Here is a 70,069-nt window from a genome sequence, read left to right on the forward strand (position 1 = left end):
TGCTTCTATTTATGCGAGAATGACTTGTAAGCGATTACTCTAATTACTTAAGATGTGCTTAATCGATTAGGCACCTCTCTGTGTACTCGCATTAAACGGCTTAATCGATTACCGTAATTGATTAAGCATACCATAATCGATTGCCTTAATCAATTACGACCTTTTCTGTTTCAAACAGAGAGTTCCTTAAGCGATTAAGCAAAATAATTAATCGTTTAACACACGGTGTAATCGATTAACCTAACTGATTACCAAATCCTAACTTTCAAACCTAAGTTTAGGATTCCTTACCCAACATCTGGTCAACTGTGACTTGTTGGGACTCCTCATTGCCTAGCATCTGGTCAACTTGAACCTGCTGTGACTTCTTCACCAAGTATCCGATCAACCTTTAACTCACTTGGACTTTTCTCCTTATGCCAAGTGTTCGGTCACTTCTTTCACCCACTTGGACTTCTAATCACTAGGTGTCCGGTTAACCATTAATCCACTTAAACTTTCAACTGGCTTCACTTACCTGGACTTTTTCACTACCTAGTTTCACTCACTAGGGCTTTTCATTTGCCCGACTTTACTCTCTAGGTCTTCTCACCTGGCTTCACTCACCGGGACTTTTCAAATACCTAGTTTCACTCACTAGGATTTTCTAGTAAAGTATCTAGTTAACCTTGACCTACTTGACTCTTCTTCTTCTGCCAACCATCATGTTGGTCGTGTCCTTGCATAACATCTAGTTAGAACTTTTCAGTTAAGTATCCGGTCAACCTTGACCTACTTGACTTTTCCCATATCAAACTGGTCAACCTTAACATAGGGAAATTGCATCAACAAGAAGAAGGGTCTACCAAAATGGTATAAAAGGATAGCGCTAAGTGAAGAAAAGTGAACACAGTTCTTCTTCCTAAATCAATTTTGGACTTTGTCTCCGATGATAATCTTTTCAACAGTGGTCAACTTTCCCACCAACAGATCGACGAGTCAAATTTGAGGATCTTGGAGTAGGATTAAATTGACATCGTCTGTGTGAAATTTACCCCTAAACTAAATACTCATGGATGACATTGGACATATTACTCTAACTCAAGCAAAGTTAACCCAGATTGTAGCTGATGCCATGAGAGATGCGCTACTGCAGCAGCAAGTGAACCAAGTGCAACAACAGCAGGTAATAGGGCCTCAAGAGCGAGTAAACCTCCCTTCGCCCAGAATGGTGCCTCCTGCGTAGACAGAAAAACCCCACTTGTCTCAACCAACATCAAGGCAAACTGGTGGTGTGGGACTGCATCCGATTGGGCATCCTGGGGGTGCTCAGTCAGTGGAGTCATCTGTTGGAAATACTCCCCTATGCGATTCTGCTCGAGCACAAGCATCAACAAAGAGTCGATCAGTGAATCTGGTCATTGTTGGGACCTTAATGCCTGATTAGAGGGGTTAAATAGTCGATCATCCACTTCGATCACTTCTTACAACTTGTTAGTACGGAGCGAAAATACAAACAACACTAATATGAAGAAAGCTAATTTACAAGACAATGAACAAGAAGAAAACACACAAACATAACATGTTTATGTAACGTGGTTCGGAGATAACTTACTCCTACTCTATGGTTTGTCCGTAAGGTGGACGATCCTAATCCGTCGGTGGATGACTCCCCGAAAAACTCCAACTAGGTTAAACCTCCTTCTCGGTGGAGAAACCTCACCACAACCTTGATCAAAAAATCCTTAGATGGCAAAAAGAGGTTGGAGCACTTAGGAGGCTTCTAATAGACTTTAACCAAGTATATTTCATCAATTTAAACTAAGCTCTAAAGCCTTGGTTATATAGGTCATGGGTTGAAAAACCCCGCCTACTAGTCGACTGGTAAGTATATTAGTTATTGTCCTATGTGGAATTCGACCATTACATGTTAACAACTCGATACCAGTCGACTAATGAAAATATCAGTTTACTGTTACAGTAAAGGTTTGACTGCTACAATCCCAGTTGACTATTACAGTATTAGTTGATTGGTTTTCACAGCCGTCGACACAGAAATATTTTATGCTCTGACCTAGTCGAATGGTCCAATTGTCAATCGATTGGTAAAATCCTAAACCTAGGATTTTACCCTGAGTACAATCTCTTATGCACTCGTTCTTGTTCGCACAACCTCGACCTTGCCTTCTAGCCTCCTCCATCAGCCTCACGTCCCTCAGATGCCTCCCCATCCTTCACACCTTACTTTCAGGAGTTTCCTTCGGCCTTATCCTTGTTGTCATGTCTTCTATTGCCAAGAGGCTCCTCACCTCCAGGACTTCAATCTTGCCAAGTCACACTTGGACTTGCATTGCCAAGACTACATACTTGGACTTACACTGCCAAGACTCCACTTGGACTTTCACCTTTGCCAAGATCCCACTTGGACTTTGCCTTTGCTAAGATCACACTTAGACTTTGCCTTTGTTGTATCTGCATTCTGCATACTCACAATGCATATCAAATATAACAATAATCCTAACTTAAACCTTTATCCAAATATCAAAATCTAGGGTCACATAGATTACTCCAACAATCATTTCTCCTTTCAACCTCGATATTCTGGAAGATCTATTGTCACATCATTATCAACCACCAACTACAGGAGACTACAGTGGTTCAACAGATCCCGAGGACCATCTATGTAAATTTGAGAATATGTCACTTCCGTACTAGTATTCAGATGGGGTAAAGTGTAAAGTATTTCTTACTACGCTCTTGGGATTGACGCAAAAGTGGTTTTCCTGACTCCCATGAAAGTCCATTTATTCGTTTAAAAAATTCTAGACTATATTTCTATACCACTTCGCTAGTAGCAGGAAGTATCACAAAACCTTCATGAATTTATTTGTCTTGAAATAGAAGTCGAAGGAAACGTTGAAAGATTATATTCAAAGGTTTAATAGGATGGCATAAGACGTTCCTTCGACCACCTCAGAAATACTTATAAGCGTATTCTCACAGGGCTTTATAGAGGTAGTTTTTTTTCCAGATCTTTAGTGAGAAAACCCCCTACTAGTTTTAATGACCTACTTGGTTGATCGGTCAAATATGTGAATATGGAAGAAGTTTAATTTTTGTTGAGAAAAGACCTTGGAATTCTAAATTGTTGGTGCAGTTGGCACCAATAGTCAAACCTAAGTTTTCATGAATGACAAGTGCATGGATTAAAGTTAATTGCGTTGTGATCTAACTTTTCTACCAAGTGTGCAGGACTTGACTGGTCTGATACCATGTTGAAATCCAGCTAGGTCTAGAGAACCTGATAGCTAGAGTGGAAGTCCAGATAGGTCAAGGAGTGACCTGATATCTGACAGGAAGTCCGACTGGGTCCACAGGACCTAACAGCTGGCCGAAGTCTAGTTGAGTTTGTGGACCTGACAGCTGACGGAAAGACCAGGTGGACCGTAAGGAAGTCAGGCGATTCTGTATGATAAATAAAGTAAGTCACTGGAGGAGAGAGTTCCAGTGAGGATGAGTCCCAATTAGGGACTTTAGGTGTAGGTCTAGTTTAAGTCCATTTTGAATCCCTAAACTGAGACCTTAATTAGATCCTGATCTTGGACAGACGTAGTCTAATTAATATGATTTTTTTATTGTGCTAATTTCGTTTTGCAAGGTATACTTTATTTTTTGGATTAACACATTTTACAGGACGAAAGGAGCAAATATCAACCTCGGATGAATACTATTTAAGACGCCTCCAAAGTGCTCTGAGGTGCCTCGGATCATAACTTGAAGGCGCCCTTGATGAGCCGGAGGCACCCTCAAGAAGAAAAGTCTACGGATAAAGCTTCGTAGCGCGGAGGTGCCCTGGAGGCGTCTCGGAGTTCTTGAAGGCACCCACAAGATGATAAAAGCCATAGTAAACAAAGATTATAATGACCGAGGCTTTTGGGAGCAAACTTGCATTTGGAGATGTCCTAAACAACTTATAAAAGAAGAGTTCGGTTAAGTATTCGACGTAACTCATTTACAAAGCCAATGGGTGACCCTTCGAATTTCCGATTGCTCCGACCTCATCCTCCCGCGTTGCATGCTACATAATATTAAATGACGTTTATTTGGATCTTAAGTCGATCTCTATTTTCTCATAATATTCTGCAATGGAGCAATAGCAAATAAACGTCATTTAATTTAAAGATTTATCATTTTTGACTCGAGAAGGGAATTGAGAACGACCATGAAACAATAGCAAATAAACTGCATTTAATAAGTTGTTGATGATCCCGTCCAGAGGTTGAGTCAGACGGAGGCTGGTCGCGGTGGCCTGGTTGTTGACGGGAAGTCGCAGGTGATTCGGCTCCCACGGGTGGCTGACGCTGCTGCAGGACCCTGCGCACACTCAGACGATCTCCCCCTTCACGTTAGAGACCGAAACCCAGGGAAAAAGTCCCCGGATCAGGCCCTCCGACGCTTAAGTCAGGTCCTTTTTTCCCAGAAAAAAGCAGAGAGAAGAAGAAGAAAAAACAGTTGTGGGAAAAAAGTGACGAGGGAGTGTGTGCGCGTACCGGCATACGAGGGATTTCTCGCCTTTTATGCCTCCTCCTTTTGGAACCTGCCATCCTGTCAGAAAAAACGTTAGACGCTGGGCTTTGTAGCCTCCTTCCGGACACCTGTCGTACTGCCATTTGTTGTGCAAGCATCTTTCCGTCTTGGAACCTCCGCCTTCGTACATGGATTTTGTCTTGTAGTGGGGGACAGCTGGCAGGCTACTACTAATTATGAGGGCATCTTTTCATTTTAGGAATCTCCGCTTTCGCCCGCAGTGTTGATATGTAATGACTCTCTTCGGCGGACCGTTGAGATTCTCCGCACCCGTGCTACTTAGCTCTTCCGATCCATTGTGTCCTGCATCGGCCTGCACCCGTGGTTCGCATTTCCGGGCCTCCAACTCGCAGACCTGCAGCCCTAGCTGTCTAGACATAGCTACGCTGATCTTCAACCTGCATCCCGCAACCGCAGGTCTGTAGCTCGGGCTGCTTCTGATCAGCTCTGCCGCTTCCGACCCATTGGCCTATACTTCCAGTTCTTTGAGTCGCAGGCCTATAGATCGGACTTCCCCTAAACAGCCCTGCCGATGCCGACTTGTATCCTGCGCTTTGTACTTCATGGCCCTCAACCGCAGGTCTGTAACTTGGGCTGCTTCTGATCAGCTCTGCCGCTTCCGACCCATTGGCGTATACTCCCAGTTCTTTGAGTCGCAGGCCTATAGATCGGACTTCCCCTAAACAGCCCTGCCGATGCCGACTTGTATCCTGCGCTTTGTACTTTATGGCCCTCAACCGCAGGTCTGTAGCTTGGGCTGCTTCTGATCAGCTCTGCCGCTTCCGACTCATTGGCCTATACTTCCAGTTCTTTGAATCACAAGCTGGTAGCTCAGCCTCCCTCTGGGCATCCCTGCCGATGCCGACCCGTGACTTGTGTTCCGCTTGACGTCTTTCTTCGTCTTCCGGCTGCTTTGACCCCTTGATCGACCAGCCTGCCTGACCTCTGACTATCACACCTGCTTGCCTTTAATCGCCCCGTCAGCCTGACCATTGACTGCCACATCACCTTGACTATTGACCACCACGTCCTTTTGACTTTTGACCGCCATATAGCCTTGACTTTTCTAACCCTTTCCTCATAGGCCCCTCCATTACCAACCGTATCACAAGCCTCCCTCACAAGTCTAGTCGAAGGAGGACGACAGTCTGACTGACTAGACCTTCGCACCTCTCTACGACCTCAGCATATCTCTGAGACTTCAGCATATCTCTGTGCTTCTGCCTCAGCACATCTCTGTGACCTCAGCATATCTCTGCGCGCTCTGCTTCCTGCGTCACGCACCAACTTTTGTGTCGCGTCGCCTAGGCTTCCACATCAACCTTTGTGTCGTGTCGCCTAGGATACCATGCCTCCTTAATTGCATCGGCAGTCGGCTGGGGCGTCGTTCCCACGCCTCTGTTTTGACTTGGCCACCCGCCTTCTTTATAAATAGCCTCACGGCCACTTCTTTACTCTATCCTTCTTCATTCCTGCTTCCCTACTTTTCCTTTACCCTGCGTATTTGCTGCATATTTGAAATTTGCGTAAAGTAAAGCCAGATGTAGCTGACCTGATTATGGAAAACGCTCCGCTCAAGGTGAGGCACATCCCTCAGAAAGGTAGTCAGGTATAGGCACCGAGCTCGCTTATGATTTTCGCAGAGGAGTTGATTTCTGATCCCCGCTTGGGGGCCGACCTGAAGGGTCGTTAGGCGTGAGGGCAGGGCTCACTTTCGATTCTCGCATGGGAGCCGACCTAAAAGGTCGTTGGGCGTGAGAGCAGAGCTCACTTATAACTCGCACTGAGGCGAGAGTCTGGGGCTAACGACCTAAAGGTCGTTGGGCGTGAGCACAGGGCTCACCTATATTTCTCGCATGGGAGCCGACCTGAAAGGTCGTTGGGCGTGAGAGCAGAGCTCACTTATAACTCGCACTAAGGCGAGAGTCTGGGGCTAACGACCTAAAAGGTCGTTGGGCGTGAGCACAGGGCTCACTTATAATTCTCGCATGGGAGCCGACCTGAAAGGTCGTTGGGTGTGAGAGCAGAGCTCACTTATAACTCGTGACCGAGGCGACCTACAAAGGTCGTTGGGCGTGAGCACGTGGCTCACTTATAATTCTCGATGGGAGCCGACCGAAGGTCGTTGGGCGTGAGAGCAGAGCTCACTTATAACTCGCATTGAGGCGAGAGTCTGGATCACCGACCTGTAAGGTCGTTGGGCGTGAGCACAGGCTCACTTATAATTCTCGATGGGACCCGAAAGGTCGTTGGGCGTGAGAGCAGAGCTCACTTATAACTCGACCGAGGTGAGAGTCTGGGACCACCGACCTAAAGGTCGTTGGGCGTGAGCACAGGCTCACTTATAATTCTCGATGGGAGCCCGAAGGTCGTTGGGCGTGAGAGCGAGCTCACTTATAACTCGTGACCGAGGCGAGAGTTCTGGGACCACCGACCTAAAGGTCATGGCGTGAGCACAGTGGCTCACTTATATTTCTCAGATGGGAGCCGACCCAAAAGGTCGCTGGGCGAGAGCAGAGCTTACTTATAACTCGACCGAGGCGAGAGTTCTGGGACTACCGACCTAAGGTCGTTGGGCGTGAGCACAGGCTCACTTATAACTCGGCCGAACGGCTCGAGAATCTAGAGGCTTCGCGCGAGAGCAAGCTCGCTTATAACTCGGCCAAACGACTCGAGAGTCTAGGACACTTAGGCATAAGGGCATGCTCACTTATAACTCGGTCGAACAACTCGAGAGTCTGGAGGCTTCATGCGAGAGTAAGCTCGCTTATAACTCAGCCAAACGGCTCGAGAGTGTGGGATATTTAAGCTTGAGAACATGCTCACTTATAACTCGGTCGAACGACTCGAGAGTCTGGAGGCTTCTCGCAAGAGCAATCTCGCTTATAACTCGACCAAACTACTCGATAGTATGGGACACTTAGTCATGAGGGCATGCTCATTATAACTCAGTTGATCAGCTCAAGAGTCTGGGACACTTGGCGTGAGGGCTTTGCTCGCTTATAACTCAGACGAATGACACGAGTCTAGAAGCTTCGCGCGAGAGCAAGCTCACTTATAATTCGGTCAAATGGCGCGAGAGTCTAGGTCGCTTGGGCGTGAGGCCATGCTCACTTATAACTCAGTCGACCAGGCTAAGAGTCTGGGACACTTGGCGCAAGGGTTTGGCTCACTTATAATTCCTCAATGACGGGAGAGTCTGGAAGCATTGCGCGAGAGCAGAGCTCACTTATAACTCGCACTGAGGCGAGAGTCTGGGACTATCGACCTAAAAGGTCGTTGGGCGTGAGCACAGGGCTCACTTTTGATTCTCGCATGGGAGCCGACCTGAAAGGTCGTTGGGCGTGAGAGCAGAGCTCACTTATAACTCGCACTGAGGCGAGAGTCTGGGACTACCGACCTAAAAGGTCGTTGGGCGTGAGCACAAGGCTCATTTATAATTCTCGCATGGGAGCCGACCTGAAAGGTCGTTGGGCGTGAGAGCAGAGCTCATTTATAACTCGCACTGAGGCGAGAGTCTGGGGCTACCGACCTAAAAGGTCGTTGGGCGTGAGCACAGGGCTCACTTATAATTCTCGCATGGGAGCCGACCTGAAAGGTCGTTGGGCGTGAGAGTAGAGCTCACTTATAACTCGCACTGAGGCGAGAGTCTGGGATACTCCGGTCCGAGACCGGTGGCGATGGCGCTGGTCCGAGACCAGTAATGATACTCCGGTCCGAGACCGGTGGCGATGGCGCTGGTCCGAGACCAGTAATAACCCCCAAACGACAAAGGCCTAGATGCATCACTCTTCTTCGACTCCATCTGTGCCGCCTACGCCGGCCTCATTGCTTTAGTTAATCTGGTCGCTATTGCTAGCTTTGGGCGTACTCATTTGTGTCGCGTTTCTTCCTGCAATTGCATTACGCACAGTATAGAATTAAGAATGGAAGAGGGAGCGTAAAAACCCTTACCCCCTGGGCCACAGTGCCCTTGCATCTTATGGTGACCCCGCAGTCCTCGCGACGCGCCCGGTTAGCTGCTCAGATCGGGGCTACCCACGCAGAGCTACTCACTCGGCCAATCTGCATGAGGAACACCCCCGCAGACCTGCTTGCTACTTTTCTGGTCTGGCAATCGCTTCTGCCGCCCCGTCTTACTTATGACCCTTTTGAATTTCTTGGCTTCTGCAGCTTCATGAAACTTCCCGCCTAGCCTTGAGCCTTTCACGAAGAATGCTTCTTTTTTGAGGCCACGCCCCTTCATGATTACCTTGCCTTGTCGACCTTTAATGTGTTCCTTCTCGCTATGACACCTGTCCGGCGCCTTTACTGCGCATGCCCCCTGACGCCAGCATCTGACCCCCTTTTGCACCCTTCGACGCTTATCTCCCATCCGACGGCGTTGAGGCGCGTTACCCCAAAAAGATACTCGGCTCTATTCTCGATGTTTCCTAGGAATAAATGAGCTTTATAAACCCTAAAGGCCGTCCGCTTTCCTTACTCTGACGCTTCGCCATCCCCCTCCTCTCGTTCGCAGTCATTTCTGGCAGTGCAACTCCTCGTTCCCCTGCTTGCGCCCGACCTGTGACCCCTTTCGTCTTCATTCCCCTCACCTGCTTGCTCCTCACAGCCATGGATGGTAAGGACCTCCTCTGGTATTCACATTACATTTCTGATTTAGACCACCACGACCTGTCTGCGCTGCAATCCAACCTGGGGGTAGGCCCGACATATGAGTTTCGCCTTCCTTCGACAGATGAACATCCTTCCTCCCCCCCGAAGAGTTTATTACTGTCTTTAAGGATCAAGTTTTAGGTGGTCTTCGCTTTCCTTTGCATCTTTTCTTCTCTGAGCTGAGTCAGTATTGCAATATTAGTATCTCTCAGTTTGCCCCGAACGTATTCCGAGCGATCTGCGGAACCATCATCTTGTGCCGCATTTACCAAATTCCCTTGACCTCCCCGACTTGCTCGCTGACCGGAAACTTGATCTTCTGATAGAAAGTAGAGACGGCAGCCCGGAACTCATGCAGAGCTGGCCTTCCCAGGATGACATTGTAGGAGGAAGGCAAATCCACCACAATGAAGGTGCTCCTCCGGGTGCGCACCAATGGCTCAGTGCCCATGGAAATGGCCAGGTTGATCTGACCCATGAGTTTGACTTCATTACCTGTAAACCCATACAAGGAAGTGGTTATAGGTTGGAGCTCCGCGGCGTCGATCTGCATCTCCTCGAACGCAGCTCTGAATAAAATGTTGACCAAGCTCCCGGTATCCACAAAGACCCGAGCCACTCGGCTGTTAGCAATAACGGCCTTGATTATGAGGGCGTCGTCGTGGGGCAGTTCCAGACCCTCCAGGTCTTGAGGCCTAAAGCTAATAACAGGACCGGAGGCCTGCTCGTGGCTGCATCCCACGGCTCCCACATACAACCGCCGAACGTGTGACTTGCGGGTTAGGCCTGAGTCCCCGTCAGTGGGCCCTCCTGAGATGATACCGATCTCTCGCACAGCAACGTTGCCCCGGTTCTCCAGTTCTCCGGCATCCCTTCGGTCTTCCCCGAGGCCAGCTTGGTTAGATGGGCCGGCTAGGTTGGGCCGGGTCTACCGAGCATGCCCAGCTGCAGCCCGTTCTTCCTCCATTCTCTGTATTTGGGGCGCCAACGCCGGGGGAGGCAAGCCTTGCTCCGCAGCTCGTCTGGAGTCACGGGCGAATTGGAAGCAGTTACTGAGATCGTGCGTCCTGGACCGATGATATGTGCAATATGGTGCCCCCCTTGGTCCAGGCCTGGGCGCGTGTACGGCGGCGACTCGCGGAGCTGGCCTGCTGAACGCGCTGGAAGGGCTGAGCTGGCTGCGGTGCTCTCCTTTCAGGTCGGTTGCCCGGAGCCACCGTCTTCTCGGCTTTCCGCCTAGCGGCCTGCGCTTCTTCCACCTTGATGTAGCAAGAAGCTTTCTCCACCATATCGTCGAAGCTTCGGGCGGGGTTTTTGATGAGGTCCCTGAAGAATTCCCCTTCTCGCAATCCGTGGGAGAAGACGCTCATCAATATTTCTGAGGTGGCGGAGGGGACGTCGTTGGCCACCCGACTGAACCGGTTGATGTAGCTTCGCAAGGGCTCAGTCGAATCCTGCTTGAGAGCAAAAAGACAGTGGTCGGTTTTTTGATACTTACGACTACTGCGAAACGGCGTAGGAAGGCCGTTTTGAAATCCATGAAGCGATTGATGGACTCTGGGGGCAATCCATCAAACCACTTTTGTGCCGACCCGGACAGGGTGTGTAGGAACACTCGGCATTTGATAGCGTCGCTGTATTGATACAAGATAGCCGCGTTCTTGAACTTCCTCAGATGCTCTTCCGGGTCCTTGCTCCCGTCGTATTCTCCGATGTTCGGGGCTCGGTACCCCTTGGGTAGGCTTTCCCTCAGGATCTGAGCCGAGAAGGGTACCTTGTCATCCGGATCTTCAGGTAGATCTCTGGTAGGGATCATAGCTTTTCCCTTTCCTGAATCCCGAGGCGGATGTAGAGAGCTTTCCGCCATCGACGCCGGCGGCTCCTCTTTCTTTGGACTGTGCTCACGGGGTTCAACTCGATGATAGTTGCGGCGAGGCTCCCGGAAAGAGGCACGGGGGGGGTTCTTCCGGCTGCTTCCTCTTCGAGCCCCTGTCGGAGGCAGGAGCTGGTTCTTTGGACACTTCAGGTGCTAGGCGGGGACGTGAAACTGTTCCTTGCTTCTCAGAGGCGGCTTGCTTTCTAACCTCCTTGAAGAGCTCGTACTCCTCCGCGGTCATGGTTACGTTGATCCTCCTGCTAGAGCTTCGACCAGAGTCCTCCATCTTCACGCTCCGAAACAGGTTGTTGTGTTCCCACAGACGGCGCCAAATTTGATCTCGTCCGGAGGCTGAGTCGGACGGAGGCTGGTCGAGGTGTCCCGATGGTTGACGGAAGGTCGTAGAAGATGACTCGGCTCCCACGGGTGGCTGACGCTGCCGCAGGACCCTACGCACACTCAGACGATCTCCCCCTTCACGTTAGAGACCAAAACCCAGGGAAAAAGTCCCCGGATCAGGCCCACCGACGCTTAAGTCAGGTCCTTTTTCCCCAGAAAAAAGCAGAGAGAAGAATAAGAAAAAACAGTTGTGGGAAAAAAGTGACGAGGGAGTGTGTGCGCGTACCGGCATACGAGGGATTTCTCGCCTTTTATGCCTCCTCCTTTTGGAACCTGCCATCCTGTCAGAAAAAACGTTAGACGCTGGGCTTTGTCGCCTCCTTCCGGACACCTGTCGTACTGCCATTTGTTGTGCAAGCATCTTTCCGTCTTGGAACCTCCGCCTTCGTACATGGATTTTGTCTTGTAGTGGGGGGCAGGTGGCAGGCTACTACTGGTTATGAGGGCATCTTTTTGTTTTAGGAATCTCCGCTTTCATCCGCAGTGTTGATATGTAATGACTCTCTTCGGCAGACCGTTGAGATTCTCCGCACCCGTGCTACTTAGCTCTTCCGATCCATTGTGTCCTGCATCGGCCTGCACCCGTGGTTCGCATTCCGGGCCTCCAACTCGCAGACCTGCAGCCCTAGCTGTCTAGACACAGCTACGCTGATCTTCAACCTGCATTCTGCGCTCTGTATTTCCTGGCCCTCAACCGCAGGTCTGTAGCTCGGGCTGCTTCTAATCAGCTCTGCAGCTTCTGATCAGCTCTGCCGCTTCCGACCCATTGGCCTATACTCTCAGTTCTTTGAGTCGCAGGCCTATAGATCGGACTTCCCCTAAACAGCCCTGCCGATGCCGACTTGTATCCTGCGCTTTGTACTTTATGGCCCTCAACCGCAGGTCTGTAGCTTGGGCTGCTTCTGATCAGCTCTGCCGCTTCCGACCCATTGGCCTATACTTCCAGTTCTTTGAATCACAAGCCGGTAGCTCAGCCTCCCTCTGGGCATCCTTGCCGATGCCGACCCGTGACTTGTGTTCTGCTTGACGTCTTTCCTCGTCTTCCGGCTGCTTTGCCCCCTTGATCGACCAGCTTGCCTGACCTCTGACTATCACACCTGCTTGCCTTTAACCGCCCCGTCAGCCTGACCATTGATTGCCACATCACCTTGACTATTGACCACCACGTCCTCTTGACTTTTGACCGCCATATAGCCTTGACTTTTCTAACCCTTTCCTTATGGGCCCCTCCATTACCAACCGTATCAGTTGAAGTTTAAGGTTTTAAACTATGGAAGCTTATCTGCATTAGTGTATGTTGAAAAACTAGCAACTTATGATTTGTTATAAGCATAGTTGTGGTAAAAGATGAATACGTTTGTCCTCAACATCTCCGTCAATCCGTTCCAAGATAAACATGAAGGAAATAAATTACGGATGATTACTAATCTTTAAAATAATAACTAACATATAAGAAAAATATTTATCTCAATTTTATTAGGAATGACATTGACAGTATACTATATTTTAACCAAAAGAAAACGCTTTTGATATATTTAATGCCGGAGTGAAATCATGATACTACCTTTAAAACATGTGGATCCCCATCGTTTCCATGTATTGGTTGAGATTCCAGGGTCTCAGTTCTTCTGACATGGAAAAGCCCCGTAGGATGTCGACTCATACGCTAGAGATCCCGTGTGTCATATACACAGAAACGAGCCGCACGCAAGGATTCTCTACTAGCATGCATCTTTACTTTGGGTCTGTTCCCTAATATTCCCACCGATATTCCACCTCCTTGGTTGAGTCATCAGACTCATCACCAAAACCCAGGCAGCTTCTTCTCCGTCAACACCTCCAGCCTTTTCCTCTCCCTCCTTTTGTTTTCTACAAGTCATCAGGGGCCACTACGTGCATTTCGCAATGTTCATCGCAAAGTATAATTAACACTTGCAACTCTTTTTTCTTTGGCTAAACTCTCTTGGATATTTGTCACAGCGCAGCATCTCGTTAACAGCACCGCGCGTCGTGATTTATTTCGCGCCTTCGATCATTGGAATTTTAGTGTCTTGTAAATCCAAATTACACATCTTTACGTGCAGATCGATAAATTATACAACCTTCTCTTAAATCTCAAGCCTTTCATAAATAATATTTTTGTAACTTAAACTTAATTATCATCCAAAGAATTAAAAATCGAGATAATTACATTAACTTGCCAACTGTCTTAGTTCTTCAAATCTCCTTCATTAGATATTACTTCAACAGATCGGAGATCCAATCAACGTCCGGCGTAGCCTCCGCCTTCTCAGAACCTACTCCATCTTTGCTCAGCCTCTCCAACATCTTTGCTCTCAGCGCCCTACCGGACTCCACCCTCTCCGCCGCCGCTTCATCGTTCGACGTCCACCCAGTCGCGGCAGCAGCCAGAGTGGAAGGCGAGCTGTTAAAGCCAGCATTACCGAAGCAGGAAAGATCGTTCGCCCGTGGCGAGGCAAACCCACCGTGAAAATTACAAGATCTCGCTGTCGACTTCCTCCCACTGAGCTGCAACTGCCCCATCGACGCCACGATCGCGTTCACCGGCGCGCCTGATTGCCACCACATCCTATGCAACTCCTCTTTGTTCGGCGAAATTGGCGGCGACTCCCTCGGCGAGGACATCAGCGGATAAGTACTCAGAATAGACGTCGGTGACGACTTTGAAAAAGAGGGCGAGCTCCTCTGCTTCGGTGACGGAGGCACGCGGAGCTGCTCCGGCGTGTGGGCGAAGAAGCATACGCGGCGGCGGCAAGCGGGACCGTCCTTGCAGGGTTGGGTCCGATAACGATCCGGATGGAGCCAGCACTCGAACACCCCGTGGGCGAACTCGCAGGAGTCGCCTCGCTCACACCCGCCGGCACCCTTACGGAATGCCGGGCACCCGACGCCGGAGTAGCGGTGCACCCGGGGGTCGCGGCGGCGCGCCTTCTCCCCGGGGTGCGCGAAGGGGCACTCGGTCCAGTCGTGGTTGCGCCCGCGGCCACACCGCCGCACCTTGAATTCGTACATCCGGAAATCGTCCGACGCGTAGATCACGTCCCCCGAAGACAGCATCGCTACCGCGTGGCCCTCCTCCTCCTCCTCCTCCTCCTCCGCCTCCGCCTCCCTTCGCAACGCAGCGCCCGCGGTCTCATCGAAGTTCCCATCACAGCCGGGAACGGTGGCCCTAGGATCGTCGAAGGGGAGCCAAGAAGGGATTTGAACCGTCGGACTGTGAGGAAGGATGCCATGTCTCATCATCGTCGTCTTTCGCGTGCATTCTGCTTCATCTCCGGGAGTCCAGAGTCAATATAAATCAGTACGCTGGACCGGGTTCGGTTTGGCTGAGAAAACCAAACTTGAATAGATATGGTTAGTATACCACGGACGAGCCCAAAATATCTAGAGCCGAAAGAAACGGTTACATAGAGAATAAAACGTAAATTATATATCGTTTTAAAATCGTAGCAGGTATCATTGAGTACAGATGGATAGGAAGATAGTGAGATGTCAAGAAGCAGGCGTCCCCAGAAGACACGTTTTTATTCCCGAAAGTGACAAAGCCAATTCTCATAGTCGACTCCACTCGACGGTACCCGTTCGCCGTTGGCTATCCTTTGATGGCCGGCTGTTTCTGGTGTTGGGTGGGGGCGGGAGTCGATTCCCCATCCAAATCACGTTGTTTTTACCCATTCCAATAGTGAACGGCATTCGTACGATCGAGATCCTACGGCCACGAGCGTCGACAAGAAGCTATCGTGGGATGCAGCCACTGATATATTATTATTATTATTATTAAAAAATTATATATTATTAGAGTAAAATAAGATATCATTGATAGTAAAAAATATATAAACAGATAAATTACCGGAATACAACGGCTTTTTATATGCAATAAAAAAAACCTGATGAAATATTTACATCCATTCAGAATTAAATCAAGATATATTAAAGTAAATATTTATGTATCAACTATGACCGAGTTCATCGACATGGAGATAGAGAAAGAGAGAGGATATGTGGGCCCAATCTAATCTTATTTGCACTGTATTATGGTGGAAGTTTCTCCAATTATATGGATCAGATGAGAGAGCGAGAGCGAGATAGAGAGCCAGGTGAAGGGTTGCGAGCCACGTGGAGCTGTGGTCACGTGATGGATCAAGTATCCGACAACTTTAGCACGTGGGATCCCGTCCCGCGACATACGGACGTCGTTTGCATGCCACAAAAAATTGCAGTTATTGATTAATAAATTCAACGACCGACTCGCAATGCGTTATTTTGTACTGAGATGCAATTTACACGATTCATTAAATTAATCAAAATTTACAAGAATAATGTATTTGCTTCCTCCGAGGCCCTCGTAAGACCATCTCCGATACCAACTTTTTGAGAAATTTATAAAATTAAAAAATTTGAATAAAATAATTTGAATTATTTTAGTGATGAGGTTTGAAATTTATAATTAAAAAGTATCTTAAAATAGAACCCGTAATTAATGATAAAATAGTATTTTGTGATTTGTAATATAAAGAGTTATATGATTTGTAACTTAGGATCCATAAAATAATTATAGATGATTTTTTTATTATAGAAAGAATAGTAATTTTTTTATTTTGATATGATCTTAGTGTGATATATTAAAGGTTAAAAAATCTCTTTTAAAAGTTTAACCAGATGCCCTTAGCTCGCATCGTCATGTTGTGATCTTTTAATCACAATGATCATGTGGACTGTGCCACACGCTCGGCCCAATAATAGGGCTTAAAAATAAGGCTCAAATTAGTATCGCCCGACACAATGCCATGAGTGCTATGGTGTAGAGTTGTCAAACGGATCAATTCATGGCGGGATGGGTCGGCCTGTGGTCGGTCAATCATTTGACGGGAGGGGACAAACTGACTCGTCAACTTGGCGGGTTAAAAAATTTTCAACTCAACCCAATCTAAGGTGGATTACGAGTTTGGCGGGCCAACCCGCAGACTTATCAATTTTTTTAAAAAAAAATTAAAAATATTTTATATTTTCAATGTTTTATTTCGGAAATATTTCATCAACTAAATGTATCCATAAACATGTATTTTAAATAGTAACTATGAGGATGAATAGTGTTATTTTTATTTCAAAATTATAAAAAAAATAATAAATTGATAAAAAAACCTAACTTACATGTATTTCTCAATCCGCAGGTCAACCCAAGCCTATCGTGGGCCGACATGCGCGGGTCGCGAGCCTAGGCGGGTTAACCCATGACGGACTTGGGTTGATAAAAATTCAACCCAGCCCACTTAAATTATTTGGTAGGATGGATCAATTCGCAGGTCAACCCAAGCCTATCGTGGGCCGACATGCGCGGGTCGCGAGCCTAGGCGGGTTAACCCATGACGGACTTGGGTTGATAAAAATTCAACCCAGCCCACTTAAATTATTTGGTAGGATGGATCAATTCGACGGATCTAATCCAAATTGACGACTCTAATAGTACGCAAGTCAAAGCAGTTTGAAGGTAATTATGATATTCATAAAAAAAAAATATTATTACTAAACACTACTGTAATATAAATAAATAATAAAGAGGGTGTATTATTACAAAATCTCATTTTAAATGTTTATCTAAATTATAAGGGTATTATCTTATTTCTAATGAATTATTTGCAATAAGAAAAATAAAACGATTCGATCTCTTTCCGCCTCTAGTTAATGATTCTCACCTTGTGCCCATTGCTTAATCTTTCTAAACCAAACAAAAACATTTTATTTTTTTCTCCATTTCCAGTAATTTTTTTTATTTATTCAATAACAATATGGAAAACGTTTCCCCCAATTTTTATCATTTTTAAGGTTTATTTGACCCTTGTAATCGGATTCTACTTTGAATTTCATATTTGCCCATATCACTTGCTTGTGATTACCTAAGCTTGACAAGGGCATTATCGTTGCTGAAATTTCCAGGGGCCTCCCAAGATGACGCGTCGTCAACGTGTCTAGAATCGCTGCTGTCAAAATCCGAATGGATCAATCCGACGAGCCAAATAAAACGAGCGCGTGTGGGAGCAACGCGTGAATCGTGCGAGGCCTCGGACAGCGAGAACGGATCCTCTGCGCCCGCGTCCCCTGTGCCCTCTGCGCCCGTCGCTACACGACAAAAAAAAACACGTGCTTAGCGCAAAAAAAAAAAATAATAATAATATTTGCCGCGACAATTCGCCGTGATAATTTGCCGCGACAACGCACTGATCGGTCTGTAGACCGATCAGGAGGTAACCTGATCGGTCTAAAGACCGATCAGTAATGGCTTTCTCGAATCTTCTGCTCTCAATTCCTCCTTTCCATCGCTTGGGTCAGCGTGCGTGTCCACGGATACCACTCCCTGAAACAAAAAGGCATCAGTTGGCCTGCGGTTTCTGGCCATCGTTCACAGGTTCCAACCAAAACCATGGGGCTCCTCACTCGCTATATACCCATCACCACCTCACTCTGCAAACCTCACTGAAAGCACCAGGAAGAGAAAGAAGAAGAAGAAGTTGATCTCCTTGCAGTCATGGGTCGCCGAGCACAAGCTCACAAGCATCGGTAGCCATCACCTTCCCTTGCTCCATCACTCTGTTTTCCGGTTCGACGCCGAACTGATCAACTAATCCCGTAGAGTTTGTGTTTGTAATGAATCAAGGTGCTGTTTGGGCTTCGGCGCTGGGGACGTCGATGGCGGTGGGAGAAGAGGGCATTTTTTTTTTTTTTTGCGCTAAGCACGTGTTTTTTTTTGTCGTGTAGTAACGGGCGCAGAGGGCGCAGGGGACGCGGGCGCAGAAGATCCGTTCTCTCGGACAGCCACGTGCCAAGAGGTGGAATCCCAATCGATTAAGACACGTCGTTGACACGCCATCTTTGACCAATTAAAACGTAACAGCCGGGCAGATTCGTTTTCCCGATATAAATAACTGCAAACGAAGGTTGACCTAACCCAACGGCGTCTATCGACTTCTCCTCCGGCGACACGACTCGAATCGAAGCCCGACCGATGGAGATCTCCGGCGCCGTGCTCCGTGGAACCTCGGTCGTTCCCGGCGTTCTTCCGATTCACGATTCCCTGTCCGGATCCGTCCCCACTGCTGCCCCCTCCATGGCGGGCTTCGCTAAGAGGGTTAGGTCTTCGGGTCGAATTATGGGGCTGTCAGCGTCGTTCTCCGACGCGGGACACCTAAAGTACTACTCCCCCCCGGTTCGATGCGGTGGGGGAAAGTGCAAGGAGGAGAAGAAGAAGGCAAAGCTGGTGAAGGGGCTGTCAAAGGATCTCGCCGCGCTATGCTCGATGGGCATCGGGGTCGGCACGAACCAAGGGCTCGCTGGGGAAGTCAAGGGGAAGACGTTCACGGTGATTCTTCGATTAATTATGAATAAAAATATTTTCTTAAAATCTCGATCCAACGTTTCTTTTATGTTCCGAAGATTTGAAAAAAAAAAATTGTCTGATGTGATTTTGTTTGATCAAAATCAGGAAGTAGCAGAAATTTTGATGGAAGAACTGAAGCAGCTGAGATCACAAGAGAAAGAGATGAAAAGAAAGGAAAAGGAAAAGAAGGCAGCCATGAAGGCTGCGATTAAGAAAGACTGCAATGAATCATCCACAAGCTCTTCTTCCTCTGAATCCAGCGACAGCGAGTGCGACGGTGAGATTGTCAATATGAACGGCCTCAAAAATTCTGTTGTTGTTCACGAAACCGAGACCGGAAGCCTATCGATTGCCCCTTCTGTGCCGCCTAAATCAGCGGAAGAAACAGAGCATCACAACCCTCAAAAGTCGCTTCAAGAGAGCGGTAACTGCAGCTTTGTTGCACCAATTGGCGGTTGCAATAGCTTGACGAGCATCGCGACTGAGATGGCGGTGAACAAGATCGAAGTTTGCATGGGGGGCAAGTGCAAGAGATCCGGGGCGTTGGAGCTAATGGAGGAATTCAACAAGAAGATTGGGAGCGAGGGTGCAGTTGTGGGGTGCAAATGCATGGGCAAGTGCAAGGAAGGGCCAAATGTGCGAGTCTTGAACCATTCTGATGAAGCCATTGCTCCGAAGAGGAATTCTCTCTGCATTGGTGTTGGATTAGAAGATGTCGGCGCGATCGTTGCCAATTTCTTCGCGGAGAAGGACGCAAGTCTGGTTGCAGCTTAAGAGTTTGGAATGGTATCATTGTAGATAACAGAGATCTCTTTAATTAGTATGATACAAGCCACTTCTTTTTATCTTTATTTTCTCGTAGTTTGAACGTGTACCTCTCACAATGGCGCTTGGCCATTGTTTAGGATAATACAAAATGCAATCTTTATTTTTAAATTCGTGATCGTGTATGCCATTCACAACTTAACGGAGAGACAAGGAATGGTGACCCAGGAAGCAAATTGAAATATGAAGAATGAAAAACGTACTGATGTTCTCAAGAGTCTGAAAGACATCGTATAAACAGATAAATCACTGGCAGCAAAAATAGGAACACATAAATTGCAAGAACAACACAAAACTTTACACTTTTTCCAGGACTAGGGTTAAAACAAGCTGGTCACGAAGCAATTCGACAAAATCGAACTGGAAACTTAAGTCGAATTCACTTGCCGATGCCAAATATAAGCGAGAGCATGCCCTGAAGTTTGACACAAACTTATCGGAAGAAGAGGATTTATTTATGTACATAACCACTACTTCAATGTGGTTGCCCCTCTGCTCTTCTACAAATTGTGTCCAAAGAGTATATATTTGGTGTTCTGTACATGTGTGTCACTTCCAATCTATATCTTTGTCAATCGAATCTATATCCCTAGTAATGTTGTTTCTCCCTGTGTCGTCCATGGAGCCATTACTGTGCCAGTCCAACAATCATTACAACTCAAATGGCTGCCAACTCATTGAAGAGTCTGTCAAATGGAACTCGATCTGCAACCTCTGGTGAAGTGCTGTGTTGGTTTCGATCCCTTTCTTTTCCAGCTCCAACTCCTCCTGCAATGGTATAGCAGCTAAAAATCTATTTATGTACTCTTTGCAACAGTCTCTCCCTCTACAGATTATCTCTTCATTGTCTTCAGTCCCCTTGTTCTCTTCACAACACCGGTACATCTCTGTTGTATCGTCGAATCTTAAAATATAAGCTTGCTGACATCCTTCATGTAGTCTCTCTCCCAGTGTGTCCATGATGTAGTATGCATCTGTTTCCAACTTGAGGATGAAGAAGTGATCGTTCCAACTCACAATGTAGACCTTACTATCTGTTCCGATGTCATTTACTATCTCAGCCCAAACGTCATTGAATGACATTAAGCCATGCAAAGATTTGAAACTCTCTGGTTGAAAGAATCCTATGAAAGATTTGTCATGCAAAATGGATATCGGCCTTGTTTTTGCTTCCAGTATGGTCTCGAGATCGAAGTGCTTGTTCGGAAATTGTTCAATGTACGACTTGTTGTTGCATAACTTTTGCCACTCCGATGAACCTTCTCTAATAAGTGCATCAAACTCTGATCTTGTTGGAGTATTCAGTTCGTTTTTGTGGAGGGCATTTGCAATCACTGCGACGATTGCTGTGCAAGCACTCTCTCCTCCAGCAGTTGGATCTCTCTGATCGATGGAAGCGAAGAATGTCAGAGCTTTGAGTTTTGTTTGCTTGTCCCTGCTCATAAACTCTTCACTTGTCCATATACCAATGGGATCGATATCTTCTTGACTAGATACCTTCAACGATGCTTCCTGTTCACAATGAAGTACAATTATATTAACGATCCAAGCCTAGGACAAGAAGATTTGTGAAATAGGTTTTAGGAAAGGTTTGCTTACTTTGCTGTTATCAGAGAAAAACAGTTCCTGAGATAAGGAAGTTCTTTTGTTTTCTCCCTCAAGGTCCCTATATGAAACACTACTTTTAATCTTCTTACGCCAGCTGAACCATCCCTTTGAAGTTGATTCTGACTCTGGGCTTGTTCTTCCGCTGCTGCTAGCAGTGTGATTCTGATTACTCTCGACTGCCAATATATCATCATCATCATCCGTATTTCCTCGGTCAGAGCTTCCTGAATTGGATCTCTCAATTTGTCTCTCCATTCGTTCCATTTTTGTTTTTTCTGCATTGACTGATGCGCTCCGTGTTACGCTGCCAGGACTCACCTCTATGAAACTGAGAGTAACCTGCAACACTGTCAATCAGCTAAAGAAAACTCACAATACAGGCAAATCCTAATAGAAGTTCTTCAGGTATTTGATTCAAAAATCGAATACTGGAAATGCTAATTTGCAGTGTGAGAGACGTCAGAAAGATAGAGACGCAATGTTAGCTCATATTTTAAGTATTGATACATAGAAGCCCGAGTCGATATCAGAGATGGAGCATAAAGGACAATGTTAAAACTAAAATCTAGTTATTTTAAGGATGGAACTATTGAAGCCAAATAGAATGTTACAGTTTCCCTAGTGGCACGCTAAAGGGAGTATAAAATTGACTTCCTCCAAACTATTATGTTGTTGAAGCTACGAAAACAATATAGTTAGTCTCCATCGAATACATAAAGGTAGGGAAAGAATCTCACATAAAGCATCCCATAGCTTGACAAGCTGTCCGTTTTTAAGATGATGGGAAGTTGCTTCTTCAGTTCCTTCTTCCCTTCTGCCCTTTCACCTGTTTCATGGGATAAGGATTCCCTAACCCATTCTACTAGGTTTGCCGTTGCTGTCCCGATTCTTTCAAGTTCCTTGGCCTTAACTCCATCATCACTATTTCCCTGAAGAAGCAAACTTAGACATTGAGAAACATACTGATAGGAATGTGACAAACAGAACTGATTGGCACTTGACAAAGAAAATACTTCAACCAAAGGAATATATTCACAATTCATCGAATTTCTGCAAGAATGTTTTACTTGTCTAGTTATTAGGAAAACAAAAACTAAGAACTATGTCAGGCAAAGTGAGGGCCTCAAAATCAGACAAGCAGCTTCAAGAAATGTCGGATAATTTCACAGCCCCGTCTACCAAGAAGACCGATTGCCCGATGGTGGTGCTGTCAATCTTCAAATTATTCATCAATTGGCATAATAATTACATGCAAAATGAACAGGTTTCTCTCCTAACTATTTCAAAAGTTTCACATTGGAACGAAATGCAAGATTGACTCTGATAACCAAATTGATAATTGTAGAAAACGAATTAGATGCGAACTAAATCAAATCAATGGTCAAAGATAACCATTGACTTTCCTTGTTCACGACACACACGTAAATGCACAAATTCACGATTACCAAAATCATGTTTAATTGCATAGAAATTCGAATCAATAAAGATAATAATAATAACTCACATATAGGACGGAAAAGGAGACATTCCACGCTCTACCAGAATCGAACCCGACGATCGGCCCGGCTACCAGATCGGATTCACGAAACCGGCACACATTCTCGAACCGGCTCGCCTCGTCATCGTCGCCCCAACGAGCGGCAGCGAACTCTAATCCCGCCTCCACCATCCTTCTCGACGTAATCCCTCTTTCCGCCCTCTTCCTTCCCACGAGAAAGGAGAGCGCGCCGGCGACCACGGGCAGCCGCCGCCTCCACTCGAACTCAACCGCCGCCGCCGCCGCACCTGCCCCCGGGAGGGCAGGGGGCAAGCCCTCGACGGCCTCCACGCTCACGACAACCTTGAACTTTCGCCGCCGCCGCCGCATCTTTTCCTGCGACGGCGAGGAGAATCTCATCATCGTCTTCACCGTCATACCGCGATCAAGTCAATCAAATTGCCTCGACCAATCCCGCTGCTAGTTCGTCCTCAAATTTCTGAGCCCCGATCCGGCTGAGCCAGCGAACGAGAGCAAATAGTACCTTGCTGCAGTTCTATTAATGGAATCAACAGCCTGGAGGAGACGGAGGCCTTTTCCTTCATCAGTGGGAGATGCCACGTCACACGAGGTAGGCGGTTTCCTCCCACGTGAGCTACTCATGCGCGACGCGTTTGCGTGCGCTTCTTCCATCGTACGGCTACTCGCCTTGTGATTGGTTGCCGAAGTGCCAACGCACGCGAACTAAATCGGAATCTCATTTTTTCGAACCAACGCTCTAAATTTAAAAAATTGGTGTATATTTTCAACCAAAATGGACCAAATAATATTGACACGGTTTGACTCGGGCCCCTCGCGGACCGCGTTCGGCCGAGTCAATTCGTGGGGTCGCTACGTAGCTGTGTCGCCTCGCGCCCGACCAAGTCGCGATCCAGGCGCAGATTCGGTTCAATAATTATTGTTTCAGATCGGACAGGTGAAAGTTGGTCAAAGCACTGGGACGAAAAATAATGGCATAATTTTTAGAATGAGAAAAAGGAAAATAGAATTTGTGCTGCTTCAACGCCAAGTATAGTGAATGAAAGACGCAATTTAAAAATCACACAATTGCCGTCACGATTCCTCAACCTGTTTTTACCTTCTACAGTTGTAAAATTCGACAAAATGTATTTTTTTTTCAGTATGTAAAATTCGGCAACATGTATTTTTATAGTGATGAATTAAAAAATGGCTTAACTTCAATTTTTCTATTACAACTGGATTAAATAACCTTGGTTTTTAAACATATAATAAGTACTTTATACCCGACTTTTTTAAGGGGGAAAAAAGAAACATTGTCGAGTGATGCCTTGGAATGGAAGGAATTGAGCAAAGAATTCCGGATGTTAAAAGAGTTTTGATCAAATTATTATTTTTAATTAAGGTATTCAAATATTCAAATTGATTAATCTTGAAGATCACCAAAATTTTCTAATGGTTATCTGGTAAATTTGAGAAGCATAGATGGATTGATAATCTGACATAACAAGTGATTCAAACACTGTGTTAACTATTTTTTTGAACTTTTGTTGTTTAGACTCTTTTTTTAATCTTGTAAAAGAAGATACCTTTTTCTAGCTAAAAATGATATTCCAATCTCTAGGGGAAGCTAAAGGAATGATGGCGAGAGGAATTGAGAAAGTCAAGTTTAAATTTCAGAATTTCATAAACTAGAAATGCTTTTTCTTTTGCCATGACGCGCTACGTGGAATTAGAAAATATTTGGGAGAGCTTTTGCTTCTTAAAAAGTAATTCTTATAGAGATTATTTTAAAGTTAGTGAAAAATTGAAGTATAAAATGTTTAGAAATAGGAGTCAAATGCTAATATAAAGAAAAATTGAAGTGTTTGATGAATTATTACTTCCAATCTTAATTTTTAGTTACATGATAATAATATTCTTAAAATATATAAATTAATCTTTTTTAATTATCTAAATATAATTTTAATACATTTTTATTTATATAATTATTATTATATTTTAAATATTGTATCAAAATTATTTTTTATAATGAAAAATATATTAAAAAATTAATAAAAATAAAATTTTAAAAATGATAAAAGTTATATAAATACACAAAAATATGTATAAATTTTTTTTTAAAATACAAATTATATAAAAATATGAAATATTATTTAAAAAATAAAATATCTCAAAAGTGTGGTGCTAATTATATAAAATGATAAATTTATAGGTAAATTATCTTAAAATTCTCAATTACAATTTTAACTTTGCATGTAGTCTCATCTAAAAAAAATTATTTTCACTCCCTACATGCAAAGTTTATTTGCTTCAACTTCCCCATGTAAACATCATTACCTAATTGTCTCTCATATTTTTTAGGTATAAAAAGTCTAAAAATGAGTATAATTTCTTTTAAATTTAGCACTTTAAACTAGAATCAAATAGAATTTTTATCAAATTGAGCATGTTTTTTCCCCACTTAATATAATTTCTCCTAAATTCAACACCATTTAAAGAAAATTTAGTATATTTTTCATCCAATTTAGCACTATTTAAAGATAATCTAGTATATTTTCCATTCAATTGAGGTGAATAAAGAATCATGCTCAATTTTATAGAAAATATACTAGATTCTAGTTTAATGTACTGAATTTAAACAGAATTATACTTATTTTTAGATTTTTTATATCTACAAAATATGAGGGGTAATTAGGTAAATTGATATTCATTATGTTTGGTTAGTGAGTGAAAACAAAGTTTTTTGGATATAGGAATTGCATGCAAAGTTGAAATTGTGATTAAGAATTTTAAGACAATTTTTCCTATAAAAAATATGGTGACAATTATATAAAATATAAATTTATTAAGGGCATAAATGTCAAATTTTAATTTTATACCATAATAAAAAAACAGAAGCATGAATAAAACATTAAATTCTTGTTTTCAGGTTTTGAGTAAAAGTTACCAAAGTTAAAATACATTTAACCCCCATGTGTGCTTTTTATCCCATAGCATTTTGCCCCTTGCGTTTAAAAAATAATATTTAACCCCCTTATAAAAAAAAATTATTCCCTTATTTTTTAACCATTTTTCAATAATGACTGTAAGAGGGGAAATCATATTGAATTAATTATTATATCCTTCGATATAAATTCTCACGAAATTTATACATGCAATAGCATAAACAATAGAAAAGTAATTCTGAAAGGGATAATCAGTAAAAAAACTCATTCCACTTCCACCACCCTCACAAAAAAATTAGAATTTTAAATTAATAAATCAAAATCAAATGAAGATGAAACAAAGTTATATTAAAAATTTCTTCTCATCATCAAACGTGACATACAATGAAGTAGGAGTGATTTTCGTTCATCAATTTTAAATTCTCGTAATTTTTTGGTTTGATGAGCGTGGTGGAATGAGTTTTTCACTGATGATCCCTTTTAGAATTGTTGCTTTTCTATTGTTTATGCAGTTGTATATATAAATTTTATGAGGGTTTTTATTGAATGATATAATGGTCAATTCAATATGTTTTTTTCCTCTTAAGATTATTATCGAAAAATAATAAAAAAAAATATAATGGCACAATTGCCTTTTGTTTATTGTATGTCACATTTGATGATGAGGGGAAGATTTTTAATGATGAATTTTATTCCATTTTCATTTGATTTTGGTTCATCAATTTAGAATTTTTGTTCTTTTTTCATTTGGTGAGGATAGTGGAATAAGCTTGACTGGTTATCTTTTTCAGAATTAATTTTCTATTATTTATGCTGATGCATATATGAATTTTATGAATATTTTTCTCTAAGAATATAATAATCAATTTAATATTTTTTTTCCACTTGAGGTTATGATTGGAAAATAATAAAAAGTAAAGGTCTCAATTATCTTTTACAAGATTTCTTACATTTGACTTTTGGTCAAAAAGAGGTTAAATATTATTTTTTAAACATAGGGAAGTATGCTACAGGATAAAAAAACATAGAAGCATTAAAGGTATTTTAGCCTAATTAATAATACTTAACACCTTGGATTTGAAATAAACTTGGAATGCTAAAAAAAAATTTATTTATTTTAGTTTCTATTACACCTAGAATACTCATATTGGTATTAATATATGAGTGTTATAATATCTAAATAGTATTATAAATTAATATGGATGGATATTATAATATCTATACATTAATCGCATTCAATTATTTAAACACTTTAACCGTATTCAATTCTTTGAACATGGTTAATGAATGAATTTTATATAAAAAATTAAAAATTAAGAAAATAAACTTTTAGCTATAAAAAGTAAAAAAAAATAGTGAGATCTCTAAATAGTTAATATTAAAATGAATACGAGTATATATTAATAAAATAGATATATTAATAAAATAGTTATATGACATACTATTTGACAGGCAAAACTGGCAACGTATATTAATCTATCAATACACATGTCCTAACCTATTTTCGCCCTTTTTAGTTTCATAAAATCTGTTATATATTTTTTAGAATGCGGATAAAAGAGAAAATAAAGATCCCATAAAAAAATCTAATAAACTGGAATGAAAAAGAGATTTTTTTTTAAAAAAAACTTTTTAGACAGTTACCTATAAAGCTTAACCAACAGTGAATTGTCTACTGTGACTCTGTGAGTCCAAAACCACCTCTCCGGATATTCCAAATATTTCGAATGACATAATAAAATTTCAGCCAAATTTTATTAAAAGAACCAACTCAAATATCCAAATAAACATAAAACATTCTATACCTTGGGCCGAATTGAGCGTGCTCATGCCAGCCCACTCCGTAGGCCTTCGGTCCACTTTATTAGGGTGAAAAACAAAAACCAACAAAACAGTTACAAATGAATTCATTAGAAGGAAACAAAGCACATTTACACCCCCCACACAATGTTACAGCGGCGTAATACTTTCTCAAGTTATCCAATATTTAATAATCGAGATTGAATTTTAATAAATTAATAGATAAATATTTTTTTTAATATACGGTTGATTTAAAAACGTTGGATTGATACGTGTCCACCGTAAACCCTTTTTAACTTTTCAATTTAACTCGATGATAACAGAAAATTTTCATGGGCCCACCTCAGGACTAATTGATATAATTGAAATATCTTATGTCAATTAATAATGCACATTCAAGGGATGAGCAGGAACTAAAAGGTTTTTTTTTTTAAAATAATAATAATAATAATAAACACCATGTCGTCATTCTTGCTCAACAACCTTCTTAGGTAGTCGACTAATTTATGATGCTCACGGAGAGGGGACACGGGACACGCTTGTGGACCAGTCGCCGTAATATAGTGGCGACATGGTTAAACACCCAACCAACGGCCCTGATGCTGCCACGTAGTCTACGGAAGGCGTCGAAGAACACGTGGACGATATTAATGATCCCGCAGCCGAGACACGACGGAAGCTTGTCAAACTTCTCTTTTTGCCGGATGACGACATTCACGATTTATTTCAAGAGAATGGCAACATGTTCTTCGCCTGGTGCTGCTCCCTAGCTCTCTACGACGGTTCTACATATGTCCATCGTTTTCTCGTCGCCAGTCTCAAAATTTGTAGATAAAGATTCCTGATGTCTTTCTTCGAGGTATGCATAATATCGAGTGAGAAATTATCGCTTTCTTTAAAGAAATTGGAAAATTAAATTAGGGTCGATTACAGGATTCCGATTCTTTTCGCCACCTCACCCGATTCCGCCAGCGGTTGCAATTTTATTGGGGTAAAAAAGCATTACTTTTTTCAATTTGTATTATAAAGTTGAGATCTTGATCAGCGCTGAAGTGGCCGATTAATTCATCGTGGTGAAGATGGGATGTCCGCGTCGATAGCGACGACTAATTGCGCCGCCGCTGAGGAGGCAGATGGATGCAGGGACGATTACGCGGCTCTACGGCTGAAGATGGTGGCTTTCACGGCGATTCTTCTTGCCGGCGCAGTGGGCGTGGCAATCCCCCTGATCGGCCGTCGGGTGCGAACCGACAGCGGCGTCTTCGTCTTCGTGAAGGCGTTCGCTGCCGGCGTCATCCTCGCGACAGGTTTCGTGCACATGCTCGACGCCGCTGAGTCGTCCTTCTCGAACCCCTGCCTCGAGCACACCCCCTGGCAGGCCTTCCCCTTCGCCGGCTTCGTCGCCATGGTGGCGGCGCTGGCCACCCTCGTCGTCGACTTCGTGAGCACCCAGTATTACGAGCGGAAGCACCTCGCGGAGGCGTCGCCATCCTCTTCAGGGATCGCCGTCGACCCAGCAGCGCCAGAAGTAGAGCCGACGACGGGGAACGAGAAAGACCCAATGCACATCATCGGATTGCACGCCCACGCGGCGGAGCACCGCCACAGCCACGCGCGTGCTAACGGCAACGCGGTACCCACCCACTACTATGGCGGCGACAACGACGAGGAGAAACAGGGCGGCTCGTCCCACGTACGGCACGTGGTGGTATCCCAGGTATGCGTTTATAATTATTCCCCAAAACCCCACGAAGGAAGCTTGCAATGGACATAATAATAAAGTCGATGTGTAGATATTGGAGCTGGGGATCGTGTCGCACTCGGTAATCATTGGACTGTCTCTGGGCGTGTCGCAGAACCCCTGCACCATCCGGCCGCTGGTGGCGGCGCTCTCCTTCCACCAGTTCTTCGAGGGATTCGCACTGGGCGGATGCATTTCCCAAGCGAAGTTCAGGAACGCGGCAGCGGCAGTGATGGCTGGGTTCTTCGCGGCGACGACGCCACTGGGGATCGCCGTGGGGGCGGGCGTGGCGTCTTCGTACAACGTCAACAGCCCGGCGGCGCTAGTGGTGGAGGGGCTTCTGGACTCGATGTCGGCGGGAATTCTGATCTACATGGCCCTGGTGGATCTGATAGCCGCCGATTTCTTGAGCCAGACTGTAAGATGCAACGTGCGGCATCAGGTGGTGTCGTACCTAGCGCTCTTCGTTGGCGCCGCCGCCATGTCAGGCCTCGCAATCTGGGCTTGAAGGATCTATATATCTTACTACGCGCATGCCTCTCGATTCTGCTTTCCAACTCCAGTTTTAAGATTCAGTCGTTGAAATTGTCATTACTTCATTCAGTCTTTGTGGAGAAAAGCTTGCTGCTTGCTCTCATGGTTAGTGTGTGTAAAATGTAACACTCTGTCGCATATCGACGAAGCATTTTATTTTTATATTTTATATTTTTTATAATTTAAGTGTTCATATCCTTACAGACTGGAGCATACTTTTTTTTCTCCAAATTAAGTGCTCGCGTATATTTGTTGATGATTGATCCGCAATGCTTTAGCAATCCACTTGAACGCTTTAATATCGTTGCACGGGAGGCTGGACGAAACACTCTTTTGCAGTACAAGGCATCTCAATCTTTTTTCCGGGGCCTTTCAGAACTGTCCTGATTTGTAAGGGAGATAAGGGCCATCTCCAACGGTCACATGGGTTTTTAGCATTTTTGTATTACCCTCACTGAAACGGGTAAATTTTTAAAATATGCATAAATAGTAAAGTTATTAAAAAATAAGTAAAAATAAAACTTTTTACCAATTTAGATGAAATGAATTCATATTGGAGATTTAAATCTCGATAATTATTATTATTTATTTATTTCCTTATATTTCGGGATTTAAATACCAGTACCTTCTAATTATTGGGATTTAATCCCAGTACCTTCTAATTACTGAGATTTAAATCCCAGATGTGATTTTTTAAAAAAAAAATTACAAATTATTTCATTTTTTATTTGCTTAAGTTTTATTTTTTTAAAAAAAATAATTATAATTATTGATTTTGTATTGAGCCGCATGTGCTATGGTCCCATTAACTATTATTACAAAGCTAAAGTTTTCTTGACGCGACTCCATGCAAAACGAAATCAAATTCTTAATCAATTGCAGCGGAAATTTCACTGACATGCAGCGAGCAGAGAAATCACGCTGACATGTCACGGGAATCCTGCTGATATATAATGGGCAGGAATCCCGCTGACATGTCGGATTCATTAATTGAGTAACAGTCATTAATTAACATGCACAGTGACATCAATTTTCTATATAAACGTGTAATGAATTAAGCGAGCGAGCTAGGAAGAGCAAAATTGTGATAAAATAGGTATTTTTTTATCTCAACAACATTTCTACAAGTAGATTAAAGATTTATTTATCTTCCGATATCGGTTGCTTAAATTTCAAATAAATGAATTAAACAATTAAAATAGATATGATCAAGCTTCTTTCAAGTTAGTTTTATTTTTTTTAAAAAATAAGTAATTATAATTATTGATTTTGTGACAGCTTGAATCAAAATTTTTTCCCGGCATTACTCTGTATATATATAAAATCAAAATTTTTTCTTATTGTAATTAGAAAAATCACTCTATATTATTCCTCTGACATGATTACAAACTAAATATTCAACTTACTTTTGCCGTTTGAAAGTACAATTAACAGTAATTAAAAAAAGTAATTAGTAAGTAAATTTTTTAATTGTATTATTATGCTGCTAGTAAGTGAAATGAATTTATTAGTATTTAATATTAATTAAGAAAATTTTAGTATGTAATTTTAAACTTGAGATTTTCCACGAGAGATTTTTTAATTTAGTAATATTAAATATTATATTTGAGGTATGTGAAAATATACAGTGTTTGTATCCTATGTAGTTTTTATATTAGATTTATATTATAACTCGTTAGTAATTTAGTTGTATAGGTTTTTGCTTTTTTAAAAGTATTATTAAGCATAATGTAATTAGTACATTTAGTTTATTATTAAATAAAATTTTGATGTGTTTAAAATAACCTTATCTAGACAATAAATTTGAATTTTAAACTAATGAAAACTATTAATTTAAGAGATGTGAAAATAAAAAATAATTTATTTCATTAGTTTAATTAAAAAAACGTGTTATGAGATTTTGTTTATTGAGATTTTCTTTATGTTTACAAATTATAGTTTATTTAAAATTTGGTGTACCATTACTTATTTATTATAGAATGACTTAAAAAATAAAAGTCCTTGTTAACTATGGAGGTAGAATCGTTGAGGGTGAGCATGGTGCAGATTATGAAGGAGGGTCGCATCGGGTAGTGTTTTTGCAAAAGAGCTTTGAGTATAGTGACCTTGTTGAGTCAATAAGCCAGAAATTGGATCTTCGATCAGATGATGTTATATCTGATATAATATATAGATTGCCTTGTATGTCAAATGGAGTCATCCATTATTATTGTATGGAGGTCAAAGATGATGATGATATACGTGCCCTTGTTGATAGTATTGCTGTTGTTGAAAGTACAAGTTATCCTCAGCTATATGTGAAAACTAGAAAATATCGAGTTAAGGGTAGGAGAAGTGTATGTACTCAAGAGGCAGAGTTGGGTGGTAAACGAAGTTTTTGAGATCGTAGTTTGGGTCTTTTGCATGAACCTATTATGCAAAGTGGTAGGCATAGTGTATATGCTCCTACTTTAGAGCTAATTGGTGATCCTTTTATACTGCCTAGTTGGCACAGTGTATGTGCTCCAAGTTCTCAACCGTTTGGTGATTCAACTCTACAATGTGACAAAGAAGTGTGTATGTTTCGAATCAGGCATTGTCTGAACCTCCATTCGAACCAAGTCTCGGCACAAGTATATATGATGAGGCTGGTCCATCACATGAAGTTATAGAGTATTTTCCTATATTGATCCATTCAGATGTCCCACTACCTGAGAGCATTGACATACCGATAGCAACAAATGACTGTCAGTCCAACCCTTCAGAAGAGGAAGATAGTGATGGGCTACTCGGTCAAGACGATTGTGAGGAAGAGGCAATGATCGAAGTGCCTGAAGCATTTCAGTTTACTATAGGAGCCAACTACCCTGTTTCAGCGGATTGGATCGGATCAGTGGGTAACACAGTTGGAATGGTAGTTGGTACAGAATTTGATACAACATTGGAGTTTCGAGAGAAGGAAGATGTAATTAATGCAATTAAACAGTATTCCTTGAATTGCAGTCAAGAATATGAAGTTGCTGAGTTAAGTTCACGTGTTTGGTCAGTCGTATGTAGGAACACTAAATATGGGTGTAGTTGGCAGTTACGTGCAGCAAGGCTAAAGAAATTTGGTGGAGAATGGGGCACAACACGATATAAAGGTCCACACACATGTGTTGCAAGGGCTATATCACTTGATCACAGACAATTGGACTAAAACTTTATATGCAACTGCATACTGGAAGGGGTGAAGAAAGATCCATCTAAGTCAGTTGGAAGTATTATTGTTGAAATTCACAATTGGTTGCATTTCAAACCCTCCTATAGGAAAGCATGAGAGGCTAAACAGAAGGCTATTGCCAGAATTTGGGGTGATTGGGATGAATCATACCAACGTCTACCACATTTCTTTGCAGCTCTGTAATAGACAAATCCTGAAAGTGTTGTATGGTGAGTATTTGATGATCACACTCATGTCAGGCATCGTGCAAATTGAATTCAACAAAAAAAATTTACGTCGACTATTTTGGTCATTCAAACCAGCTATCGACAGTATTGAGTTCACAAAGTCAATGATCCAAATTGATGGAACTTTCCTTTATGGTAAGTATAAACATTCACTCCTAATTGCAACAACCATTGATGGAGATAACTCTGTGATTCCACTAGTTTATGCGCTGGTAGAGTCCGAGAATGTGGACAGTTGGGGATGGTTCATGGCGCTCCTTCGAACGTATGTAGTAAGGTGTGATGGTATATGTGTCATTTCCGATAGACATATTGGAATTATACAGATAATGAATAACCAATATCTCGGTTGGGATGAAACTCATGCAAAATATCACTATTGCCTCCGTCATGTGGCCAGCAATTTTAACACACGCTTCAAAAATGTTGGACTCAAGAATTTACTCATAAAGGCTGGTACGGTTACAAAACCTCGCAATGCTATGAATACATATGCATACATGTTTTATATACAACATCTAACTGATGTCACATTATAGGGAGGACGTGTCAAGTAAGAAACTGTGAGCGAGTTTTGGAGTGGGTAAAAGAGAGGAATGATGAGGCATGAAACTGGATTACATCGCTCCCAATAGAAAATGGTCAATGTCCCATGATGGGGGTCACAGACATGGGTATGCGGATACAAATGTAGCTGAGTATGTCAATTCAGTTTTGAAAGATGCACGTTGTTTACCTGTTGCTGCCCTTATCGAGCACACATTTTATAACATGATCAAGTACTTTGATAACAAAAGAAATGTGTACTATGATCAGATGGCCAATGACAAAGTGTACACTTCACAATGCCTCAAATTGCTTGATAGATGTTTGAAAGTTGAGTACACCCATCAGGTAACCTCTTTCAATCATGAAGATGGAGTTTTTGAAGTGAAGACTCGATACTCCCGTGAAATGCGAAAAGGAGGTAATAAACAAATGGTACATCTTTGCCTTCAACATTGCAGTTGTGGAAAATTTCAGGGGACGAAGATACCTTGTTCGCATGCAATAGCAGCATGTATGGCAATTGGAAGAGATTATTTTATCTATATAGATGCTGTGTATTTATTGTCAACTGCGATCAAATGCTATAGAAGTAGTTTTCATCCCTTGGGTAATGAGGTCTATTGCCCAATTATGGAAGGTGATGATGGTCGATGCCTAATACCTGACCCAGACACAGAGAAAAAAGGGTAAGCCAGCGGGAAGAAGGAGAAATGAGATGGACGTTGGACCATCCACAAGCAGAGTGCAACATTGTCGACGATGTGGGCAACCTGGACGTAATAGAAAAACTTGTCCACATGTTTAATTCTTTTTGTTCGTGTGTAACTTCAAATATTTTGTAACTTTGTAAGACATGTGTTTTTTAATTAACTTTGTAAGACATTATTGATATTATGTATGACGTACTTATATTGACAAAGATTATGTGTGTAAGTATGATATAATATTTGATATACATATATTCATTTGTATCTGTATATAGATATGGACCGCAGGCCTGGACGTGTCGATTACCTTAGACATCCAGGTCCAGTTGATGGCGAGTTATTACATTTGCAGACGTCGCATAGATCCGAAACAGTATGGGATAATGTGGTAATAAAATAAATTGTGTGGTTAATTTCTTTGCCATTGTATTTGTGCACATATGTTATGGTCATGATAAAATTAATTTGTTGTACAATGTTTCTTCAAGTTAGAGCAAGTCGTGGTGAGTCATATGACGGCAGTTACCTTGAACCTTTGCTTGTGAAGCGAACTAGTCTACATCAAAATGAGTATAATATTCAAAATGATCGTTTTATTTATTGGATGAGCGTAGCGGGATTATTAGGGGTTTTCCAGGTTGGATATCGTCGTATTGATGGAGCACTTATTACTACTCTTCTTGAGAGATGGAGGCCGGAAACGCATTCATTTCACATTCCCGAAGGAGAGATGACAGTAACTTTGCAAGATATTGCATTTCTGTTGGGTCTACCTATTCATGGGTCAGCGATATCTGGTAGAGCGAATGTTGAGGATTTACATCGCATGCAAGAGTATAGTTGGGGTAGCGCATGCCTTGCATACTTATACCGCAATTTGTGTAATGCTGTTGACCCATATATTAGTCAGATATCGGATCCTTTATTACTTCTGCAGCTATGGGCATGAGAGTGATTCACTCAATGTCGTCCTATTATTAGGGGTGGGATAGAACACACACCCATGCTTCCGCTCGGGACTAGGTGCAATAGTTATTTGTTTATATTATTTCAGATTAAAGTATTATATGCTCATTCACTTGATAAAATTATGATTTCAGGTGGGCAGGTAAGAAAGAAGCGCGACAATCACCGCGATTCACTTTGCAGGGATGGAGATATGAATTCGACGTTCAAACACACCACCAAGTAAGATCTTTATTATTTTAACTTTTGTCGTTTACAATGTTAGCTATATTAATGTAAAAACTAATTGTTATGACCTTATGTAGATCTCTTGGGAGCCATATGCTCAATTTATTCACTAGTTAGATCCGATTTGTCTATCCGGGCAGGACATTTGGACGGCTCGAGTACCCTTGATATGCTTCAATGTCGTCGAATGATATTATCCAGATAGGGTACGGCGGCAATTCGGCTGGCTCTAGTTTATCCCTGTTCCTCCTTTTCGTCATTGCGGTTATCATTCAACCAGTCAAAAGGGAAAGTACGAGGTTGATTGGAGAGTTGAATGGGCAAAAGAAATTAACATCTGAAATAACCGCCAACAATTTGTGGTTCACAGTAATATCATTTTATTGACCCAACACTATCATAGTCAATATGGAGACTGGTATAGGCGAGTAACGTGAAAATTTATGACAATCGAGGGGGCCACTCATGTAGGAAGTGTAAGATATCACCAAATTCTCTAATTGTTTCACAAATTAATATTCAATTGCACTTTAACAACCATTATATTTTTTTTTTATTCTTCTACTAGATTGATACTCACGAGAGAGCATGGATCTCATCATGCTCAGATAATGCTCCGATCGAACGACAACATAACCGGATGGCTGGGGCTATTCTTGGAGCTTTTGGAGAGCAACGAATACATAGATTATCCAAGTGAATATATCATTCGGGACGATATGCATATTCCTGATTATGGGTTCACTCCTACCGCTAATGCACCATCAGGTAGAGGTCCAAGAACTCGTCAACCAAGGTAAAGGTATGTCGATCCTCCTCGTATGAGCTGTGATACTATTTCTGAACCGCCAGTCTGGAGAGATCTATCAATGCAAGCTGGCTCATCTTCATTCACACAAGCCCGAACAAGTTTTGGTGGTTATCCCACATCAGGTGGGTTTGGCCACTACTCCGATCCCCAATCATCTTCAGAGCCATTTCCAGGTCCATCATTGTTGCCAACCGATAGAGATTTTGGCCACCCGACCACTTTAGAATTTTCAATGTCTGAATCAGGCTCTCATTTTCAAGGTAGTTTGGGATTTGATTATTTTACTCCTTCTAGAAATATTTTTGCTCCATTTCAAATGGAACGCATGTCCACAATATCTAACCTCCCATCAATAGATATATCTAGTATACGTTCTCATTTATCTGAAGCTAATGATGATGATCCACAAGAAGGCAATCATGGGGATGACGAAGAGGCTAGAAATGATGCACATAACGACGCTATAGTCCAACAATCACATGAGCGGAATACGGGTGGTAGAATTCCTTTTCTCAGACGATTCCTTCTACACCGAAATCGTCGACATCCGAGATGTGGTATCGATTGAAGATAATTTGTAGCATATTTGATAAATGTTTTTATATTTAAACGTGATAATCTTTCTACCAATAATATAAATGTCGACTTTCCTTATATTAAATGTGATAATCTTAAATATATTTGCTAAATCTTAGAATGTGTTTTATTTTCAGTTTATTGAAATTATTTGCTAATATAATTTATATTACATTTAATAAATATAAATATAATTTATTATTATTATTTAAACATATGTTAATAAAATAATTTAGCTTTGTAAAAGAAATTATAAAAAATTATAAAAAATTATTACGAATTTGATTTTTTTTTTAAAAAAAAATAAACTTAAGCAAATGAAAAATGAAACAATTTGTAAAAAAATAAAAAAAAATCATATCCAAGATTTAAATCCCGGTAATTAGAAGGTACTAGGATTTAAATCCAGAAATATAAGGAAATAAATAAAAAATAATAATTACCAAAATTTAAATCCCGGATATGAATTTATCTCACCTAAATTTGTAAAAAGTTTTAATTTTATCTATTTTTATAATAACTTTACTATTTATGCTTATTTTAAAAATTTTCCCCACTGAAACTAAAGATAGAGAATAAGAAGCTGGGTTCGATTTTCCCAACCCAGCTTATGTCACATTCGACAGAGAGTAAAAAAAAAACTCCGTTGTGGATGTCTACAATTCTTGAGACTTCGTTTAACACAACAATAAGGGTCACATACGATTTTCTGTCTAAATTTTAAAATTGAGTTTACTATTTTATTAAATTTAGATATTTATTTTTCTATAAATAATTTTAGAATTTAAGTAAATAATATTTTAATATCATTCTTTGAATTTTAAAAATTATTTTATATAAAATTTAAATTTAAAACATGAGTAGAATAGCTGATGTAAAAATTTAGCATAGCTAATGATTTATATAAATATTAATTTGGATAAAATATTTTATATGATAAAAAGTAATTCGTTTGCCATAGTGTTCTTGATAATTTGTTTTTAGGTAAATACAAAAATGATTTAAGATAAATAACGCATAACTATTAAGATCAAAATATGAAAAAGATATATTTAAATGTGTCACGTTTTAACTCCATAGATTAACACGACAACATCCGATGAAATACTTTATGTGGTAAAAAGATTCACTCGTCTCCACCCGTTCAAATACGTTATGCTTTATCCGATCAAATACTTTATGTTTGACCGTTTGTTTGGAATGGTATGAAATTCAATTCTATTTAGAATTAAAATTGAATTCCATATTTTAGAATAATTTTGTAGCTAAGAATTAATATGAAATTCAATTCCAATTTTATCAAATAAGGTAAAAGTAAATCACATCTTTTTATGTATGATTTAGATAGGGAATTCAATTCTCCATATTATGTTCATTGTGCCCTCATTCTCTTTTTCTTTGTAAAAAAAGAAAAAAAAAAAAAAAAGGATAAAATGATAAAATATAAGAATTCTATAACTTAAGTTGTAATTCATTCCAAACATGATAATTAAATTCAATTTCTTATAAAATTTAATTCATAATGAAATTCAATTCAATTACTTAAGTTATTTTCAAATCGGGTGTTACTGACAGCAGGATTTATAAAATTATATACACTGGTCAGCGTCATTGGACGAGGCCAATAAAAAGGAGAATAGGATGTAAGCCAATAAATTTCAGATTTTTTTTTTAAAAGAAAGTATTTCTTTCGTAAACTAAAAGGAGACTTTAATTATACAACGTAACAAAATGTAGGAGAAAAGAATCTACGTCAACACCGACAAGACTCGAGGTTCGATTTCCAGATTTTGATGCTGACTTCAGCTTGCAATCCCCTCCCGTCGCCGCCGCCGCCGCTACTTCCTTCCCCTCGAACACTGGGGGCGATCCCGTCGCATCACACCTTGATCACCATCTTCTTGTTGGAAAAAAACACAAATGCTGGGAGAATAAAAATCGAGGAGATATCATTAACGTATTTGAGATTTTGTATATTCTTTTTGTACTTTTTTTATATTGCACTATTTAATATAGTGATAACAAATATCTCTAAATTGGTATATAAGAAGACATCAGGGTCAACTTAGAAGAATACCTAAAGACTATATACCCCCTAAGTTTTTAACTAACCCTATAGTAAGAATCTATACTGGGTTCCAAAATCTTTACTGAATTAAAATCTCTTTAAGTTAAGACTTTTAGAAGAACATTAAACATTAAAATTTCTTTATGAGACTTTAATTAAAGAAGTGGTTGTTGCTCCAATAATCAAGAAGACCTAATATCTCGTCACGATCTAGAAGCCAAAATATTGAAAATAAAATATTTAATTAACTTTCTGATAAAAATATTAAAATTAAAAATAGATAATACTTTGAAAAGTTTTTAAACATTTTTTTATAAATTCTTCAAAAACATCTTTTTCTATAAAAATGTTAATTCTCAATTAGATTTTTTTTTTTTGAAATTATCTTAACTAAATTTTTCTGAAAAAGATTTGTTTTTACTTAGTAAATGTTTTAAAATTGTTTGTAAGAACATTGTTAACTTAAAATATTTTAGTCTGATCTTGTACTTAGAAAAGTTGAATTTTTCTCTTACTTAGAAAATTTTTAACTTAGAATTTTTTTTTACTTTGTTCTCCACTTTTTTTGCTGTGATCAAAGGGGGAGATAGTTAAATACAAGTTTAAGTTTAGGGGAGTTAGGAAAATTATAAAAAAAAATTTTAACTTATGTTGCAAATTCTATTATTGCAATTTTTATACTTAAAATGTTAGTTTAGTAATTTTCTTAAAATTACTATTTGGTTGTTTTTTCCCCTAACTTGAACTTGAGTTGATGCACATAAAAAAGGAGGAGATTGTTGGATCCCGTGGTTATTTTGATGTGATCAACCAAGTTAGTTAGGTCCTGCTTGTTTTTAATCCCTGTGTCTAAGTGTGCAAGAGCTTAGGAGCACAGGAAGTTGAGCGGAAGACGCAGCTAGCGAGAAGGATGGCACGGGAAGGGAGCCGACGTGCTCGGTGCATCCGAAGGACGAGAGAGCTGCGGAAGAGTACACCGGTGGGCGAGAAGAACGTGCGCGACATTCGAGGGACGTAAAGCCGGGACGGAAGACTGCTCGAGGAGAAGGTCAGGGAATTGGGTTTGGGTGAACCCTATTCCGGTTGGTCGGAATCACCTAAATGAATGGAGAATCGGAAGCCAAAGAAGTAAAAAGAGAAGCTGGAAACCGCTTTAAGGCGCTTCAAGCAAAGATTGAAGGTGCCTCAACCTTGAAGGCGCCTCAAGGATTGGAGGCGCCTCAAACTTGGAGGTGCCTTCATGCTTGTTTGAGGTGCCTCAGCCCGAGTCAAAATGATCGTTTACATTCGGATAAAGTTCTATCCAATCAAATTGGTTGGAGACGCCTTGGACCTCTCTGGAGGCGCCTTCAACTCTTGAGCTAGACTTTCCAGGAGCTATATAAAGACCCCTGGAGCTAGGAATTCTTCATTCAATCAAACATTCAATTCCTAGCAACTTGTGAACTCTTTTAGTGTGTAAAAAGGTTTTTCCACCTACAGTGAAGGAGACATTCTAGTGGAGTTGTTCAACCGCCTTGGATTAACAACCGTCTTGGTTGTAACCAAGTTAATTTCTTGTCTCTTATTTTAATTCTCCTTTTTATTTTAATTGTTATTATTTATTTTGAGTTAACACTACAAGAAAATTTGGATTCTACAACACTTAAACGACAACGCTTTTTATAAAAAGCGTTGTCTATTTTTTTTAACAACGCTTTTAGTGAAAAGCGTTGTCTATTTCATTATTTTCTTATTAATAGACAACGCTTTTATAAAAACCGTTGTCTATTAGTGATTTTTATGGGTCAAAGACAACGCTTCGTAAAAAGCGTTGTCTATTAGCATTTTTTTAGTGTCTACGACAACGTTTTTAAAAAAGTGTTGTCTATTGTGAAGTTCTCATCTAAATCTTGATTAATACAAACCGTTGGATCTAAGTAAGGAGTAGAAAACCCAAACCCTTCTCTCAACCCCTATCTTCCGATCGTTTTTGATCCCGAACCCTTCTCCCAACTCCTCATCTCACGCGGCCTTCTCAATCCAACTCCTCTCCGGCAAAGCCCCCTCTGGTGAACCCCTCTCCGCGAACCACTCCTCCGAACTCCTCTCCGTCAAGAACACGGGATTAATCTCTTCGCCTACGTCGCCTCATTCACGCTTCCTTCACACTGCCCAATCTCTTTGACCACACCTTATTCAAGCGACAGATCCCGGAACTGGTCGAGTTCCGGGTCATCGAAGACCTTGCGACGGCAGCTCAGCCGCGACTCAAGCTCCCGAGCTAACCCCTTTCCAGTCGAGCGAAGGAGAAAGTTGTTAGTGCAACATTCCTCAGGTCAAGGTTGACCTGGTTGACCAAGCTTGAGTCTTGGTTTGGATTTCGATGTTTGACAATGCAAGGTTGATTGAAGAAGAGTCAAGTAGGTCAAGGATGACCGGATACTTAACTGGGAAGTCTTAACTGGGATGTTAGGCAGGAGGAAAATCCTGGTGAGTGAAGCCAGGTGAAAGACCTAGTGAGTGAAGCTAGGCAATTGGGAAAGTCCTGGTGAGTGAAGTCAGGCAAGAGAAATCCAGATGGGTCAAGGTTGACCAGACATCTGGTGAGAGTCCAAGTAGGTCAAAGGAATTGACCGGATACTTGGCACGAGGAAGAAAAGTCCAAGTAGGTCTTAGGGAGTGACCGGATACTTGGCAAGAAGAGAAAAGTCCAAGTGGGTCAAAGGGATTGACCAGACACTTGGTGAGAGAGTCCTAGCTGGTCAAGGGTGACCGGATGCTAGGTCTTATGTACCAACAAGTCATGGTTGACTAGATGTTGGTTTAGGGGGCTTTGGGCTTGGTTTTGGGCAAAAACCAAGATCTGGATTGATCAGCCGATTGATCCAGCAGGTTTGGATTGATCCGTGGATTGATCCAGCAGGTTTGGATTGATCCGTGGATCGATCCAGCAGGTTTGGATCGATCAGTGGATCGATCCAGAAGATTTGGATCGATCCACCGATCGATCCGGTGAGTCCCCGCGAACAGAACCCCTCTGGATCGATCCGTGGATCGATCCAGAGGTCCCAATCGATCAGTGGATCGATTGGGACGCTGCTGCTTCGCGCGATAAGCGCTGGATCGATCCGTGGATCGATCCAAGGTTTTTCCAGGCGCTCTGGATCGATCCGTGGATCGATCCAAAGCCTCCCCAATCGATTGGGAGCAATCCAATCGATTGGGATTCGACCGTTGGCGTCGTTTATAGCTGTTGGCGTGCGGTTCCTTCAACAGAACTTCACTGATTCATTCCAGATTCATCACAGCTCCTCCCCAGCACTCTCTAAGCTCCTCACCGCCAGTTCTTGAAGGTTCTTGGAGGTTCATCCAAGTCAAGAGGCGAGTTGCAACAAGAAGAAGAAGAAGCTAGGGTTTTTACTGCATCTCTTGTAAGCTTTTGCTTATTCTTTACTACCCTTTCTTCTACTTGTATTGAGAGTCTTGTAGGGCTTCTCCGCCTTCGGTAGTTACCGAAAAGGAGTGTTTATTAGTGGAGGTGTGTGTGTGTGCGTGGATCCTTGGACTAGTCACCTCTTATGAGGTGGATACCAAGTAAAATCCTATTGTTAGCATTGTTGTAGTTTGTTTCTTTGTATTCCGCTGCGCATCACTTTGAAGAAACAAGCAACGAAGCACGACGAGCACACGCGAAGCTATTCACCCCCCCCTCTAGCTACTTTTTGGTCCTAACAAAAGTAAGGAGTAAGCCTCCTTCGTCCTCTCTCTCTCTCTCTCTCTCTCTCTTTCTCTCGGAGTTTATTCCGCTTTCAGGCGTCTCACCCTTCCTTCGATTACCAGCGTAAAGGTAAGCGATCTGCTTTGCTTGTCCATGGAAGAACGACGAGGTCATCTCTAGGTTACATTTTTTTCCCTCTCCCTTGCTTTCTTCTTGAACCTTTTGTGTCGATTCACGACGAAACATTTGATCTCAGTTCTGAATTAGAAGTTCCAGTATGTAAATGGGCAACCTTTTGTCTCTAACTATTTAGTTTTCAGAATCCGACATTTGGGGATAGAAATGTTTCATCTTTTCTCTCTCTCTCTCTCTAGGGCTACTAGACTATAGCCTTCTGGATTAACTTGTGTTTATCTTGTTATTAGGTTCTCGGTGGAGTGATCATGCTAACTTCATTCATTTTTAGGGTTTTGATGTAAGACACCAAAAAACTTTGTTGCTTTGGACTGGGCGATGTTTACAGTGAGAAACTGGTGTGTTGATTATACTTTACAGACTGATTTTTGTCTATGCTTATCCAGCTTCCGAGTGTTACAAGACCCTAGAATTGAATAAGCAAGAGATTGAGCAGTTGCGTTTCTGGTGCCAATATTGGTCAGTCAAGCAAAATTCGTCTATATGTTCTTATAAACAAACATGATGAATTATTTGTTCCCTTTTTAGGATTCTATTTGGATTGTTGAGAGAATTGGGAGTATTTGCTGATATTCTCTTCTCATGGTGAGCATGGAATTTTTTTCTTTTTATAATTGTTGCAATATCTACACCTCTTATCATTTTCCTTTTCTCCATGTAGGTTACCATTCTATTATGGAGCAAAACTTGGCGCCTTCCTGTATTTGTGGCATCCCCGGACAAAAGTATGATCCTCCTTTCTACAACTTAACTAATTCTAAGAACTTTTGTATTGTCAGAATTTGTTTGTGGTTCATTTTGTGAAATTCCTTTTTTTAAACAATACTTCATTTAACTAGCTTAACAATGAATAATGATTGGAGTTATGTAAAGTGGGTAATCTCAGTTGGATATATCCAGTGATACTGAAAGTAATAAGTGTTTTTATATTTTTCCTATCTAGACTAGCTTTTTCATGTCTACCTTACAACTTGGTCTAACTAGTATTACAAATCTAAATCATTTTAGGGAGCAACATTTGTCTATGAGACATTCCTGGCGCCTTTTATCGCAGAGCATGAGTCTGAGATTGATCCGTCTTTGTTTGAGTTTAGAGCTAGGGCAGCAGATTGGGGATTGATAGCTTGGCAGATGGCTGTTAGCTACTTGCAAACAAGTGTTCCTGAGATGAAGAAATATGCTATTTCATTGATGCCAACAATGAACTCTATAGAGGTATGGTTATAGCAAAGAATAGGAGTTTTTTTATGTCTTCAATCATATTAGCACTTTGTTTTTAGTTTTCCTTGTAGTTGATCCCAAATAAGTAGGGAGAAAAAAACTATATTTATTTCTTTTTTACTTCTATATATGTGGTAAATGACGAACCACATCGAAGAGGTACATAGCTCAACAAGGTGAAACCAATCAATCGAAAACTCAATTAGCTACATGCTCAATCTAATAAAGTATGTTTCATGTACTTAATTAGCATCCTTAAATTCTCTCATAGACACACTGTTAAGTCATAATTTTCTTTCTTAAAAAAAAAAAAAAAATATATATATATATATATATATATATATATATATATATATATATATATATATATATATATATATATTTCCATGTTGTTGTTAAATTAATTATAGGGGTTTAAATCTATTTAGGAACCACTAGCAACGCCAGTGCACTGAGCAACATGACCCTGGAAGAGTGCCAACGTTTGTGTTGGACGAACTGTTCTTGCGTGGCATTTTCTATGATCAGAGACAACATGTGCCTATCTTGGCCTGCTGACCTGATGGATATTAGGGTTTTTGCACAAGGCAGCAATGATCTATACGTTCGGCTTGCAGCTTCTGAATTAGGTAACAACTTCCTGTGCAGAACTATGCATTCAGCTTTCAGTTTCTAGTTTTATGAACTAAAATGTAGCAGAACTAAAATCAACTTCATGTGCAGATTCAATAAGGAGTTCAGGAAAGCAGAAATCATTAGTGATAAAAGTAACTGTTCCAGTGCTGAGCTTTCTATTGTTACTATGTGTTGGTTCATTTTTATGGTTGGAGCGAAGAAGCAAGCTCGGAATGTTTGCTAATATTCATTGTTCATACGAGCAACAGAAATTAAACAATTGTTGCTTGTGATATCTAAAAGCTATTACCTTGTATAACTTGTTCATTTTTTAATAGTTAAACCAGACATAGTAGACCCCTCCACTCCCAAAGAAACAGAGCTCGACTTGCCGTTATATAGTATGGTTTCGATAAGAGCTGCCACAAATGAATTTTCAAGAGACAATATAGTTGGAATGGGTGGATTTGGCTTTATTTACAAGGTGAAGATGCTACATTTTTTTTTTATTTGTAAGTTAATATATGCACTTAATTTTGACAACTAACATTCACTCTCTAAGATATCAAGGTAAATTAGCAGATGGACAAGAGGTTGCTGTGAAAAGATTGTCCAAAGCTTCTGAACAAGGTACAGATGAGTTCAAGACTGAGGTTTCGATCATTGCCAAACTACAACACCGAAATCTTGTTCGTCTACTGGGTTACTGCATCGAGGATGAGGAAAGAATCCTGATCTACGAGTACATGACAAATAAAAGCTTGGACACTTTCATATTTTGTTAGCACTGAAACTGACTACTCTATACCTTCTGAAATGCATCTCATGCACCATGTCCTGTTTGTATAGAATCAATACATATGCAATAATGCAATTATGACAAAACTCGAATTATTTTAAAGCTTCGAACATTTCTGTATGTGCACGCACAAATCTATCAAGACAAGTTTAAGAGGATCTTAGTATAATGACTAACCTAGACTGAACATTCAATAGATAGAAGAAAGAGTGAAGAAATGTTTCATTTCTGCAAGCTTTCTTTCTGCAGTTTGAAGAAACGTTGCATTTCTGCAAGTTTTCTTTCTTTCTTTCTGCAAGCATTTCATTTCTGAGTATTGAGTTTTGGTTCATTTATAGAAAATAGCTAGTAGAAGTAATTTTTTGGTTCAAACTATTGACTGTAATTTTTTGTTTATATTTCAGGCCATGTTCAATCTGTTTAAAGCTCACAAAGATCCTAGACAAAATCCAATTGCTTATTCCTGTAATAGATTGAGAAAGACAAGCTACTTCTTCAGTATTGTGGTAGTAATTACTGTACTGTATCTCATTCTCAAGCCGATAATAATTTTTTAGTGTAGCTAGTAGAAGTAAACAGATTGTTGGCTTCGAGGTCGGCTAATTAGTTTGTGCTCTTTTGTTTTATATGTAAATATCACTATCTACTTTGAAACAGAATTAGTGTTAATTTTGATATTTACTAGCTTATCATGTAATTAAATACTAATATTACTTCAATTTCAAAATTCTATTATTTTGGTATGAGTTTAAAATCATTAGCTGAGTTGATTATATATAAAATTCGAATCTAGGCATGGTAAAAGAAAAATAATAGTTTCGTAAATATAAAAATAAGGATTTTTAAATATATTTTTTTATTTTTTTTCTTTAAAACGACAACGCTTTTAAAGCGTTGCAAAAAGTGTTGTCTTTATAAAAAAACAACAAGCGTTGTAATAGTGTTGTCTTTGCAAAATATGACTACGCTTTTAAGCGTTCCAAAAGCGTTATCTTTGCTACAAACGACAACGCTTTAAAAGAGTTGTCGTTGATCAGACTTTTAACAACAGTGCCTTTAACAACGCTTTTTCATGCACAAAGACAACACTTTAAAAGCGTTGTCTATTAACTTTTTTTCTTGTAGTGTAAAAAAAAACCAAGGAGAATATATTTTTATTTTACAAACAATTCACCTCTATCTTACATGTCCCGCTAGATCAACAAATTATTCCTTCTCTGCATGGCAGCAAAGAATATACGTTAATTATTACTAGGCGTCACGCCAAATCAATGCTCCTTCACTGCTAGACAAGGGCCGAAGCAAACTTAATCAACGCTCGTTAATTGAGATCGAAACGACAATCGAGAATGCATCTCCGCCCGTGCTCGGGGTTTCGGAAGACGGCAGCCGACGTGGCGGCGGCCGCGACGTCGCTGCTGATGCTCGCCGTCGCGTTGGACTGCCTCGTCACGGCGGCGTATCTTGACGTGGGCGCCTCTGATCTGCATGTCATCCCTTTCAGCCACGACGCTATCGCGAACAATCCGGTCCTCGTGCTTGGATTCCCGTGCGCGGTGCTCGCCGTAGCTTGCTTCGTCAGGAAACAGGGAGATGGAACGTCGTCGTCGGCAATGAGAGCTCCGGGATATTTTAGAAGGTGATTGAAAGTCAAATGAAAATCTGGGTAAGACCAGACGTGTTTTGCAAATAACAGAAAAAATTGTTTAAAACTCACACATTTTTTAATTTTCTTTTAAATATACATTCGCTTTCTATCCAATGGAAGTGCATGGGACTCCACTATCTAACAGTAGTGGTCGCCCGTGTCCATGTGGGCCTCCGTTATCAACTCACGTCGCGTAAGGCTGTCTACATGGACACGGGCGACCACTGTGATACCTGAAGTCCTTTGCAATCCACGACTAAGTGGGCCGTAGGAAGGCCCACCAACAAGCGACTTTGACCAGTTTGTAGTTATCAATGAAAAAAATAAAAAAAAATGATAATTAATCAAAAGACACATCTAGAAATTTAAATTTATCAAAAGGTGTATACTACTTTGATATTTATCAAAGAACGTACTTTTTTAAGTACATTTTTTATTTTACTCTCTTGATAATTTAACTTTTTCTACTGTTTTCTTTTCTTCATATATTTCTCTCTCTTCTTTCTCTTCTATTTTTTGTATCGGCAGAACATATGAATAACATTAGTCAATTTTTTAATAACATTTTAATACATTTGAAGAAGCAAAAATAAATAATGAATAGTATATTTAAATTCCTTGTAATTTTAAAAATCCATAGAAACTTAAATGGGTACAATTGGAGCTTTCTAGGTCCATCAGTGGGTTTCGGTCAAAACACCCACGTTGGACCTGATATGGAATCATATCAGACACAACGTGAGCCTGATATCATTCCATATCAGAGCCAACGTGGAGTTTTTTTGTTGATTCTTTGATTTTATATATTAACATCTATGAAAATTTGAAATAAATAATGGACGTCATATTTGAACTCCTTGCAATATCAGAAATCCATAGAAACTGAAATGGGCTCAATCGGAGCTCTATAAGTCCATCAGTGGATTTTGACCGAAACCCACTTATGAACTTAGGGAGCTCCGATTGTACTCATTTCAGTTCCTATGGAATTCTGATGTTGCAAGGAGTTCAAATATGATGTCCATTATTTATTTCAACTTTTCATAGATGTTAACATGTAAAATCAAAAAATCGACAAAAATCTCCACGTTGGGTCTGATATGACCTCATATTAGGCCCAACGTGCACCTGATATGATTCCATATTAGGCCCAACTTTCATCAACGTTGATATGATTCTCTGAATGCTCCACAACCGCCTAACTAAAAGTTTGTCCTCACTGTGAGGTATCAATTATCAAATTATTCATGCTCATGATCTCTCCCAAAATAAAAAATACTCCAAGTTTAGAAATTCAGTCACTATTAAGCATAGGTCGATGTTACAATACAAAATCATTCACCAACTCAATGAATTACTTTCTATAATCATTTTTGATGTTACAATACAAAATCATTCACCAACTTAATGAATTACTTTCTATAATCATTTTCAGCTCGAGAGTCAAAAGGGCAAACAATATACAACCTATGAAAAGATGAAGCAGATAAGTAGGGGAACCAAGAAAATGAAAGAGAGAGAAGCAACAGATTATTCAAATATGGAAGTTGGGCCTGATATGGAATCATATTAGACTCAACGAATAAATAATGGACATCATATTTGAACTCCTTGCAACATCATAAATTCATAGGAACTGAAATGAATTCAATCGGAGCTCTCTAGGTCCATCAGTGGGTTTTGATCGAAATCCATTGATTGACTTAGAGGACTCCGATTATACTCATTTTAGTTCTAGTGGATTTCTGAAATTACAAGGAGTTTAAATATGCTATTCATTGTATATTTTTGCATCTTCAAATCATCAAATGTATTAAAATATTATTAAAAATTGACTAATGTTATTCATATGTTATGCTGATAAAAAAAAAAGAAATATATGAAAAAAAGAAAACGATAAAAAAAATTAAATTATCAAAAGGATAAAATAAAAAATATACTTAAAAAATATTTTTTTTTCATAAATATCAAAATAACGTATATATATATATATATATATATATAAATTTCTAGATGTGTTCTTCGATGAATTGTAAAAAAAAAATATTACGGATAAGTAACACGTCAAAAATATAAAATATATAGGTATATATAGGGATGACAATTTTCCCCGCGGGTTTGGGGCTCCGCGGAGAAAACCCGAAATGGGGATGGGGATCCCCGATTTTTCGGGGATGGGGCGGGTTTGGGGCGGGTATGGGAATACTATCCCCATCCCCGAACCCGTCCCGAATATTATTATTATTAATATTAATAAATAATAATATGATTTTTTAAAAAAATATTAATAATAGTGTTAATATTAATATTAAAATTTTTGAAAATATTATTAATAGTGTTAATGTTAATATTAAAATTTTTGAAAATATTATTAATAATAATATTATTAATATTGATATTAATATTAATATTATCATTAATAATTATTATTAAATAATAATAATAATAATATAAATTAATTTAGAAATGGGGCGGGGATGAGAAATCCTCGAACCCGTGGGTTCGGGTTCGGGGAATCCCCGAACCCAAAAAAATGGAAACAGGGCGGGGATGAGAATGGCAAACCCGGCTTTATCCCGCCCCGTTGCCATCCCTAGGTATATGAATGCGACTTTAGAGTAACAAATGCAAATTTTCTTGAGTTGGCCACTCTTTTCAGCGGCTGCGTCCTTACGTTAGCGTTATTAGGTGGCTCTATTGTCTTTGTCACGAAACTTCCTCCGCTTGATTCTGGCCATCTCCCTCGTCAATTCTGATGGCCTGTCGGTCGGGCTAATATTCTGCGCTTATAAAAGGAGAGTTGGATGAAAACCGCAGACAGAAAACGACGGCGGCAATTGGGCAATCGCCTTCCGCGTATCAAGCGTAGAGCGTGCCATTGCCACATACTGACCGATTGTTTTAGTCTTGGACCGAACTCTTAAATCTACCATGGCGTTAGAAAATTTAATTAATGTTTGATACGCAAACAAGTTTAACTGAAGAAGAAAGTCAATCTTATGTTCTTCCTTAGCAAGGAAGAAAATAACCATTAAATTTCGTCCTTAATTAGCTTCATACTCGATCTGTCCCTCCACATAATTAAGATGCATGTCTCCATCTCCTCTTAATTCTTCCAGTCTCTTCTTTTGTAGTGGATCACTACTACAAGCGGCGGGCGGACGATCGGCGATGGAACCGTCGCCGCCGCTGATGACTACTCTCCGGCTCATTTCATCGCCTGGTTATGATACCTCCCACCTCAATTTTCCATTTTATTGGTTCATTATGTTACAATTTATTCATGTTATAACTGTTTAATCCGAGATACTTGCTTCTGTGTGGGTTTCCCATCATGTCTGACTGTAATTTTGCGACTAATTTAACTGTTCGATATGATTTTGAGGTCGCCTTAGCCTCCTGTTAAAACTGCTGCCAATCTCCTGTTAAATCGGTTGCCAATCGGATAGGTGGAGATGGCGGAAGGGTATTGACGGCCGCGATTTCATGATCAGCTCTTTTACACCCAGTTCGGCTGTCTGGTTTCATGGCCATCTGAGTATCTCCCGTTAAAACGCCACCGTGGGACTTGGATAGGTGGAGGAGAAAGGTATTTTATAAATAAATTAGTATATAATTTAGTAAATTGAAAAGTAGAAAGGATGAGTGTTTGAAAATTTTAGGTATCTGATTTAATAAATTGCTGAACGCGTTGCCGTCTACGCAGTCAGCATCATCTGACAAAAAAATATCGTCTTTATTCGTCTAGAACATGATGCCGTAATTGACACGCCGTTTGCCTTGACAATAGCCCGACAACGCGTGGCCGAATACTGTTCGGCACGAAGGACGGACCATACCGAAAGCAGCCGAAAGTTGCGTGCAACACGCCAACACGCAATTTCTGCGATGTTTCCGACGCTTAAATGAGACCTGCTTTTCCCCCTCTCCTGACACCCTCACCTCCCGGCCCCCACCCATTTTTTTACCTTTATACCCCTTATTTTGTGTCCATGTTTTTTTTTTACAAATTTTTATTTCTTTTTAATCAGTTTTTTTATCAATTTTTTTTAACGATTTTATTTTTTAATCAGTTTTTTTTATCATTTTTTTTTATCAATTTTATTTTTTAAAATAATTTTTTATTATATATTTACCATAGTAAATAATATTTATTTAATATTAAAAAATAGTATAATTTTTTAATATTTTATTTATTTTTTAATGGTATATTTTCACATTCCACACTAGGGATGATCACGGATCGGGTTGGTTCGGTTATTGGGGTAAAAAACTATCCGGCCCTACTAGATCAGATAATGCAAAATCGGGACCTACATCCGGCCCTATATCCGGCGGTTCTTATGTTTCAGATATCCGACGGGTTTTCAGTTATTTGGATATCCGACCCTATATCCAATGAAATATAAAATATAAATATAAATATAATAAAAAAAAATAATTTTTTTAAAAATGATAATAGACATTACTCATTACACGTTATAGCAGCTAATCGGAAATAACTATTACAACGTGTAGCAGTTTATCGGCAGTAGTTACTACAACGTGTAACAGCTTATCAACATTAGTTGCTACAAGTAGGGGTGATCGGATCGGGTTGGTTCGGTTATTGTGATAAAAAACTATCCGACCCTACTAGATCAGATAATGCAATATTAGGACTCTACATCCGGCCCTATATCCGGCGGATCATTTTTTTTCGGTTCGGTTCGGGTCGGTATAAGCGGGTTGGTCGGTTTGGCGGATTGACTGCTCACCCCTATTCCACACTCTCTCTTCCCGTTCTATCATATTATTTACCTTTATACTATTTTTTTTATTCCATTTTTTTTATTAAGTATTTTCTCTGCAAGAATATCATATTTGTAATCTGAGATTGAATTCTATGTCCCTAATTTTCTTTATCCCCGTGTTCCACTCGTCGCGTCCAGCCCACTATTAGCGACCTCTGGCCGTCGTCCCGATCAGAACTATATCCTAGGGGGAAGATGAACTCAAGGGGATCGCCATCGACATGATCGACATCGGTATTCGACCGAATCTGAGCAGGGACTTAGATCGATGGTGAAGGAAAGTCTGCTCAGGTTCGGCCAAATTTTGGCGCTGATCGCGCCGATGCGACCTCACTATGTTCACATTCTCCCTAGAATATAATTTTAATCAAGGCGGCAACCGAAAGCCTCTGACGGTGCCGTCGACGGTGGGATGAGGCGACGAGTGGGAACAAGAGCAGGTGATATTGGAATAGAGGATTCGATTTCTTGTAATTTTTTATTTTTTTAATAGTATATTTTAGGGGTTATTATTTATAAAAAATTTAAAAGTAAAATATGGATAAAAAATATAAAAAAATTGATGAAAAAATAATAAACAAAATTTATTAAAAAATAAAACTAAACAAGTAAATAAAATTGAAAAAAAAAAAATTAAAGAAGTAAATACAATTAGAAAAAAAAACCTGTGATTTAAAGAAGGAGGGGGCGAAAAGGTCATTTAACATAGGAGAGAGAAGGGGGTGGGCTGTCAGAGGGGGTGGGAAAAACAATTTACCGCTTAAATTTGTGGGTCAGATTTTGTTTTAACAAAAGCAAAGTTCTTTACTACTCGTCGGTACCTCAAATCCTCGGTAGTTTCGCCCCAGGCACGGCGCGCGGTGTCTGAATTTCGAGGTCGAAGATTCGATTGAAGTATTTGTTGGACGCATGTAATATTTGAAAGTAGGTAAAATCTGAATATTTAGTATAAAGAATTCTTAATAGTTTCGAGTTAAATTTTAAATATTATTTTAAGTATTATTAAATTAGATTTTTACTTAACATATAAAATTATTTTTAAAATCATAGAATAGGATTACTTTCCTAATCAAATATTGTTTAAATAATTTCAGTTAAAATTATTAAAATATAAAATAATTTTAATTAAAATTATTATAATTAAAGCAATTAATATAAAATAAATAGAATAATTTTAATTAAACTATTATAACATAAATTAGTTAAACAAAATTATTTAAAGTAATTTTAATTAAAACTATTTCTAAAAATTTTTTAATCAAAGTTATAATAGCATGTAATAGTTTTTTTTATTAAAGTTACTATGTATTAAGATAATTTTGATCAAAATTATTTTTCAATTGAAAATTTTTTAATTACAGTTATTGAATAATTTTAATTAAAGCTACCCTACTTATAATAATTTTCACTGAAATTATTAAAGTAATATTAAAAAACTTTTTTCGATACATCACATCACTATAACATTATCACAATTAAAAATAAAAAATTTAATTTAATAAAAACATTTTCAAAATTAATATTTAATATAAAGTTGTTAGGATTTTTTTTTTAAAAAAAACGCATTGGAGGCTAATTATTTATAAGGCAAAAATTCTTTATTGTTTCGAATCATTCTTTTTTTATTTTTTTTAATTATTCCATCCCACTCACCCCACTTAAAAGGACATAATTATCCTTAAATTTAAATATTAAATTCTAAATTGATTAGGTACAGTATTAGAATTATAAAATTATAACAACTATATATATTTAATAATTATAAATACTATAATAAATATGAATGTTAGTGAATAAATTGAAATAATCTAAATAATAGGTGAATAAAATTAAATTTACTATTATAATGTGAATATTTTAAATAAATTAAAAATATATAGTAATAATTATGTAATTATAAAATAGTAACAGTTAGAATGTATTTAATTATGATAATTTTAATTAACCTCAAAGTGTATTAGTTTAGAAGTCTAATATATTTTGATTATGTTTATATTTGAAGAATTTTTTTTTATAAATATAGAGTTCGAATAGTGAATATTTGAATGATGATTTAAATATTTTATCGTTATATTATAATCTCGGGGACCAAATGTATTTAATTATGAATGAATTATTGGTGCAACCGCTACCAAAAATAAATAAAAAAACGAAACGATCCTGTCGTTGATGGGACGCCTTTTTAAGTTTCCCTTATTTATGCCCCTTAAACTTCCGCTGCAAAAGACCGTCTTTTCAAATTTCCGATCCGCAGGACACACACGAGCCAATCTTATCTCTTCTATGACTTCCATTGTTCCATAAATGGACAGAGCGAACGACCACAAATTAATCAACTACATCGCCTTCATCTTCCTCACCTACAACTCCGGCGCCGCCATCTACCGCTCCATCCATGACCCCTCTGCCGTCGCCTTCGTCGCAACCTCCTACATCGACCTGCTGCTGCTCTTTTGGTGCCTGCACAAGTTCGAGACGGCGCCGGAGGAAAACAGGGGGTGGCTGAAAGCGGCTGTGTGGATCCTGGCCACGCTTCTCACCGTCATGTTCTCCGGTAAGGTGGCCGCCATCATGCCCTGGCCGGTAGCCCTGCTCGTCTACGGCATGGCGGCGGCGACGGCCGTCGGTGGCTTCTGGGCTTTCTTTCTTTACCGGAAGCCACAGCCCGTACCTCTTGATAATTAGCTTCGGTATATTTCGTATTAGCTATGTCTTATTTGATTTTATTTCAATATAAATTATAAAAAAGGGCATAAAATGCAACAAAAAAAAAGGAAAAAACAGGAACGGGTATAAATCTGGACAAAATGGTGTGCACTCGAAGATCGAGAAAGTGATTCGCATGAACTCTGTTTGAATACAAGTGATCTCGAATTTTGTGGATGTAATATTAGTTTTGTAAATTATGAAATGGAGAGTTGTGCTTGTATACCATATTGGTCAGCTTTCCTCTGTTTTCGAATTGAGATAAAAGTCTATTTTACTATCTGTCTAAATTATATAGTAATAAATAGAGAAGTTAATAACTAGAGGGAGTTAATTTAATTTAGTTCTGCTCTCTTTTATATTTTTCTTTCGCTTGTAGATTAAAAATTCTATGTGTTAATTATATTATAAGCTCAACATATGAGAGAAACACACGCTACAAGTTAATCTAGTTTCTTTAGGGAAAAAAAATATTTATGATATCAAAATTGGTAATACTAAGCTCCTCAACTTAGTTTAAAAAAATATTTTTAAAAATACATGACGTATGTTCCATAGGTATTGTTCTTATTATTTGTCTCGTAGTTGTTGTTGATAAGTCAGAGGAGCTGAAGAAAATAAATTATATGTTAAAGATTTTATATTATAATGCATATATTATATCACTAATATGGTATGATTAAACATTAGTAATATATTTGATCCTGTCTGAATCGTTGAACTAACGGACGCTGGGCACATGGCGCTCTCCTAGTCGATGACGTAGGTCTCCTCCTGGTCGCACGAATCTCCGGCGAACCTGCACAGAAGTCGGGCCGGGGATCTAGTCTCCTCCTGGTCGCACGAATCTCCGGCGAACCTGTACAGAAGTCGGGCCGGGGAGATCCCCGACGACGACCCTCCGACGCTCAAGTCAGGCAAGGGGACAGATGAAAAAGGTGGCTGCAGGATGAAGACTGGCGTACCTCCGATGAAGAAATGAGAGGTCTTATATAGAGCACCCAAGGAACACCAAGCACCTACATCGGGAAGTCCACATACCCTGGGCCATACCGCGGTATGGTCCTGTCAGGGGAGCATGTCTGAGGCCGCGGTACGGTCCTGTCAGGGGAGCATGTCTGAGGCCATACTCCTACAGTTTAGACCATTCCCCTGATGGGACGGTTAAACCTTTCTCCTCATGAATATAAATAATACCTAGCCATGGAGCATGTGGGCTTCTTCCTCCCGAGCCGAGAGCTCACCCGTCCGGCTGAAGCTCTTCTCCCGACCGAACATATGTGCCGGCCTGGCTTAGAAGACCTCTAGTGCTTGAACACCTTTTCCCCTGTTTCCCTGTGGAACGGCCAGGCGGTCTAATCGCTCAGCCTCTGCCTCCCTTCCCTGCCTCGGCCGGGCGTTCTTCCGCTCGGCCACTCGATTCCTTGCGTCGGAAACCCAAGCCCCTGGCCGGGTTATCTTTAGTTCCGCTCGGACCAGCCGGTCGGGCCAGGCCGTTACCCGATCGGCTTACCTTTGGATTAACCTTACCAAGGACCCTCCTTAAAGCGGGGCCCCCTCTTCTTAACACCGGATCACTTGCCTCCCCTTCAAGTCTAGCCGAAGGAGGCGCTTAAGTCCGACTGACTGGACTGTGTGTCCGAGCGGGTGCTCGTCGCCTTTTGTTTTAAAAGTATTCTACAGGCCGCTCGGTGTGTACGCCGAATTCAGCCGTTCGGCGCTTGCCTGTCCGAATCTCCTCGGGAACGGCGGCAATCCATTCCATTAAGGCTGCGCGTGCGTGGTATGGTGCACATTAAATGCGCCGAATCGCTCAGCGCCACGCGTCGACCATTGCGTGGTGGCGGCGTTACTTATGATGGGACGCCATCGTTTGAAATGGACGGCCCGATGGCGTCCTTGTTTCTCGTGACCTGGATCGGACGGCGGAGGCCGCCCGGCCTCGGCCGTATAAAGCCTCAGTCCCCCTCCTCTGCCGCACGCTTGCTCGTGCTTTGTCCTTCTGCCTCTTCTGCTGCTGCGGCCTCCGGCGATCCAGTTCCTGTTTTTCGACGGCTACCATCTCACCGGTGATCTTTTTCGCCCGTCTCCTTCTTAGTGAGCCTTCTTTCTTCGTTTACTAGGTCTTCCCTACTCATTTTGCCTCTCTTTCGTTCCCATTCCTTCGATTTCTTGCTGTCCTTTTGTCTTTCCGAGATGGCGAGCTCTTCCGAACCCGCTACCAACGTTCACGGTCCATGGTATACGACCATGGAGAGTCGGTTTGATGAGGAGGACGCTCGGCGTCTTGTTAGGACGTACGGGATCCCGGACGACCATAAAATCGAGATACCCTCCCCGACCGGTCGTCCTCATGAACCGCCGCCCGACACTATTTGCTTCTTCTGGGACCAGTTCCTGGGCGGCCTTAGGTTTCCCCCTCATCCCTTTATTTTATTAGCTTGCAACTACTTCCGTATTCCGCTCGGCCAGCTTGTGCCGAACTCCTTTAGGCTGCTGAGCGGGGTGATCATCCTCTTCAAACTGAACAATATTCCTCTGGACCCAGCAATCTTTCACTTCTTCTTCTATCCCAAACAGTCCGAGTTGGGTACTTTTATTTTTCAAACTAGAGTAGGTTTTGTTTTGTTCCAAGACATGCCGAGTTCCAACAAGCATTGGAAGGAGCACTTCTTCTATATGCGCCTTCCCGAGCGGCCTGCCTTCCGAACCCAATGGCAGACTGCCGTGCCGACTCAGCGGAGCTCAGAAGATATAGGAGCAGCCCAGCGTTCCTCCATGCAGCCAGCCGCTTATCCGGTCAGCGGTACAAGATTGACAAGTTGCTCCTCGAGGGCGTATTGTATATCTTCGGTCTTTCTCCCGTCCGAGCTAGCCTTCCCTGCAGGATGTGTAAGCACCTTTTTCACTCTTTTTACCTTTTTATCTAACTGATTTAATTTTTTCTCCTGCAGCCGAAGTTATGTGGCGCGCGAAGGCTACTGAGAGCCTAAAACTGAGGGCTGTGGAAATTGAAGCGGCCACTAAAAAAGAGCTTGCCGCGCGGGGCCTTATCCCAGCGCGCCCGGCAGCCGAAGGAGAAGGGGGAGCGCAATCCGCTCCTGAGCTGGAGGTCACTCAGTCTGCCTCAGCGGAGGTAGAAGTAGACCCTGTCTCTTCAGCTCCGGCCGAGCTGAGTGTCCATCAGGCTGATGCCGCCACCCTAGATACTCGGCGGAAACGCCCAAGGGACTTTACCCCACGGCCCACTCAGAAGGGCAAGGCTACCGCGCCCGTGGAGGTCCTCTCCCCGGACAGAACCCCGGTGCAGGTCGAAACATCAACGGCTTTTGAAGTAGAGCCCACTGACTCTCCTCGGAGGACTCGCCGTCGCCTACGACGCTTAGGTGAGATTTCCCCTATAGGCGAGTCCTCAGGCCAGGCTACCGCAACCGAGGAAGAGCTGGCCGACCGTCCGGCCCTCAAGATTACCCTCCGACTTCCCTCGGAGGAATACTTGTTGGCTGCTGACCAACCTTCGAGCCCTGTCCACGAGATAACTCTGAAGGGTCCGCTAGCCAAGATCTTCGAGGATGCCCAGGTTCGGGCAGCTCTCATGACTCCGAAGCAGCTCGGGGACAGTAATATGCAACAGGCGACCGGGGTAAATTCCTTATTCTCCTTAATATATCACTTTGTATCTTAACTCGTTATTTCTTATGCAGCGCTGGGCCGAGCAGATCGCTATCAGCCACCGGTTGGCTGAGCTAGAGGATCTCCTGGCGAAACTCCAAGCCACTGGAGGTCCTTCGGCCGAGAAGGAAAAGCAGGCTTTCGAGGCTGAGCAGAAGAAGGTCTCCGATCTGACTGCGGAGATGGCTCGGCTCGAGGGCCAAGTCAAGAAGCGCGAAGCGGACGCCAAACGCGCTACTACCCGGAAGAAGCAAGTGATCGCTGATCTGGACAAGATGAAAATAGATGTCCGTGCGCTAGATCAGCGATCCAAGGATCTGGAGGCCCAGCTGAACGTCGAGCGGGAGGGCCGTTCGGCAGAACGCACAAAGGCTGAGGTGGACTTGAAGGCAGTCCAAGATTCCTTAACCGCTTCCCGGGCGGTACTCAAAAAATATAAGGAGGGAGAGCCGAGTCGCCTAGCAGCAGCGCGCCAAGAATACCTCCGCTCGGAGCGATTCGACGAAAAATTCGGTGGCAACGTCTCCTCAACTTTTGTCGAGGCGGTCAAGGTCACCATGGCGTACTTGAAGAAGGGGGGCACCTTCCTGCTGACCTGAGAATTCCCCCTTCAGATCTGGCGGCTATGATTGACGATATCCCGGACGCCTTTTTTTAATTTTGAGGACCCGGAGTGAGGCGAGTTCTTCCAAGTACTTTCTGTATTTCATCCGCTCGGCGGATGTAAAATTTTTGTACGTGCCGTTCGGCATAATTGTGTTCCTTTGCTTCTATTTTTGTTTGCCCTTCATTGCCCTCTTCTGTCTGTTTGGTGCTTATTCGTAGAGTCAATTAAGCTCCACGTGTTTCCCACTAGACGACCGATCAGGTTAATCAATTGACTCGTTTTCCTCGAAATCGTTTAGCGCTTGGCTATACTGTTTGCATTCAGTGAATGCGAAGTATTGGCAAACCGATGGCCGATCGGACTTAATCAATTTAGTACTTGCGAACGCTCGTTATTTGGCGTCCTTAGTTCCGTCCAGTAAGTTCACAGTCGCGGGTTCGACTCTCGATCTTTAACGACGGGGCTCGTCGGAGTGGGGTATTTATAGCCGGTCGGCGCGGCTCTTGATCTTTAACGACGGAGCTCGTCGGTCTTCCGCTCGGACGTTTATAGACGCCGGCTCGTCTCTCGATATTTAACGTGGAGCTCGACGGCGCGGATATTTATAGCCGGTCGGCGCGGCTCTCGATATTTAACGTCGGAGCTCGTCGGTCTTCCGCTCGGACGTTTATAGACGCCGGCTCGTCTCTCGATATTTAACGTCGGAGCTCGACGACGCGGATATTTATAGCCGGTCGGCGCGGCTCTAGATCTTTAACGTCGAAGCTCGACGGCGCGGGTATTTATAGCCGGTCGGCGCAGCTCTCGATCTTTAACGACGGAGCTCGTCGATCTTCCGCTCGGACGTTTATAGACGCCGGCTCGTCTCTCGATATTTAACGTCGGAGCTCGACGGCGCGGATATTTATAGCCGGTCGGCGCGGCTCTAGATCGTTAACGACGGAGCTCGTCGGTCTTCCGCTCGGACGTTTATAGACGCCGGCTCGTCTCTCGATATTTAACGTCGGAGCTCGACGGCGCGGATATTTATAGCTGGTCGGCGCGGCTCTAGATCTTTAACGTCGGAGCTCGACTGCGCGGGTATTTATAGCCGGTCGGCGCGGCTCTCGATCTTTAACGACGGAGCTCGTCGTTCTTCCGCTCGGACGTTTATAGACGCCGGCTCGTCTCTCGATATTTAACGTCGGAGCTCGACGGGACGGATATTTATAGCCGGTTGGCGCGGCTCTAGATCTTTAACGACGGAGCTCGTCGGTCTTCCGCTCGGACGTTTATAGACGCCGGCTCGTCTCTCGATATTTAACGTCGGAGCTCGACGGCGCGGATATTTATAGTCGGTCGGCGCGGCTCTAGATCTTTAACGTCGGAGCTCGACGGCGCGGGTATTTATAGCCGGTCGGCGCGGCTCTCGATCTTTAACGACGGAGCTCGTCGGTCTTCCGCTCGGACGTTTATAGACGCCGGCTCGTCTCTCGATATTTAACGTCGGAGCTCGACGGCGCGGATATTTATAGCCGGTCGGCGCGGCTCTAGATCTTTAACGTCGGAGCTCATCGGTCTTCCGCTCGGACGTTTATAGACGCCGGCTCGTCTCTCGATATTTAACGTCGGAGCTCGACGACGCGGATATTTATAGCCGGTCGGCGCGGCTCTAGATCTTTAACGTCGGAGCTCGACGGCGCGGATATTTATAGCCGGTCGGCGCGGCTATAGATCTTTAACGTCGGAGCTCGACGGCGCGGGTATTTATAGCCGGTCGGCGCGGCTCTCGATCTTTAACGACGGAGCTCATCGATCTTCCGCTCGGATGTTTATAGACGCCGGCTCGTCTCTCGATATTTAACGTCGGAGCTCGACGGCGCGGATATTTATAGCCGGTCGGCGCGGCTCTAGATCTTTAACGTCGGAGCTCGACGGCGCGGGTATTTATAGCCGGTCGGCGCGGCTCTCGATCTTTAACGACGGAGCTCGTCGGTCTTCCGCTCGGACGTTTATAGACGCCGGCTCGTCTCTCGATATTTAACGTCGGAGCTCGACGGCGCGGATATTTATAGCCGGTAGGCGCGGCTCTCGCTATTTAACGTCGGAACTCGTCGGTCTTCCGCTCGGACGTTTATAGACGCCGGCTCGTCTCTCGATATTTAACGTCGGAGCTCGACGACGCGGATATTTATAGCCGGTCGGCGCGGCTCTAGATCTTTAACGTCGGCGCGGGTATTTATAGCCGGTCGGCGCAGCTCTCGATCTTTAACGACGGAGCTCGTCGATCTTCCGCTCGGACGTTTATAGACGCCGGCTCGTCTCTCGATATTTAACGTCGGAGCTCGACGGCGCGGATATTTATAGCCGGTCGGCGCGGCTCTAGATCGTTAACGACGGAGCTCGTCGGTCTTCCGCTCGGACGTTTATAGACGCCGGCTCGTCTCTCGATATTTAACGTCGGAGCTCGACGACGCGGATATTTATAGCCGGTCGGCGCGGCTCTAGATCTTTAACGTCGGAGCTCGACGGCGCGGGTATTTATAGCCGGTCGGCGCGGCTCTCGATCTTTAACGACGGAGCTCGTCGTTCTTCCGCTCGGACGTTTATAGACGCCGGCTCGTCTCTCGATATTTAACGTCGGAGCTCGACGGGACGGATATTTATAGCCGGTTGGCGCGGCTCGAAATCTTTAACGACGGAGCTCGTCGGTCTTCCGCTCGGACGTTTATAGACGCCGGCTCGTCTCTCGATATTTAACGTCGGAGCTCGACGGCGCGGATATTTATAGTCGGTCGGCGCGGCTCTAGATCTTTAACGTCGGAGCTCGACGGCACGGGTATTTATAGCCGGTCGGCGCGGCTCTCGATCTTTAACGACGGAGCTCGTCGGTCTTCCGCTCGGACGTTTATAGACGCCGGCTCGTCTCTCGATATTTAACGTCGGAGCTCGACGGCGCGGATATTTATAGCCGGTCGGCGCGGCTCTAGATCTTTAACGTCGGAGCTCATCGGTCTTCCGCTCGGACGTTTATAGACGCCGGCTCGTCTCTCGATATTTAACGTCGGAGCTCGACGACGCGGATATTTATAGCCGGTCGGCGCGGCTCTAGATCTTTAACGTCGGAGCTCGACGGCGCGGATATTTATAGCCGGTCGGCGCGGCTATAGATCTTTAACGTCGGAGCTCGACGGCGCGGGTATTTATAGCCGGTCGGCGCGGCTCTCGATCTTTAACGACGGAGCTCATCGATCTTCCGCTCGGATGTTTATAGATGCCGGCTCGTCTCTCGATATTTAACGTCGGAGCTCGACGGCGCGGATATTTATAGCCGGTCGGCGCGGCTCTAGATCTTTAACGTCGGAGCTCGTCGGCGCGGGTATTTATAGCCGGTCGGCGCGGCTCTCGATCTTTAACGACGGAGCTCGTCGGTCTTCCGCTCGGACGTTTATAGACGCCGGCTCGTCTCTCGATATTTAACGTCGGAGCTCGACGGCGCGGATATTTATAGCCGGTAGGCGCGGCTCTCGCTATTTAACGTCGGAACTCGTCGGTCTTCCGCTCGGACGTTTATAGACGCCGGCTCGTCTCTCGATATTTAACGTCTGAGCTCGACGGCACGGATATTTATAGCCGGTCGGCGCGGCTCTAGATCTTTAACGTCGGAGCTCGATGGCGCGGGTATTTATAGCCGGTCGGCGCGGCTCTCGATCTTTAACGACGGAGCTCGTCGGTCTTCCGCTCGGACGTTTATAGACGCCGGCTCGTCTCTCGATATTTAACGTCGGAGCTCGACGGCGCGGATATTTATAGCCGGTCGGCGCGGCTCTAGATCTTTAACGACGGAGCTCGTCGGTCTTCCGCTCGGACGTTTCTAGACGCCGGCTCATCTCTCGATATTTAACGTCGGAGCTCGACGGCGCGGATATTTATAGCCAGTCGGCGCGGCTCTAGATCTTTAACGTCGGAGCTCGACGGCGCGGGTATTTATAGCTGGTCGGCGCGACTCTCGATCTTTAACGACGGAGCTCGTCGGTCTTCCGCTCGGACGTTTATAGACGCCGGCTCGTCTCTCGATATTTAACGTCGGAGCTCGACGGCACGGATATTTATAGTCGGTCGGCGCGACTCTAGATCTTTAACGACGGAGCTCGTCGGTCTTCCGCTCGGACGTTTATACACGCCGGCTCGTCTCTCGATATTTAACGTCGGAGCTCGACGGCGCGGATATTTATAGTCGGTCGGCGCGGCTCTAGATCTTTAACGTTGGAGCTCGACAGCGCGGGTATTTATAGTCGGTCGGCGCGGCTCTCGATCTTTAACGACGGAGCTCGTCGGTCTTCCGCTCGGACGTTTATAGACGCCGGCTCGTCTCTCGATATTTAACGTCGGAGTTCGACGGTGCGGATATTTATAGCATGTCGGCACGGCTCTAGATCTTTAACGTCGGAGCTCGACGGCGCGGGTATTTATAGCCGGTCGGCGCGGCTCTCGATCTTTAACGACGGAGCTCGTCGATCTTCCGCTCGGACGTTTATAGACGCCGGCTCGTCTCTCGATATTTAACGTCGGAGCTCGACGGCACGGATATTTATAGCCGGTCGGCGCGGCTCTAGATCTTTAACGTCGGAGCTCGACGGCGCGGGTATTTATAGCCGGTCGGCGCGACTCTCGATCTTTAACGACGGAACTCGTCGGTCTTCCGCTCGGACGTTTATAGACGCCAGCTCGTCTCTCGATATTTAACGTCGGAGCTCGACGGCATGGATATTTATAGCCGGTCGGCGCGGCTCTCGATCTTTAACGACGGAGCTCGTCGGTCTTCCGCTCGGACGTTTATAGACGACGGCTCGTCTCTCGATATTTAACGTCGGAGCTCGACGGCGCGGATATTTATAGCCTGTCGGCGTGGCTCTAGATCTTTAACGTCGGAGCTCGACGGCGCGGATATTTATAGCCGGTTGGCGCGGCTCTAGATCTTTAACGTCGGAGCCCGATGGCGCGGGTATTTATAGCCGGTCGGCGCGGCTCTCGATCTTTAACGACGGAGCTCGTCGGTCTTCCGCTCGGACGTTTATAGACGCCGGCTCGTCTCTCGATATTTAACGTCGGAGCTCGATGGCGCGGATATTTATAGCCGGTCGGCGCGGCTCTAGATCTTTAACGTCGGAGCTCGACGGCGCGGGTATTTATAGCTGGTCGGCGCGGCTCTCGATCTTTAACGACGGAGCTCTTCAGTCTTCCGCTCGGACGTTTATAGACGCCGGCTCGTCTCTCGATATTTAACGTCGGAGCTCGACGGCGCGGATATTTATAGCCGGTCGGCGCAGCTCTAGATCTTTAACGTCGGAGCTCGACGGCGCGAGTATTTATAACCGGTCGGCGCGGCTCTAGATCTTTAACGACGGAGTTCATCGGTCTTCCGCTCGGACGTTTATAGACGCCGGCTCGTCTCTCGATATTTAACGTCGGAGCTCGACGGCGCGGATATTTATAGCCGGTCGGCGCGGGTATTTATAGCCGGTCGGCGCGGCTCTCGATCTTTAACGACGGAGCTCTTCGGTCTTCCGCTCGAACGTTTATAGACGTCGGCTCGTCTCTCGATATTTAACGTCGTAGCTCGACGGCGCGGATATTTATAGTCGGTCGGCGCGGCTCTAGATCTTTAACGTCGGAGCTCGACGGCGCGGGTATTTATAGCCGGTCGGCGCGGCTCTCGATATTTAACGACGGAGCTCGTCGGCCTTTTAAGGCTAACTCCTTACCAGGCCGAGCGACCTTGGCCTTCGTATCATATCCCGCGCTCGAACAATATTTATGCCCGGCCGAACAGGACGGGTCATTCGCTTACGAGTTTAAATATATAACCCTCCCGGCCGATCGGCTCGGGGGCCTTCGCTCTCGAGCTCCCAGCTCGGATATAACCCTCCCGGCCGATCGGCTCGGGGGCCTTCGCTCTCGAGCTCCCAGCTCGGATATAAACCTCCCGGCCGATCGGCTCGGGGGCCTTCGCTCTCCGAGCGCTTGGCTCGGATAATTTACCTCCAGCCGAACGGCTCGGGGCCTTCTTTATTGAGTCGGTGGCTCGGATCTTATACACCATGAAAATAGGCCGCTCGGCCGATAATGCCAATTGCGTTTTTTAACATTTTGCTTCCTACATTTCGAATATACAGCCAAACAGAAAATACACAGCATACTTTATATTGGCGCACCTTTCACCCTGCCCTGGAAAGGCTGGAGATAATGTGCGCTTCATGGTTGGTCCAAATCCCAATCCATCTTCATCCGCTCGACGGCCCGTCCACCGATCTTCCTCCTATGTGGTCAATTCATCGCTTGACATCAAACTCCCGCTCTTGAGGTTCCCGAAGAGGGGTTTGCTATAAGTTGAATTTGGGAGACGAAGTATCTGCTTTTGAGGGAAATGGGACTGTGGCAGTCGATGCTTCCGCTCGGCCCTCGGAGGCTGATGCCGCTTGTTGCTCAGCCGCTCGGCTTGCGCATTCTCTTTCCGTTGCTTCATGAGCTTAGCTGCTCTTGCCTTGATTAGAGCGTCGGGCTCCTTCGTGGAGAGCATTCTCGTGTGCGGTCGTCCAGCCTCGTCCATTGTTTCCGATCGGATGCAGGAGCGTTCCCACAGACGGCGCCAAATTGATCCTATCCGAATCACTGAACCAACGGACGCTGGGCACATGGCGCTCTCCTAGTCGATGACGTAGGTCTCCTCCTGGTCGCACGAATCTCCGGCGAACCTGCAAAGAAGTCGGGCCGGGGAGATCCCCGGCGATGACCCTCCGACGCTCAAGTCAGGCAAGGGGACAGATGAAGAAGGTGGCTGCAGGATGAAGACTGGCGTACCTCCGATGAAGAAATGAGAGGTCTTATATAGAGCACCCAAGGAACACCAAGCACCTACATCGGGAAGTCCACATACCCTGGGCCATACCGCGGTATGGTCCTGTCAGGGGAGCATGTCTGAGGCCGCGGTACGGTCCTGTCACGGGAGCATGTCTGAGGCCATACTCCTACAGTTTAGACCATTCCCCTGATGGGACGGTTAAACCTTTCTCCTCATGAATATAAATAATACCTAGCCATGGAGCATGTGGGCTTCTTCCTCCCGAGCCGAGAGCTCACCCGCCCGGCTGAAGCTCTTCTCCCGACCGGACATATGTGCCGACCTGGCTTAGAAGACCTCTAGTGCTTGAACACCTTTTCCCCTGTTTCCTTGTGGAACGGCCAGGCGGTCTAATCGCTCAGCCTCTGCCTCCCTTCCCTGCCTCGGCCGGGCGGTTCTTCCGCTCGGCCACTCGATTCCTTGCGTCAGAAACCCAAGCCCCTGGCCGGGTTATCTTTAGTTCTGCTCGGACCAGCCGGTCGGGTCAACCAGGCCGTTACCCGATCGGCTTACCTTTGGATTAACCTTACCAAGGACCCTCCTTAAAGTGGGGCCCCCTCTTCTTAACACCGGATCACTTAATAATTTTAAAAGTATAGTATATTGTTCTAAAGATTTTAAATGTAACCTAAACGGCTAAACTGAATCTTTTAATTATCTATCCAGATGTAAATTATAATAGAAGAGACAATAAATCCAGAAGAAAAAGATCCTAAAATCCGACCATAGTATAAATGCTCTGCCCTCGTTTTCAACTGCCCATAGAAACCCACTCCGCACGTCTGCACTCATCGTCACGCTCATCATCTGCGTGAATTTTACTCCGTCAGATTATTTTTAAAATAATTTCAGTAAAATTTAAACTGAATAAAATCTTCAATTCTTTCCACGACTAAAAATTTAAGGAAAAAAAAAATCAAAAGGTATCTCTTTTTATCGAATAATCCGCAAAGAGGCATTCTGAAACGTCCCGATCGAATGTTGGCGGTCCTGACGGCTCCGGCGATTGGACGTCGTGCCGACAGGCGACAGCACATCGCTGCCGCCATTGACGTCGTGGGCGGAGCCCATGGATCCCCCGCACCGTCTTCTTATCGAGCAATCGCTCCCGGCTCGGTATTCCGAATGGGTCGTGGAGACGCTCGACGAGATCGAAGGTTGCTTCCTCATCACCGACCCTGGCATCGCCGACCATCCCATCGTGTTCGCCAGCCACGGTTTCCTGGTAATGTCCGGGTATTCCATCGAGGAGGTGCTCGGCCGGAACGGCCGGATCTTCCAGGGACTTGACACCGACAGGCGGTCTGTAATGGAGATTAGGGAGGCGATACGAGAGGAGCGGACGCTCCAGATTAGCTTGCTTAATTATAGGAAGGACGGGACGCCGCATTGGATTCTTTTTCACCTCTTTCCGGTGTTTAGAGTGGAGGACATCAGGGTCGCGCACTTTGTGGCGGTCCAAGTGGAGATTCCCATGAGATCAAGGTGCTTGAGATCTTACGCGGAGCATAGGCATGGTGGAGGGACTGGAAGGTTGCTCGTGGCATGCCGGAATGAGTGCCAATCGGACTACAAATTGGGGTGTGACACTGTCGTGGAATCGTTTGTGGATGTCGACAATGGAGGCAATTTCTATTTCCTATTTCTTGCTATCTTTCATTCTTTTTCTTCCTATTTCTTGAATCGATTACTGTAATGCTTGCTTCTTGGCAGTGCTATTATTACTGGTAGGCTGATCATAATGCTTTTTTGGACCTCTTCAGAGTTGTCATTTTCCCTTGTAGGATTGGAAGTCGAGGAATCACGCGAAGCAAGTGAGCAAGAGAAGGAGAAGGCGCACGATGCTGCCAACATCGTCCTTTCAACTCTTATTCACTACAGTCAGCTCACAGGCAGAGTTGTCAGCGACAAAAGATGCAGTGAGGGGGGCATTTCTGCTATCAATTCATCCCTTGTTATATCTCTTGGTAGAATCAAACAGAGTTTTGTACTGTGAGTTGTTATACACTCCTACTGATTGTTAATGTTAAGCAAATGTCATGGATGAGTTCTTAGACTAGATTCCTAGTTGAGATATACCTGTATTGGTACTAATAGAAAATTCCTTGGTATCTTGCAGGATTGATCCCCGGTTACCTCAGATGCCCATTGTCTATGCTAGTGACGAATTCTTAAGTCTGTCAGGTGCTCAATATTCTTATGTCTCTTTTGTATATATTATTTTATTGCTGAATGATGCATGAATTCTAGTTTCCCATAACTGTTTGATATTCTAGAATAGTGTTGCAAATGCAATTACTTAACCATACAACAGTTACCACGTATCCTGAAGTAGGGTAGTTGTTATGGAAGAGAATAAAGATATATAAAGTATGATTAAAAAGAAAAGTGAAATGCGGAAGTGTATCTAGAATTGTTGTGGAAAAAAGTATATTAATTGATAGTGAAGATAAAAACATTATATCAGTTTGTGCTTTTGCATATCACGGATGACACCCAACAAAAGTTGATTGTTTGTGCCTAATTTGAACAAACACAGTTGTATCTGTTGGATACCTGCTTCAGTATATGATGAATGATTTATTTAGTCTAGGTTTCGAACTGACTCTTTGATGTGTGGTTGAATTGCTGAATGGGAAAAATTATATGTTTTGGTGCTATCCCATTATGTACTGTAAATGGTGAGAAAAGGCAAACAATACTAATTTATTGATTATTTTGTAGCAATAGTTGTTATATAATCGTTTTCCTTTGAAAAGATTTGAGTGAACATCAGTTCACTCTGAATTCATAAAGGAAGGAGAATTGAGTTACAGCTGATCCCTTTGGTAAAATCTGCCTCCCAAAAAACCTCATTACCCACAATAAACAATAGAACTATAACTTGTGTAAAGAAATTGTGTCATGTAATGAACCCTACACAAGGAGAAAATTTACATAGGACCCATTGGACAAGTCCAGTTCCTTTATCTAACCATCTTCAGAAACTATATATGTGTAGCAGTAAGCATCAGAACACCAGCTTGATTTTTGTATCAAGTTCCCCCCTGATTCTGAGCAAGCTTTCAGAATTGGAGGGAGCTAACTCATCATCTTCAGCATTCATAGTGGGTGTTTTGGAAGCATTTTGTTTTCATCTTTGCCGCACCACTGAGGACCTTGTCCATTCAGCATTAAGAGCCAGCAGTCTTGATGTCAATACGAACCCTGGCTCAGCATCAGTCAGTATGGATAGTTTTCCAAATACCTGAATAAAAATTTCAGTGTCCATCTGCATCATAGATGTTCAGTAACTATAACACTATAAGAAATCAGGACACCTGGCAACAAAATTTTAGCAGCATAGTGCTGGCATACACGTGACATTATCTGCAGTTAAACTTAATGAAAATATATGGAACCAGCATCAACCATCAGATGATCAGCTTCTGCATTCAGTTTCAGAAATCATCTTCCAATAAATAATCAGCAGGCAAATCAGAAAAATCAACATATATTATCTTTGATACAACTGAGCATTTTGGCCCATAAAATGTCACAAAGAAACCTTAACTCTATAGCAAACCAGAAAATCTAACATGATATTAGATATCAGATACATGACATATTGCTCTGAAATCTTTTATGTTGTTTGATTTCACCATGTCAATAGGTTGTATGTGGTCCATGCACGACATGGATCTAAATGAGCTTGTTTTACTTCATGCCATGTGGGCCCTAGTCTTGCTTTGCCTCCTTGAGCTTTGGTTCAATTTGCCCCAATCTGAGTCATGCTGACTATAATCAGAATCACACAAACTCTAGGACTTGTAAGCTAAGTCTGAGTGTGTTGTGTAGAAATCCCAAGATATAAAAAACTAAGAATTTTAAAACAAAAAAGGAGAAAATTCTTGGGCAATAAATTTTTTTAGCTGTTGAGGGAAAAAAATTTAAATGTCAAAAAATTCATTAAGGAACTGAGAATCAGGAAGAGTTTTGACTTGTTTTTATACTTGAGAATTGAAGAGTAAAGTTTCTTGGGTGACAACGTTGTGTGTTTTTCAGGTAATTTAAAATAA

At 42.6% G+C, this 70,069-nt stretch overlaps 7 protein-coding genes, 1 long non-coding RNA gene and 1 pseudogene across 18 annotated transcripts; 7 read left to right on the forward strand and 2 right to left on the reverse strand.

Annotated features, from left to right (window-relative positions):
* Window positions 1-13,590: 13,590 nt before the first annotated feature.
* On the reverse strand, window positions 13,591-14,824 carry LOC122017827 (zinc finger CCCH domain-containing protein 2-like). The gene has a single exon (XM_042575533.1). It carries the CDS (start codon window positions 14,759-14,761, stop codon window positions 13,736-13,738), a length of 1,026 nt encoding a protein of 341 aa, XP_042431467.1. The 5' UTR covers window positions 14,762-14,824; the 3' UTR covers window positions 13,591-13,735.
* A 3,601-nt stretch (window positions 14,825-18,425) lies between these two features.
* LOC122016901 (diacylglycerol O-acyltransferase 3-like) lies at window positions 18,426-19,826 on the forward strand. Its single transcript, XM_042574333.1, has 2 exons — window positions 18,426-18,872; window positions 18,996-19,826. Exons 1-2 carry the CDS (start codon window positions 18,519-18,521, stop codon window positions 19,662-19,664), a joined length of 1,023 nt encoding a protein of 340 aa, XP_042430267.1. The 5' UTR covers window positions 18,426-18,518; the 3' UTR covers window positions 19,665-19,826.
* A 322-nt stretch (window positions 19,827-20,148) lies between these two features.
* Window positions 20,149-23,377, reverse strand: LOC122016899. The gene is made up of 4 exons (XM_042574330.1): window positions 22,828-23,377; window positions 22,061-22,252; window positions 21,315-21,662; window positions 20,149-21,227 (listed from the first exon to the last, which is right to left on the reverse strand). The coding sequence occupies exons 1-4, from the start codon at window positions 23,236-23,238 to the stop codon at window positions 20,367-20,369; spliced, it is 1,812 nt and encodes a 603-aa protein (XP_042430264.1). The 5' UTR covers window positions 23,239-23,377; the 3' UTR covers window positions 20,149-20,366.
* Window positions 23,378-28,282: 4,905 nt separating this feature from the next.
* On the forward strand, window positions 28,283-30,022 carry LOC122016900 (zinc transporter 10-like). The gene is made up of 4 exons (XM_042574331.1): window positions 28,283-28,425; window positions 28,500-28,557; window positions 28,646-29,283; window positions 29,360-30,022. Exons 1-4 carry the CDS (start codon window positions 28,411-28,413, stop codon window positions 29,813-29,815), a joined length of 1,167 nt encoding a protein of 388 aa, XP_042430265.1. The 5' UTR covers window positions 28,283-28,410; the 3' UTR covers window positions 29,816-30,022.
* Window positions 30,023-32,054: 2,032 nt separating this feature from the next.
* LOC122013512 lies at window positions 32,055-33,600 on the forward strand. Its single transcript, XM_042569785.1, has 4 exons — window positions 32,055-32,177; window positions 32,414-32,963; window positions 33,130-33,535; window positions 33,597-33,600. The coding sequence occupies exons 1-4, from the start codon at window positions 32,055-32,057 to the stop codon at window positions 33,598-33,600; spliced, it is 1,083 nt and encodes a 360-aa protein (XP_042425719.1).
* A 7,854-nt stretch (window positions 33,601-41,454) lies between these two features.
* On the forward strand, window positions 41,455-46,331 carry LOC122013403 (G-type lectin S-receptor-like serine/threonine-protein kinase At1g61400). 11 transcript variants are annotated; one of them, XM_042569670.1, is made up of 10 exons: window positions 41,455-41,469; window positions 43,301-43,350; window positions 43,465-43,529; window positions 43,599-43,655; window positions 43,732-43,795; window positions 44,720-44,920; window positions 45,015-45,137; window positions 45,245-45,390; window positions 45,476-45,686; window positions 46,110-46,331. In XM_042569670.1, the coding sequence occupies exons 4-10, from the start codon at window positions 43,653-43,655 to the stop codon at window positions 46,127-46,129; spliced, it is 768 nt and encodes a 255-aa protein (XP_042425604.1). In that variant the 5' UTR covers window positions 41,455-41,469; window positions 43,301-43,350; window positions 43,465-43,529; window positions 43,599-43,652; the 3' UTR covers window positions 46,130-46,331. The 11 variants fall into 11 exon arrangements, with proteins under 11 accessions (XP_042425604.1, XP_042425602.1, XP_042425606.1 ...); XM_042569674.1 differs by lacking the exon at window positions 41,455-41,469 and adding an exon at window positions 42,974-43,055 and having other exon boundaries at window positions 43,301-43,408; window positions 43,481-43,529; XM_042569669.1 differs by lacking the exon at window positions 41,455-41,469 and adding an exon at window positions 42,975-43,055.
* A 3,848-nt stretch (window positions 46,332-50,179) lies between these two features.
* LOC122016946 lies at window positions 50,180-51,052 on the forward strand. Its single transcript, XR_006121227.1, has 2 exons — window positions 50,180-50,576; window positions 50,803-51,052. It is a non-coding gene; the product is annotated as an uncharacterized LOC122016946 (long non-coding RNA).
* Window positions 51,053-54,360: 3,308 nt separating this feature from the next.
* On the forward strand, window positions 54,361-55,075 carry LOC122017638. Its single transcript, XM_042575305.1, has one exon. The coding sequence runs from the start codon at window positions 54,451-54,453 to the stop codon at window positions 54,829-54,831; it is 381 nt and encodes a 126-aa protein (XP_042431239.1). The 5' UTR covers window positions 54,361-54,450; the 3' UTR covers window positions 54,832-55,075.
* Window positions 55,076-66,733: 11,658 nt separating this feature from the next.
* The window catches only part of LOC122017571, a 4,439-nt pseudogene continuing 1,103 nt past the window's right edge, over window positions 66,734-70,069 (forward strand).

Source organism: Zingiber officinale, chromosome 8B (genome assembly GCF_018446385.1).
Source record: "Zingiber officinale cultivar Zhangliang chromosome 8B, Zo_v1.1, whole genome shotgun sequence".
Lineage (NCBI taxonomy): Eukaryota > Viridiplantae > Streptophyta > Magnoliopsida > Zingiberales > Zingiberaceae > Zingiber > Zingiber officinale.

Bases quoted from the DNA above. Each gene is read 5' to 3' on its own strand.
- LOC122016901 (XM_042574333.1), top strand. From the start codon at position 18,519: ATGGAGATCTCCGGCGCCGTGCTCCGTGGAACCTCGGTCGTTCCCGGC. The intron at 18,873-18,995 runs GTGATTCTTCGA...GATCAAAATCAG, and splicing joins TCAAGGGGAAGACGTTCACG to GAAGTAGCAGAAATTTTGAT.
- LOC122016900 (XM_042574331.1), top strand. The intron at 28,558-28,645 runs GTAAAAAAGCAT...ATCGTGGTGAAG, and splicing joins GCGGTTGCAATTTTATTGGG to ATGGGATGTCCGCGTCGATA. The intron at 29,284-29,359 runs GTATGCGTTTAT...GTCGATGTGTAG, and splicing joins GGCACGTGGTGGTATCCCAG to ATATTGGAGCTGGGGATCGT.
- LOC122017827 (XM_042575533.1), bottom strand. From the start codon at position 14,761: ATGATGAGACATGGCATCCTTCCTCACAGTCCGACGGTTCAAATCCCT.
- LOC122013512 (XM_042569785.1), top strand. From the start codon at position 32,055: ATGGAGGTCAAAGATGATGATGATATACGTGCCCTTGTTGATAGTATT. The intron at 32,178-32,413 runs GTATGTACTCAA...GTTTCGAATCAG, and splicing joins GAGTTAAGGGTAGGAGAAGT to GCATTGTCTGAACCTCCATT. The intron at 32,964-33,129 runs GTCCACACACAT...ACCCTCCTATAG, and splicing joins GGGCACAACACGATATAAAG to GAAAGCATGAGAGGCTAAAC.
- LOC122016899 (XM_042574330.1), bottom strand. From the start codon at position 23,238: ATGACGGTGAAGACGATGATGAGATTCTCCTCGCCGTCGCAGGAAAAG. The intron at 22,253-22,827 runs GTGAGTTATTAT...TTGCTTCTTCAG, and splicing joins TCTCCTTTTCCGTCCTATAT to GGAAATAGTGATGATGGAGT. The intron at 21,228-21,314 runs GTAAGCAAACCT...CATTGTGAACAG, and splicing joins TTTTCTCTGATAACAGCAAA to GAAGCATCGTTGAAGGTATC.
- LOC122013403 (XM_042569668.1), top strand. The intron at 45,391-45,475 runs GTGAAGATGCTA...CTAAGATATCAA, and splicing joins GATTTGGCTTTATTTACAAG to GGTAAATTAGCAGATGGACA. The intron at 45,687-46,109 runs GTTAGCACTGAA...TTTATATTTCAG, and splicing joins CTTGGACACTTTCATATTTT to GCCATGTTCAATCTGTTTAA.
- LOC122017638 (XM_042575305.1), top strand. From the start codon at position 54,451: ATGGACAGAGCGAACGACCACAAATTAATCAACTACATCGCCTTCATC.